The sequence below is a fragment of the Schistocerca nitens genome, chromosome 2 (genome assembly GCF_023898315.1).
Source record: "Schistocerca nitens isolate TAMUIC-IGC-003100 chromosome 2, iqSchNite1.1, whole genome shotgun sequence".
NCBI classification, from domain to species: Eukaryota; Metazoa; Arthropoda; class Insecta; order Orthoptera; family Acrididae; genus Schistocerca; species Schistocerca nitens.
The window spans coordinates 617,231,042-617,303,130 of record NC_064615.1 but is presented as its reverse complement, the minus strand read 5'-3'; positions in this window follow the sequence as shown (position 1 = coordinate 617,303,130).

Below are 72,089 nucleotides of genomic sequence, written 5' to 3'. Positions count from 1 at the left end.
AGATGTTAAGTCCCATAGTGCTCAGAGCCATTTGAAGCATTCAGTCAAATGACGCTAGTACGCCGCCCCCACGCACTGGGTGTATTCGCAATATCTCAATTATCACGTCGAAGAAATGGAGATACGTAATTAAGTATTTGTTATTTTGCAGGTGCATATCTACACTCCTGGTACACATTCAAATCCCTTCGTCATGGAACCGTATCAGGCGGCTAGAGGGAACAAATCAGAACTGTATAGCCAGTCTCCAGTTTAACTCTTCTGCAAACGGTCTACGGAATGGTGGCATGTGGATTTGAATTTGAACAGGACCGCAGATATGCACCTGCAAAGTAACAAAAATTTATTTATGTGCCTCGATTTCTTTTCGAGTTGATAATTAAAACATTATGACGTCCCACATTAAAATAATATTGGCTACTGTGTATGATGATCGAATGAATTACTTGGAGAAATCCTACGTTTAATGAATTACTTGGAGAAATCCTATGTTTCACCCCCATCTGCGGGCGTAAAATCTCGGTACCGTAGTGAGTTCTGACGCTGCAGCGCCACCTTCTCCCCTCGAAGAGCTCTTCCGAACGTGACGACGAAACGAATTTCTCCAAGACCGTGGCACAACAGCCCGGTATAATAAGTGTGACGTTGATACACTGGCTCTCTACTCGAAAAAGTCGAAGAATAAGATCATTTCGACCTTTCCGTGTGTAATTGTGCGTGCCGTGATATTTTTGTTGTATACATATGACGATTTTGTATTGACATCCGTAAAGTACTCACGTAAGCTAGCGGACTAATAGGATTGATGACATTCTTCGACTTTATTGAAGTCGTGCTGATCTCTCAGAAGAAAATGAAAAAAAAAAAAAACGATTGATACACTCTTAACATAATTTATTGTATCATCGGGTATTGTTCGACAAAGGATCGCTTGCCGAGTTGAAAATTGCACTTTCTCGTTTCAGTAGCACCCCATGATGAATATGGAGAAATTGTATGATGTTTACATAATTGTATCGATATCACTATAAAGCAATCACGAAAGAGTGCGTATGATGCATTTCTGACGATAAGTAGTTTTCTTATAGTGGACCCACAAATTATTCGAGTGCCATATAATTTTTGCAGTTTCTATCAGAAGCTGCGAAATGGCAGGCAGTGCTCGGACATTAGGATTATCGTCGTTTTTCCTGCGAGACTCAAGAGCGCCCCCCGTTGATTCTGCTTAACGCGCGGGCGTTATTTGCGCATGCCGCAGCGAGGAGAATAATGGTGCATGGCAGCGCAGCGCCCAAATTCCCGTCCTTAGCCTGATGGAGGCACGGCCGGGAGCGCGAGAGCCACTGAGCGCTGTCGTTAAGGAAAATCGCCTTAAGAGCCCACCGGCCGGGGAGCGGAGGAGCGGAGGCGCGGAGAAAGAAAAGGCGGACGGAACCTTCCCCGGCAAGAAAAACAAAAGAGCAATAATAGTTGGGCGCATCCGGCCTAATTCCCAGCGCCCTTAATGAAAATCAAATATTATTGCAGCACGCATAATGAAGCGACGCGCGTTTAGCTGGCGGGATAATCAGGCGCGACTTAATTAGCGCGTTTCCCTCGCAGAAGCAGTCGGTGACGTCACAAGTCGGAGGCACACCGCAGCCACGATGATGCATCGCCGTTTAGGCGGCTCCATCACCTGTGATGGTACAGAAAGTCGTCATGATAACCCATACTCCCTACTGGGGCATCTTTCGGTCTCCTTCCGGGTTTCATTTTGTCGGTCGTTATTTAACTGAATTATTCTTCACTTGTTTGTCTTCCTATTCTTCATACATAGGAAATTCAGTCAGGTATGACCGAGCGCGATGTGGTTACTTAGATTTTTCCTTTTTTTTGGGGGGGGGGGCGGGAGGGGGAGGTTGGTGTCCAGCCGTCGGATACTTTCAAGTGTTAGCAAGGACACTGCCCAGCACAGTTAAAGGATCACTTTTCGAAACGCCATAATTGTTTTCCATTACGAAAAAAAATGGTTCAAATGGATCTGAGCACTATGGGACTCAACTTCTGAGTTCATTAGTCCGCTGGAACTTAGAACTAGTTAAACCTAACTAACCTAAGGCCATCACACACATCCATGCCCTAGGCAGGATTCGAACCTGCGACCGTAGCGGTCCCGCGGTTCCAGACTGAAGCGCCTAGAACCGCTCGGCCACATCGGGCGGCTTTCCATTACGAAATATATGTTTTGCCCAAAGGTGCCTACAAACGTTGCCTACAAACCTCCTCTGTTACATGCAAAAGCGTGGCGCTCTGCGACGTCCCCCTCTGGCTCGACGAGGCTTCAGACTGCAAGGTGTCGACACACACGGGAGAAAAAAGGCCAGAGCTCAGAATTTCATGAAAGGCGTAAGGTCGGTTAGTTATGTCTCATTGGTACCAAATTTGATTAGAATTCTGCCCAACGTCATCTTGGACGTGTCAGACGATGTTCACGTTCTAATTGATAGTGTTGGTTCCTAATACTGACCAAATTTCGAAAAATCACTTCCTACACATCCGCAACAGATTAAGCACTCAGAATACACTGTACGTCGAATGTGCATGTTATCTTGTCTCGAGCGATGAAATATCCCTTTGGTCTTTCGTAGCCTCGGATATTCGATCGACTGATGGAGGGCGCAAATCGCTCTCGGCCGAGCTTCATCAACACGCGCACACGATTCGTCGCTGTAGCGATGTCGCCGATAATGCGTCCGCCCGGCATCGCGGAACCTGGCGGCGCAATCAGGTCAGCGAGGCCACGGCAAACGAATCGCAGGTGCAAACTGCGCCGCGCCGCTGCCGCCGCCGCCTGTTTGCCGCGGCTCGTCACTCCATCAGCAACTGCGCGTAATTCACCGGCGGGCACACACGCCCTAATGACGGCCCGCTGCACGTTTTTGTCCTGGCACCGCGGCCGCACTTAGCGACCGCCATCGGCACAAACGTTACACAGCGACGGGCCGCGTGGGCAAATAATTTAATTTGCGCGCCTGGCGAGTCGAGCTGAGCGGGCGGTCATTCTTCGGCGGGCTGGTCTGGGCTGCGCCCCTATGCACCTGCAGTCCCTCCGCCCCCTCCCCCGGCCGTGAATGCGTGGATTCCTCGCTTCGCGTTCCCCTCCCCTGGCGCCGCATTGTAATGATCCCGTACCCAGTCTGGCCCCCTGATGCTGTTGTGATAACCAGCCCTCCCCTTCCATCGTCCCAATTGTGCGGCACCGTGTAATAGTAGCTGATGCGTAGCAATCACGATAAAAAACGCCCCTCTCTCCTACTACGGATGGCGTGCCGTGTCTCACCAGCAACTAATCATTTAGCACATTCGAGTCACAGAGAAAAAAGAAAGTTAAATGCAGTCGTTGGCTCCTGAAAACCAAGGCTTGTTTGTGATCACTACAAAAGATCGGGTCTTGACAGGTATGTTCCATATTCTGTACGCTAATAGTGAACGGGGCGTCATAGTATTACGATAATGGTCTCGCATTCGGGAAAAGGGAGATTCTAACCACCGTCTGATCTTTCTTATATAGGTTTATAATAAAGCACTCCATGTTTAGGTCACGAGTGACGTACCGGGACCATCCGACTGCCGTGTCATCCTCAGAGGAGGATGCGGATAGGAGGGGCGTGGGGTCAGCACACCGCTCTCCCCGTTGTTACGATGGCATTCTTGACCGAAGACGCTACTATTTGGTCGAATAGCTCCTCAATTGGCATCACGAGGCTGAGTGCACCCCGAAAAATGGCAACAGCGCATGGCGACTGGATGGTCACCCATCCGGGTGCCGGCCACGCCCAACAGCGCTTAAGTTCGGTGACCTCACGGGAACCGGTGTACCCACTGCTGCAAGCCCGTTGCCATATAAGTTTATAATGACATTCGTATATTATTTGAAACGAATGCCGGTATCTTTCCCTAAAGTAAGAGTCGATTTCCTTCCCTACACTTGTCTAACGCAACCTTCTTTCTAAAAATATCGACATCGACAGGATGTTAAATACAGTTGTCTGCGTTTTATTCATTACGTACAAAATGGAGCCTCCTTCAATGCGCATCCGCAGAACGTTAAACATTTGAAATAATCCTACAACTATTGTTGTCTTCAGTCCGAAGATTGGTTTTCTGTTCTATCCTGTTCATCCCTCTTCATCTGTGAATAACTACTGCAACCTGCATCCATTTGAACTTCTTGACAATATTCATACCATGTCTCCGTCTACAATTTTTACTCCCCAAACTTACTTCCATTACCAAATTTACCATTCGTTGATACCTCAGGATTTATCTCATCAACCGATCCCTTCTTTTCAAATGGTTGAAATGGCTCTGAGCACTATGGGACTTAACATCTGAGGTCGCCAGTCCCCTAGAACTTACAAGGGAACCTCCCCATCGCATCCCCCTCAGATTTAGATATAAGTTGGCACACTGGATAGGCCTTGAAAAACTGAACACAGAACAATCGAGAAAACAGGAAGAAGTTGTGTGGAACTATGAAAAATAAGCAAAATATACAAACAGAGTAGTCCATGTTTTGTAACATAGGCAACATCAAGGCGTACGTTAGCTCCGCAGCGCAGTGGTCCCGTGGTTAGCGTGAGCAACTGCGGAAGGAGAGGCCCTTGGTTCAAATCTTCTCTTCATTCAAAATTTTAATTTCTTTATTTTCGCAAAGTTATGATCTGTCCGTTCGTTCATTAACGTCTCTATTCACTGTAATAAGTTTAGTGTCTGTGTTTTGCGACCGCAACGGTAAACCGTGCGATTAGTAAACGAAAGGACGTGGCTCTCCAATGGGAACCGAAAACATTTGATCGCAAGGTCATAGGTCAACCGATTCCTCCACAGGAAAACGTGTCTGATATATTCTATACGACACTGGTGACGGCATGTGCGTCACATGACAGGAATATGTTGTCGATCCACCTAACTTGTACACTTGGCGAATGGGTAAAAAAATTCTTCTACCTTACCCGATTTCTTGTGGATGTGATAATCACTCCCAAAAAAGTGATGAAAACATAAGAGTTTGTCACATGAACTGAAAAAAAATTAGACTTTTCACTAGAGGGAAGACTTGAACAAATGACCTATCGCTCCGCAGCAGCTCACGCTAACCACGGAACCACGGCGCTCCTAAGTTTGAATTAGCCTTGATGTTGCCTATCTTGCAAATTTTTTCGTAGTTCCACACAACTTCTTCTTGTTTTCTCGATTGATCTGTGTTCATTTTTTCAAGGCCTATCCACTGTGCCAACTTATAACTAAATCTGAGGGGGGTGTGATGGGGAGGTTCCCTTGTTAGAACTACTCAAACCTAACTAAGCTAAGGACATCACACACATCCATGCCCGAGGCAGGATTCGAACCTGCGACCGTAGCGGTCGCGCGGCTCCAGACTGAAGCGCCTAGAACCGCTCAGCCACACCGGCCGGCTTCCCTTCTTTTATTCAAATTGTGCCATAAATTTCTTTTCTCACCAAGCAGATTCAGTGCCTCCTCAATAGTTATTCGATCTCCCCACCTTGTCTTCAACATTCTACTGAAGTACCATATATACAAAGCTTCTATTGTCTTCTTGTCTGAACTTCCACCTATCTATTCTGTAGGATGGCCGGCCGGTGTGGCCGTGCGGTTCTAGGCGCTTCAGTCTGGAACCGCGTGACCGCTACGGTCGCAGGTTCGAATCCTACCTCGGGCATGGATGTGTGTGATGTCCTTAGGTTAGTTAGGTTTAAGTAGTTCTAAGTTCTAGGGGACTGATGACCACAGATGTTAAGTCCCATAGTGCTCAGAGCCATTTGAACCATTCTGTAGGATGCTGCATGCCAGTCAAATAACTTCAGAAAAAAAAATGCTCAACAAAATTACAGGATCGCATTTAGAAACTCTGCAACTTCTCCCATTGCCATGTATAGGCTTGAAATCTGATTCAAAGTACCTAGAGACTTCCTCTGCAATGGTTCATAAAGTGCAGCTCTGCGAAGTCACCCTCAGGGTCGACGTCGCTTCAAACAGCAAAACGTCGACACACGCGTAAACAAGGCCGCAGCTCACACCTTCATTAGAGGTGCAAGGTGGGCTAATGATGTCACATTGGCTCCAAATTTCACCACAATTCTGCCTAACTCCACCGTGGACGTGTCACACTGTGGGAAGACCGTCACACTTCTTGTTACCCACATTTCATCCTTTCTTTTGACGCCTTCCTGATGAAGGTCAGAACTGTGTCGCCCAGTGCTGAAACCACGCAGATTTTATGGGTTGCCGATGAAAACATTTCAGACACACTGCTATTCACAATCGACACGAAAAAGCCTTAGTGGCTCGCATAAAGGTCGTCCCCTTTCTTTAGGGCGTTTCGCTGTCGAAAACGACAGTTCGCGGCGATGAGCAATAGGACAATGTTCTTTACAACCTTCGACACCTTTGACAACCCTCAAGACGATTCAGCTCTACTCTAAGGACATCGTGGGCCAGGAAGGCCACTTAACGTGATCGCACCCCTTTAGAGTGCAGTGTGACTGCACGTTTTGCTGTGGTTTACTGGGTCGAATCACTGTGGTCCCTTCGAAACCATTCAATGAAACCTGAACACACTCCGAAGCAGCAAAGGATCCTAGTTGTTTTTCACTCTTCTTGTTTTGCCCCTCATGAGCATGAGCATGGACAAGTGTGACATTGAAATACGAGTGAATAAAAAGGCAGAGCGTCCCTCTAACACCCCACAGTTTGGTAATACCCTCACTGCCACCTGCTGGCTTTGTTGAGAACTTTAAAGATGTACTTTTACAAACTGTGACGGAGTCCTAGGTGCTTGCAGACAGCAACCCCTTGGCACGTCTCCATTTCTCCATGACTACTAGCAGGTGCAAGAGCAGCAGTGTAGCCTGTCTGCAGGTGCCTAGGACTCTCGTCGCAGTTTCTCTCCGCGCGGTACAGTTTTGAAATGCTCAACAAAGGTGGGTGGGTGGCACCAAGGTGTTGCCGAACAGGGGGTCGTAGAGGGGCCATTTGCTGTTTATACATGCATGTGCCAGAGCCGCACCCCTCCATTATCGCGCCACAGGAGGGCACAGAAAGGAGGTCTGAAAAAGTGTAAGCAACCTCTGGTATCATCGTCGAGTGATTTTGAACATTGCCAGCGGCTCCAGCCTGTACATAAGAGGAAAACTGTGGTCGCACTGCACAACAAGCAGTGCAATCATGTTCAATGGGGTTGCTGGTTCACAGTGTCCTCCGAGAAGCGTTGAACCATCTGGGAGAGTTTTCAAAACTGTTAAAGGTTTTCAAGAATGTCGTCTATTGCTCATCGACTGTGAACTGACATTTTCGCCAGCGAAATGTATGGGTATCAATGCCCCAAGGAGAGGGGTAGTTTCATTGACTCGCTTTATACTACCTGCGAAAGAATTTTTCGTGTCGATTCTGACAGGCGGCCTGTCTGAAATGTTTCCTTCGGACACCCATAAAAAAACCCGCGATTTGAAGCGTTAGCTTCGCGGTTATGGGCTCCATTGCAGACACGACGAAAGAAGAGGTGAAATGTGTGAGTACGTAATCTGTTGCGGATGTGTAGGAAGTGATTTTTCGAAATTCGGTCAGTATTAGGAACCAACACTATCAATTAGAACGTCAACATTCGTTTTCGTGTTGCAGGTATATCTAGAGTATTTCAAACTTCAGTCTGTAAAATATTCGCTCACATTAGACCCTCTAATCCGCACTAATTATTTCCGTTTAGGTTTGTTTCCATTAGGAACAGCGGGTCTCACGACCATACCGAAGAGATTCACGATAGGAGGAAGGTCAGCTCCGGTCGTAAATTTTAATCTGTTAATTGAAGATCAATTTCAGCTATCGTGTAGCTGTCTTTAGTGCATTATATCCAAGTCATGAAGACTCATCGTAAATATAATGGCACATGGTACCAGTTCTTAAAAAGTATTCTGTATTTTGAAGGTAGTACTATGCATCGAGAGTAAACCGAAGAAAGACGAAAATAATGAGGAGTAGTTGAAATAAGAACAGAGAGAAACTTAACATCAGAATTAAGAACAAGTAGTTAAGTAATTCTGTAAAATAACCTATGACAGAGCCGGCCGCCGTGGCTGAGCGGTTTTAGGCGCTTCAGTCCGGTCGCAGGTTCGAATCCTGCCTCGGGCATGGATGTGTGTGCTGTCCTTTGGTTAGTTAGGTTTAAGTAGTTCTAAGTTCTAGGGGACTGATGACCTCAGATGTTAAGTCCCATAGTGCTTAGAGCCATTAACCCATGACAGACGAATAAAAGAGAACATAAGAGACCAACTAGTACAGGTAAAGAGAGCGTTCTTGGCCAGAAGAAGTCTACTGGTATGAAACGTAGGCCTTAATTTGAGGAAGAAGCTTGTAAGAGAATGTACGTTTGTTTGGTACTGAACCGTGAACAGTGGCAAAACAGGAATAGGATGGAGTCGAAGCGTCTGAGGTGCAGTGATACAGAACAACGTTGAATATTGGGTGGACTGATAAGTCAAGGAATGAGGCGTTCTGCGCAGAAAAAAAAATGGTTCAAATGGCTCTGAGCACTATGGGACTCAACTGCTGTGGTCATCAGTCCCCTAGAACTTAGAACTACTTAAACCTAACTAACCTAAGGACATCACACACACCCATGCCCGAGGCAGGATTCGAACCTGCGACCGTAGCAGCAGCGCGGCTCCGGACTGGAGCGCCTAGAACCGCACGGCCACCGCGGCCAGCGTTCTGCGCAGAATCGGCTCAGAAAGAAATATGTGGACTACACTGACAAGAGTAAGGAACAGGATGATAGGACATGTGTTAAGACGTCAAGGAGCTCTAGAAGGTAGAGGATAGAAACTGTGAGAGAAGAAGATACTGATAAACATTCAGCAAATAACTGAGGATGTAGAATGCAAGTAAAAATATTTGTTAATTTGTGTTAAGATCTTATGGGAACAACTACTTGGGTCATCGGTCCCTAAGCTTACACACTACTTAATCTAAGTTAAAGTAACTTACTTTATGGACAACAGACACAACCATGCCCGAGGGAGGACTGGAACCTCCGACGGGTGAAACCGCGCGAACATTGACAAGACGCTAGACCTCGCGGCTACCCCGCGCGGCAAAGAATGTAAGTGCTACTGTGAAATGGAAGGTTGGCGCAGGAGTGAAGTTCGGAACTGTTAACATCAAGCCAGATACAAGACTGGTGACTTAAAAGTATGGGCTAAAACAAGAAAAACGTGACTCTGTAAACTTGAGCACTAAAATGACTATTTTAAGAGTTATGAGCAATTGTTTACCTTGGCTATTATCCTCTCAGAAAATAGAAGGCAAAGAACAAGCAGGAGAGCAAACATGTCACACAGTACCAAGCAGGAGAGCAATCATGTCACACAGTACCAAAAGAGATGAATAAGTGCTCATAGTGCTTAGCGTATCCATTTTAGAGCTCATGTTTACTAAACATTTTTTTCCTTGATTTAATCCAAACTACCACCCCTCAAAATATGGAATATATGCTTTTTAACACCCTGTATATTAAGTGGTACATGCTTACCTTCATTTTTTCTAGTCTTTTGCCAATGAGTTTATTTTCTCAATGGTCTCTATCCACAAGGCCCTCTGGGCTGCAGAATGCAATCCGTATTTCCCTTGTGACTTTTCAGCTTTGCCTTATAGGTCAGCGTAACTAAAACTCTTTCTAGCGGTCGTACCTCGTCTCCCCCAAACCTGTATCTTGTAGAATTTTTCAAATTTCTCCTTTCTTGCTTATTCCTTCTAATATTTCGCTTTTCATGTTATCTCTCCATTGAGTCTTTAACATCCTTTTGTAGCATCATAGGCTACAAGCATCCGTCTTTTTCCGCCCGACATTGAATTTTGTTCAGTTGTGTGCTGCGAAACAGTAAGTGTTAAAACTTCTTCGTCGCTTTCATATTTTTTCGGCATCATCTCTCTTGTTTTCCCAGTACTAGTTTCCTCTTTCATCATCCTTTCATCCCGTAACTTGTGTACGTTAACTATCTCTTAGTATTTTCCCTCATTCTCTTGTGCGTCACTCCTGTTTCAAGATTTCTGAAATCAAGCACCCTATTATAAGTCCCTCCATCACTTTTGTCCTTTTTCTTTTCAGCAAACTCTGTAGTGTTTGCTAAAAGCAGAGTTAAATGACGCATTGGTTCGGAAAATACTGATTTACGGCTTTAGCTGTTTCCTTAAATAACGTGAGGCGAACGCCTGGATGTGTCCACAGAACTGTCTATCACACCTCGTCCTCCACCTTTCATGACCCCGATTTTGACAAGCCGATAACACTATATTGTTATCTTGACCAGAATTTTTTTTATTTTATTTATTTTTTAATGTCCTTTTTGTGTATGGTGAGTGCTTGTACCGATATTCTATGGATAGCATCATATTTTTACTTCTATGCTGAGTTATCAGAATTACCTATCACAAAAAAACAATAAAATTGTAGTATCTTTCTTTCAATCACACAGCGAACTCATGCGTTTTTTGGAATGCCCACAACAGTTTTCGAGGTGAAGAATAACATCACTGATGTCTGATGAATCGGTATAGGAATCTGCAGTGCACCGTACTGCCGAAAACTAATTATTTGCACATTTTCGTCAGACGTAATTTTTATGTTTCTGCTTTTTCTTCAGTTGTAGGCTATTAAGCTGTTATTTTTAATTTCCAGATAATTTTATCATTTTCAGCAATGTAAAAACAGTTTTTTTTTTAAACCAACTTACTTGCTTTCGTGATTTCGAATTCTGCATCTACATTTCCTTCCACTCTCCTTTACTCATACCATTTAGACCCACTGTCACCGTTTTCTTCAAATGCTTCCGCTAATGGTCCTAGTGCCGTACTCCACCAGTAACGAAGCTATTAGAGAAACAAGGCGGTCCGAGGCTTTTGGAAAGAAATCAAACTGCAGCATGTTGATCCGGGCTAAATGAAGGAATTGAAGGCAAGGAAGGAGGATGTGAGAGAGGGGTGAGAACTGCTTTAAACTGTCCGGGGCTCTCGCTAATAGTGCGCCGCCGTGCCGACCGTGTTCTTCGCGTTACGACGGCTGTAGTGCGGCCACCGAATTAACTTATGAATAATTCATGTAATTCTTTCCGCGGAGCTGCCCCTTGCTGTTCTCAGACTTTAATGTTAAGAAATTTTGGCGAGGAGATTCATTGATACAGCGGTGGGAGCATTCTAAAATATTCGTCGTTACTGTGCGAGATGCAAATGCGGAAAGCTGAATACATTAACAGCTGAAGAGAAGCGATAATTGGATTCGGGCACGGTGCCTGGCCGGGGTTGGCCTCAGCGGCCGCCGGAACAAGTGGCCGCTCCCGCCCTGTCGGTCGTTAACCGGTAATCGCGCCCCGTTTATACCGCTGTCTGCTTAGCGACGTCTCCATTCGTACTGTCTCGCCTTCAGACCCGTTATCTCAGTGAGAGATAATAGCGGCTGTGGAAATATGCGGAGCGTGATGGTGCCGGCGGACTAGGGCGGATGGGGAACTCGGAAGCGACTGCGTCATGTTGTTACTGGTTGTGGGAACTTGCTGAGATTGCGCGCCGTGATGGTGTTTACAAGATGGACTGTAAACAAGAAGAGGACTTTTTTGCCCTGTTAGAGCTTTCATTATTTAAATTTTAATTTCAATTTTAGAAATAATCCTAGCGAATGGTTCGATATTCATATTTTCCGATCTTTTCATCTCTGTAGATTTTCACCCAATCATCCCCTATAATTTGTTATTGAATTCTTATTACTCTTTCCTGCCCACATTCATCGCTTCTACAGAAACTTCTAGCACCAGTTTAACTATTCCTTTGTATATTATGTTAATTGAAGGTGAAGAGGAGAGACAGGAAAGGGGAAGGAACTAATGATATCAGTTGCATCGGGACTTTACGCGGAATGAAATGCGACGAGTGAAAAATTTGTGCCGGACCGGGACTCGAACACGAGATTTCCTGCTTTCTAGGTAGCTGCGTTAATCGCTGCGCCACCCGGACACAGCTTCCTTCGCAAATTCTCTGAATATCTCGGAACGATTCCCGGGCCGGCCGGAGTGGCCGTGCGGTTCTAGGCGCTACAGTCTGGAGCCGAGCGACCGCTACGGTCGCAGGTTCGAATCCTGCCTCGGGCATGGACGTGTGTGATGTCCTTAGGTTAGTTAGGTTTAAGTAATTCTAAGTTCTAGGGGACTGATGACCTCAGAAGTTAAGTCGCATAGTGCTCAGAGCCATTTGAACCATTTGAACGATTCCCGGCCGACTCACATTCTCACCCAGCGCCACCTATTCGCAGCGCCGTCCATGCTCTATAATTTTAGGTTCCTGTCAGAGGTCGAACGTAAATGTGCATCTGCACTGAAGGTTGTAGATGTTTTGCTCGTTGAGGTTAATCAATTATATGGATGCGTGTTGTCTGTTCTCCCAGACATTTGCGACTAACACTGTGGCCGGGTGGCGCAGTGCTTAACGCAAGTGACTAGTGACCAGGAGAGCCCAGGTTCGAGTCCCAGTCCCGCACAGATTTTCACTCATCAACGCTGATTCCTCAGCTAATATCATTACTTCCTTCCTTTCTTCCCCTCCAATTTACGTACTGTGTATCACAACTGTGGATTCCGTGTGATGTCTGTTCTTTCGGACATATCCGAAAGAACGCAACCGCGCTTTCGTATAACGCAGGGCTTCCCAACCTTTTCAGCTGGCGGACCCCTTCTTCAGTCAAAAATCCATGGCGGACCCCTAGTCAGTCAAGAACACAGTAACTTTAAATTTCAGACCAGAACCCATAGGAACTGATAGTTTCTTAATGCAAGTGCCATGTTCCCAATGACCCCCCCCCCCCCCTCCCTCCGAAATATCAATAGTCTTTGGTTTAGAGATGAATGAAAACAACTTGAAATTAACGATTCAGTTTGAATTCCCACTGTATCCAGACACTTACTAGTGAATTTTCACCTTTTGTTCAACACACTATAGCCTGATTAAAATTACTTGGTGATTGACATTTCACACGTTGGAGCTGCCTTCCTCCAAGAGCAATCGACTTCACGTCCAAACTGTTCGCTGTTGACAAGCTGCCGCTTGTCGTCTGTTCACTTCCACTGTTTGGCTACTGTTGTGTAAGGAACATGCTTATTTCGTAATAGTCGTGTGTGTGTGTGGTTTTTCATGAAATCCGAAGAAAAATGTTCAAATGTATGTAAAGTTTATGGGACTTAACTGTTGAGGTCATCAGTCCCTATTCTTACACACTATTAACCTAAGTTTCGCTTCCGCTAAGGACAATACACACACACACACACACACACACACACACACACACACACACATGCCCGAGGGAGGACTCGAACCTCGGGCGGAAGCGGCCACGCAATCCACGACGACATGGCGCCTGAGACTGCGTGGCCATTCCGCGCGGCTGTGAAGAAAAGAGGCAGACCCATGAATCGGGATACAAACACATCGCGAAGAAAAGAGAGCAAGGAACTGCCTTTAAAGGACTATTGTGACACCACTTGTGCAATGTGTGGGTATACATTCACCCAGTTTACATGCGTTTTCAAAACCGGATTTCGTAAGCCGATGTCCCAGTTCCGCTTTTGGTTGGTCAGGTAAGCACTTCAAAATCGATTCTGGAAATCTGCTTTTATAAAGCCGTTTTCCAGTTCCACAATCGATTTTCGTGTCCATGTAAACAGCTCGGAAAGTCTAGTTATTTTTGCGTCTTTGCGTATCTACTGAACGGCAGCTGTCAGTCCATAGCCGGCAGCTAGCAGGCGGCTTTGCAACAGTGTTCTGTCAGTTGGTAGCTGGCAACTGGCAGGCGGCGTGGCAACAGTTTAGCCGCAGCTGACAACTACTACTTGGACACTATATCGTGGCAGTCAGCCTCGACTGTAAACAAATTAGGAAAACAAACCAACAGACTCACTTATATCTATATAAGAAGACAAAGCATTTCACAGAATGTAAGACTTTTTTTTTTCTCAAAGGAAACAATTCTGGCAGAGAAGGTTTACCTTTTACAATGTGGCACATGAAAAGTCCTCGTTTGTTTACGCTCGTAGCCAGTTGCCACAATATAGTGTCAGGAGTAATAGCAAGTAATTGTAATTGAAGTGTAGGCAGGCCATATTTTTAACTGAGAGGATGGAATATATTATATAGAAAAGAAATTAGCTTTAGAGATCATTTTAATTTTCGTAACAAAAATATCAATGCCAACAGAATTCAATTAATAATTATTTTGTAAATGATAGAAGACAGAAACAAAATTCCTACAGAGCTATAGTTCAGGTACGTTCACTGAGCATCTACGAAGAAAAATGCTTTCTTCGTTACTATAGATGAGTCTGTAGGAATAGCAATTGAATCCTAATGTGATGGTTGAGGGCGCTTCTGCAGACACAATTTTGAAAAGTTGGGTTCAGTTCTTGGCAACTGGAGACAGATGTCTGGTTCCGCATCTAGACAGTTTCGGTACTTAGTTTTGTGGGGAGCATACATCGAGAATCCAGATTCCCACATATATGTTGTAGCAAACGGAAGAAGTACACTTTTTACCTTTTCAACAAGGGTGTAGTATTTCTTGTTGTCCAAACAGATCCAAAAGAGTGAGTAACCGTCAATGTCGAAACTTGATTTCAAGGTAGGGCCTGTGGCAATTTCTATCAACTCATATTCATTTGATTATAGAATGTTCGGATTTTTGGATACAGTGAATGGGTTGACCACTCATTCGTATTTCTGCAGCTTCTCATCTTCAGCTGTTGGGAAATAATGCTCCAACAATGACATCAAGCTTCGGAGATGTTCCAGGATTTGATGAAACAAATTCTTCCCAAGCGCCAATGTTTTGTTTTTCAAAAACTCCTTGAGAAGAGGAAAACACTCGACCTCCCCCTCCTCGACACTCTCTGCCCAAAAATTGATTTTCCTCTTGAATGCTCGAACTTTTTCAATAGCAGTGACCTTTGTTTCACTTTGCCCTTGGAGTGAAATATTCATTTCGTCCATTTTGGAGAAAATATCTGACAAATAGGCAAGTATACACTGCCAATTTTCATCATTACTAAGGTCTGCTAATTTGGTGCTATGCTCCAAAAGGAAAGCTAAGACTTCCAATCTTAATTCGTACAACCGAGAGAGCGCATTCCCAGGGGAGAGCCACCTCGCTTCCGTGTGGAGGAGCAGGGAACGATGAAGGCTTCCCATATCTTCACACAGTATTGTGAAAAGTCTTGACTTCAATGGTCGTGATTTTGTGTAGTTAAAGATTTGAATGGATTCGTCTAAAACTTTCTTGAACGAAACAGGCATTTGTTTCGTAGCTAAAGCGTATCTGTGGATAGCACAATGACTACTACACAATTGTTAAGGCTTTCGTGGCCACTTGTTGACAAACTGCCTATTGGTTTCTGTCTCGGGTTCTTCGGCCGACGTTCATCTAATGATTTTTCTGACGTTTCGCCAGTACGAGTGGCTGGCATTGTCAAAGCTTCACCCTCCATTGCCGGCAATGGTGTGCACAATAAGAGGTCCTCCTCAAAACATCCAGAATATTCATAACGGACAAAAGCCAATAAAATTTCGTGGCCACTTGTTGACAAACTGCCTATTGGTTTCTGTCTCGGGTTCTTCGGCCGACGTTCATCTAATGATTTTTCTGACGTTTCGCCAGTACGAGTGGCTGGCATTGTCAAAGCTTCACCCTCCATTGCCGGCAATGGTCTGCACAATAAGAGGTCCTCCTCAAAACATCCAGAATATTCATAACGGACAAAAGCCAATAAAATCGCTAATCCTGCAACATCAGTAGATACATCTATCTGCAGAGAAAATGAATTGTGTTGGATGCGAGAAACAAGAGTGTCTTTCACATCATTTGACATGTCAACACTGCATCTCATGACAGTATTGTTTGATAATGGCACCAAAGATACAAGCTTTACTGCCTTTTCGTCTAGCATGCAAGAAACAATATCATTAACACAAGGCTTTATGAGATTTTCTGCAATGGTATGAGCTTTGCCTGTTTTTGCCACTCGATAATTAACCAAGAAAGAAGCTTTTAACGAATTTTCATTAATTGTTTTTACATGAGTTTTCATGCAATGCTGAGAAGCAGCTAGTTCAGCACTCTTCCTTTTGAAAAAAATCGATGTCTTTAGCCTGGAAATCCGGGTGAGTACCTTCAAAATTACAGCGCAATTTAACGGGAACCATTGAACTGTTCGGAAGGACTAAAATGGTTCAAATGGCTCTGAGCACTATGGGACTCAACTGCTGAGGTCATTAGTCCCCTAGAACTTAGAACTAGTTAAACCTAACTAACCTAAGGACATCACACACATCCATGCCCGAGGCAGGATTCGAACCTGCGACCGTAGCGGTCTCGCGGTTCCAGACTGCAGCGCCATAACCGCGCGGCCACTTCGGCCGGCTCGGAAGGACTCACGCACATATTACACACTGAGCTTTACCCTCCTTTGTCTCCATAAAGCCCATTTCTAAATAGCTTTCGTTGTACTTACGCTTCTTGGTTATTCCACTTCCAGAGGATATTGCAACCAATGGAGTACCTGCACCGCTTTCACATAATAAATCCGGCTGTGGAGCTTCTAGTGATTGTTCTTCCTTTGGTCGCCCTCCCTCCTCATTCATTTCAACTGGAAGCTTCCCTTGTTGTGAAGGCGATGGAGAAACTGCACTCTTCTTCAATGATCCTGACTTCAGCCACCGATCCATATTAGAAGTAATAAACTGGTCAAAAATCGACTTATGAAATAGGTAGTGCACTGACAAAGCAAGTTTAACATTTAATGATGCCTGGGGCTCATACATGCCAGCGAGCGCTGTGATTGGTCGACAAAACTCGCTCCGTGCATGCGTAAAAGGTTTCAGCGCATCTAGCGCCGTGAACCGGCGCACAAATGACCCCCGTATTGTTGCGAAACAGTCGATCAGAGAAGCCGCATTCTCCGGCACTAAACAGTGTATGCGTTCTCACTTAGGAACCGCAAAGGCTGCTTGGGAATACGACCTGAAGTAAAAGTACACATGTTTTTCACACGAAAAAAAAATAGTGATGAATTTGATTTTCACATTTTTATTCAATAATGTTACTCATTATTTTACACGATTTGGTCAAAGGTGGCTGCGGACCCCCTAGAAAGAGCCGGCGGACCCCTAAGGGGTCCGCGGACCACACGTTGGGAAGCCCTGGTATAACGTATTCCTTTATAAAGAACTACCCATTATTTCTGTTTATCCATTTACACTGGGAGTTACATTAACTTGCGGCAGTTGAACTGGCTGCGACCAACTGACCCCGAAGCTCTCCTCTAGGCCATAGAATGATTGTGCTTGATGTAAATCAACATATCACGACCTTTTTCGCCCTTCACCCAAGATGCACGTCGCGAGACCACAAAAAAATTGTCATCATCGGTTTATTTACACTGAGCATGGAGTTTCAGACTCATCATATAACCATTTTACACAATAATTTTTCGTTCCATTCAGTGCGAGGTTCCGCCTCATTTGATATACGTGATGGTTTTATTGTTATTATTATTATTATTATTATTATTATTATTATTATCCAGAATGAGATTTTCACTCTGCAGCGGAGTGTGCGCTGATATGAAACTTCCTGGCAGATTAAAACTGTGTGCCGGACTGAGACTCGAACTCGGTACCTTTGCCTTTCGCGGACAAGTGCTCTACCAACTGAGCTACCCAAGCACGATTCACTCCCCGTCCTCACAGCTTTACTTCTGCCAGTATCTCGTCTCCTACCTTCCAAACTTTACAGAAGCTCTCCTGCGAACCTTGGAGGACTAGCACTCCTGAAAGAAAGGATATTGCGGAGACATGGCTTAGCCACAGCCTAGGGGATGTTTCGAACCATGTCTCCGCAATATCCTTTCTTTCAGGAGTGCTAGTCCTCCAAGGTTCGCAGAAGATCTTCTGTAAAGTTTGGAAGGCAGGAGACGAGATACTGGCAGAAGTAAAGTTGTGAGGACGGGGCGTGAGTCGTGCTTGGGTAGCTGAGTTGGTAGAGCACTTGCCCGCGAAAGGCAAAGGTGCCGAGTTCGAGTCTCGGTCCGGCACACAGTTTCAATCTGCCAGGAAGTTTCATATTATTATTATTATTATTATTACTATTAGTGCAGTGTGAATAGAGCCGATATCGCTAAAAAAATTGCAATTTGTGGATTATGGCAACTAGGGGATCTCCAACTACCAGTACATCTAACCAGTATACCTGACCAGCGCGGGTGTTGACCGATTTAATGATAGTGTTCTACACAAAAAATTTGCAATGTATACTCGTGAACTGAAGACTGCGCCTTCTTCGGTCCCTATCATGTCCATAACATTGTGATGAGCTTTGACGTCAAAAATATGTTGACAAACGGACCTGTATATGGCGCCTCCGGTACAACCCGTGACATAAAGTGGAAAGATGTTTTACGAACAGATTTCATGACAGTGGGTAACCCGCTCTCGTCAGTAGCAGCTGACCCGTTCATAGAGGCAGTCCTAGAGATAGTTCTGACCGCTGCTCCATTGTGGTCAAAATGCTAGTTCCTTTCTGATTACGATACATCCGTGTTCTGTCATCATGCAGGACAATAACTTTGCAGCTTACAGCAATGAACCCAACACAACAGCATCACAACATAGCGTTAACGATGGAAAGAGAAAGGAACGTCGTGCAGGCTGTTCTCGACGTGGAAGTCTACAGGACACTAGGTTGTACTCTCATCCCTCGTCTATATCAGTTGAAAAAAATTTTCCGGACAAATGGATTCAGTGAGAATATCGTCACGCGACCCATCACAGCATGAGGTAAGACCGACAGAAAAAAGAGGGAATGAAAACATCAAATGGTTTGACACTGTAGGAAATATTCTATGCGAGGGGCTTTAACAGAGAGTACTACAGCGGTTACAAAATCAGAGATTTCCTACATTCCTTTGGAGAGTACTTTTTTTTCGAGGAAATAATTAACCACCCAAAATAATCAATTAAGGTGAATTAAGATTCACTTTCCGTTTCGGATTGCAATATTGGGAGTACTATTATTTTCTTGTGGACTACAGCGGCGCTGTAAGGGAACATCTGAATTTTGAAAGAAGAAATCAGTGTCTTTCATTGCGATTTATTTTCGCTCTTCTTCGACAATAATTCATTTTCTGCGTTAACATTGTGTCCCCTAGCGAGTCCTATAATCCCGCATCAGGCCTTCTCCGCTCCCTCGTGTTACAGCCGAAAGGGAAAGGTCAAATACATCAAGCCTTTTCTCCAACCGAAAATAGCGATACGACCGAGAAAACATGAACCCATTTCATATTTGTCGTCTTTGTTTCGTCTGGAAATATTCAGTCGCCGTTATCTGAATAACGAGTTCCAAAGGAACGCTACGCCAGGACAGAAATTTCTTAGCTGCAGGCAAATGACTGACTGACTCCAGGAAAGCAGCAAATAAGCGTCGTTCGAAAGGTGAATACACCAGAAAACACGGGGAGTAATTTTTGCATGGACTGATACATATGTTATTTTACGTAGATATTCAGGATAACTATACCTCCAGATGCGCGTCTGAGGTGTATTTTTCCCTTCTTTTCGACTTTACATTTGTGAGACAAAAGGCGAAAAGGGAAAACTGTCGATACTAATTCTAAAAAATGTTCGACATATCGCAGTTTCACAGTAGAGGTACAAAACTTATCAGGAAGCCTGCGACTGAATTTCAAATTAAAAGTTTTAATTAAAACCAGTTTACATTTTCTACATACCAGTGTCTTAGGGGAAGTTCTGGGTGCAAAGCTAGACTCAGTTGTCTCTGAGTTCGGAAAAGCGCCCTGTTGGACCAAATTTTCCTCATTCGTTGTTGCCTAACTACATTTTAACCCTTACATAGATGTAAAATGAATAAAGCCAAATACACATGCTCTTTAGTTCAAATGGCTCTGAGCACTATGGGACTTAACTTCTAAGGTCATCAGTCCCCTAGAACTTAGAACTACTTAAACCTAACTAACCTAAGGACATCACAAACATCCATGCCCGAGGCAAGATTCGAACCTGCGACCGTAGAGTTCTCGCGGTTCCAGACTGTAGCGCCTAGAACCGCTCAGTCACCCCGGCCGGCACATGCTCTTTAGTACAGCAGATATAATGTGGATCTGCGCTACACCATAGTAGAGGACTTAAATATCTGAAGATGACGTAATTGTGATGTAAGGGGCGATCAGGAAATTTCCGTGTGACGGCGCCGCTGCAGCGTTTATGCAACGTGGCACGACTCCTGTGCGGGTGTACAGGGTGTGCAGCTGCCCCTAACTGTTTTATGCAACCTGCAGTGCCTTCAAATACCAATCGCAAATTTTCACATTCCCTCGTCGCTATGCGAAAACTATTAGTCCTACAGAAATTATGAACAGGACCACTTTGTAGAGAATTTAATATACGAGGGTGAGTCAAATGAAAACCTTAAATTTGTAATAACAAATCGAAATTTCGCACCGTTATCCTATAAATTGGTAAACGTGCTACAAACAGCGTGCAGAATGGTCTGTAGGTGGCAGCATAGTGCAGATGCACACATACCGTCGCAGTATCAGTATAAAGGTTGCCGCCCCACTTGCGACTTGCACCAGGGACGAACAGCGTTCTGTCATTCGGTTTTTGCGTAGTGAAGGTGTGAAACCTATAGAAATTCATCGACGAATGAAGGTTCAGAAGGGTGATGCATGTTTGTCACAGCAGCAAGCCTACAAATAGAGTAGGGAGTTCGCAAATGGTATGACTTCAGTTGAAAATGCTCCTCGTCCAGGTCAGGCACAACGAGTTGTGACTCCACAGAACATTGCAGCAGTTGAAGCCATAGTGAAGGAAAACCGCCGAGTGACACTGAATGCCATTGCAGCATGTTTACAGATTAGTCATAGGTCAGCACATCACATTGTGCATGATGTGCTCCAGTTTCACAGTGTCTGCAAGATGAGTGCCACGCAGCTGACTCCTGAAATGAGAGAACGACGTGTTGATGCTTGTGAAGAACTTCTTCGGCGCTTTGAACGAGATGGAGATGGCTTCCTTGCAAGAAGCGTTACTGGGATCGAAACCTAGGTTCACATCCATTTTGAGGGTCTTCCTCATCCACCATACTCACCAGATCTTGCCCCAAGTGATTTCCATATGTTTGGACCACTCAAAGACACAATGGGAGGAAAGAAGTTCCGTTCTGATGAAGAGGTACGCCAGGCGGTGCGTGAGTGGTTGTGCGGACTAACAAAATAATTTTTTTCTCAAGGAATTCATGCATTTTGTAAGCACTGGAGGACTTGCATTGAGCGTGGGGGAGATTATGTTGAAAAGTGATAGAGCTTTGTACCACTTCTGCACAATGAATAATATTTAAAAAAATATTTAAGGTTTTCATTTGACTCACCCTCGCAGTTAAGATTTTGCACGGGGATACGTTTCCACTATGGGCCGTAGTTTTCGAATTATTCAAGAAAAACGTACAGAAGTGACCTTCACACGCTTGGCATCCAGCGGAAACGTATCCCAGTATAAAATGTAAGTATATTAAATTCCCTACAAAATGCTACTTTTCATTCTTCCTACGGGGGTAATAGTTGGTGCGTAGCGAGCGAGAGAATATGAAAATCTCGCGTGGTTTTTGAACACATTATGGGCTGCGTAAGACCTATAGTCTGGGGTAGTTGAACTACCCTGTACAACCACCAACATGAAGGCAAGCGATTAGTGTGACATCCGTGTCTTTCCAAAGTGCGTGCAGTAATATGGAAACGCGAAATACTGGCGGCATAATTGCCAAATCTGTCCAAACCGGACCAATGTGCTGTGATCCTTTTCTTAGCTGCTGAACAACAAGTACTGGTAGGCGTACATCGATGAATGAAGAACCGCTGTGGGGCAGCATGTCTGTTCAAAACCACTGTTGTGGAATGGTGCGGCAAGTTCAGTGCTGGTCGCGATTCAATACAAGACGCCGGTCGATCTGGGTTACGTCAATTCAAGTGGCATAAACTGGAGCACCCAGACAATAGTCCTGATCTCAAAATGGTTCAAATGGCTCCGAGCACTATGGGACATAACATCTGAGGTCATCAGTCCCCTAGACTTAGAACTACTTAAACCTAAGTAACCTAAGGACAGCACACACATCCATGCCCGAGGTAGGATTCGAACCTGCGACCGTAACAGCAGCGTGGTTCGCGACTGAAGCGCCTAGAACCGCTCGGCCACACGGGCCGGCGTAGACCTGATCCCTCCTGGTGCGATTATGACGCCTTCGGTCCCTTCAAAAAGGCCTTGAAGAGTCGACGATTCCTGTCTGACGAGGATGTGCGCCAGGCAGTTATGGACTTCTTCACACAGCAGGACACGGTATTTTACCAGACAGGTATCTTCAACCTGGTGTGCCAGTGGGATGATTACCTTAATGCTCACGGCGATTTTGCCTCACTGGCACACCGATCGTGGACCATACGGCCTTCAAACGGAAACTTTTTGATCATCCCTTACAACTGCTACCGAAAGCAGTAGTCATTGCCAACATAACAGTGCGAGTGTAGGCCAAAGTAAAAAACATTTTTTGGTGGTATGTATAAATTATGAGTGGCTGTATGGCCAAGAAACTAAAAGAAAGAAAAATGCTGTGTCAATTCTCTAAAGAAAAAAATTGCTATATAAAACTAGCCATCCCTTCCTTCCCTGTCATGGTGCTAACTGGCCAAAAGCTACGGTCAAATTGATAAGAGCAGCGCCTGCTCTTAGAGAGCGTGTTTATACGTGTCCAAACGTGCACAGAAGCAGATTGCAGCTTCTCCACCTGGGTCATCGTGTTGTGGAAATTACTCGCTCGCGCGGGCGCCCGTATAGGAAGGCAAACTGCGGCAGCGAAGCGTGATCAGAGGGCGGTGGCAGCGCGCCAGCAGCCGGCGCTGTGTTTATATTTACCCGGCGCGGCGTCTGCCCCACCCACGCGCCGCAGGCCCCCCCCCCACCCCCCACCCCCCGCGGACTCTGTGGGGCGACGAACTCTGCCCCCCCCCTCCCCCCATACCCTCGCACTCACTCCCACTTCCACTCCTTCTTCCCCTCTCCATCACGCTGCCCTCGCACTCACTTTGTTTACGGTACACCTTCTTCTGCCTCGCGCCGTTAGCCGCTGCGTATTACTTCGTCTGACGACTGCTGGGATTAAGTTCTCTGTGTTCAGTGGGCAGCAGGCTGTGACTGCAAGCAATAATAGTCAACAACCACAACTCAACCAGCACTACAGGTCCGGAGATGGCAAGGGCTGCATGACTTACGGTAAGGTCGTCGCTAGGGAAGCACTTCGATGTCCACAGCAGCCTTCACTGTGCGAGGTAGCGCAGTGGTAGCGACGGTGTGGCAGTCGCATTCGGGAAGACGGCGCTTCTCTGTCTGTACTGTCATTCACATTTACAGATTTACTTTTACCGTGATCTGTTTAAGTGTATTAAGAGAAATTCTGAAATGGCCCCTCTAAAATGCAACTGAAATGCAGTAGGAAGCTGGTGTTGAGTGGTAGGATACCGGGTCACGATTTTAATGACAAATTTAATGAAAAACAAACCATTTTGTTACCACATCAGAAATATCCAAAAACTATCAGCAACTACCACTATAATTTAATTTAATAGTGACTTTCGCCTTGGGGAGCGAGGCAACTGGTGGTAGAATTTAGAAAACCTCTAAAATAACTTTAAAAAAAAATAAGAAAAGAATTTTAAGAAAAATTTTCTGAAATCTTGGGATTAAATCCAAGCCTTAAAACCAACGTTTAATGGTTTAATAAGATGAATGACGTGGCGTTTAACAATACATTCCAAATTTAAGCTTTAGAAACCTACAGAAATGGTTGACAGGCAGTTAATGTCCAACATCCACAGACAAGTAAAACAGTAATTAAGAAAAACAAGCAAATCCAAACAAACATACTGATGAAAAGTTTATTTAAAATACAGCCTCGCGGGATTAGCCGAGCGGTCTTAGGCGCTACAGTCATGGACTGTGCGGCTGGTCCCGGCGGAGGTTCGAGTCCTCCCTCGGGCATGGGTGTGTGTGCTTGTCCTTAGGATAATTTAGGTTGTGAGTAAGCTTAGGGACTAATGACCTTAGCAGCTAAGTCCCATAACATTTCAATAAATAAATAAATAAATTTAAAATACAGTCAGTTGGTCGAGCAGTCCAGTTGCCCATATAGGGCCAAAACGAATACGACATATTTGGTCAGCTGAGATTTTAAGGCCTTCCTTTCAGTACGGTTAACAGAAAGAGCAAGCAGTTTAGAATCAGACATGTCTTCGACTCAAGACTCTTTTAGCGGAACTCACAATATAAACCGCATGTGTACTAAAGCTATCCTGTAACACAGAAATGACTAGTTAACGAGTTTAGAAAAAATTACAGCACCAAAAGACACTGGAGAAAATTTGGAAAAGTGATTCGTGCGCTGAAATCACCTTATGTACTGCTTAATTTATATAATACCAGTTAACGGGACCACACCCAGGCAAGAGGCTTCCACACTGCCAGTTTAATAGTTATAAATATACAATTTAACGGCTTGAATGATATAACTTAAAAAATTCACTAAAACTGCTTTACAGACGACGATGGATAACCAATATTTTAAGTAAGAGAATAGTCTCTGCACACATAAACTATAATGGTTGGGACTGTAACTGAATGCTCAGCTTAATATCAAGAAAGTAGTAATATAAGTCAGTAGCGGCCAGATTAATGACTGCAATCAATTGAGCATATCCACCAGTGGCCCTTATGTTCAATTCTTTGAAACTGGTGACACGAAACCAACGTGCCACCACAGAGGACACAGGCTTCTTCGCAATGATGCAAATCAAAATATAAGTAGGTGCCTAAGCAACGCACCGAAATAATTTGTACATCAGCAACCTCCACCATTCAGGCCGACACGCGACACATCATGTAAACCGTTCTGACTAAAATTTCGAATGCAGCAGCGAGCAAAGGATCTTATCAGCCGTGACGACACGGCACTTAAGAACTACCCGCCGTCGTCACAATACCACTAAACACCCGATTACTGAGAGAGAGAGAGAGAGAGATAGAGAGAGAGAGAGAGAGAGAGAGAGAGATACTATACCCTCAGTCGCGCTTAAACCGACCTAACCGTCACACGCTTCCTTCTGTCGTCGGAATATCGCTCTGACTACCTCCCCCCAGAGATGCTGACAACCAGAGGGATCTGTCGATATTGAACCGCGCCACGATGTACCCGCACGGTAAAGACACAACGATTTCATTCCCCGATTAAGGGTGGTGCAGAGTCTCTGAAAACATAGTAGTTGATGGGTCGTTAAAACCTCAATGAGTGAGCTATATTGCACGAATGTGAAACGAGATGTAGCATTCAGTGGTACACTTACATTATTTAATTATATGTTTGTTTGTATCGCGAAACCTGCATTATTTTCGTGACGTGTTTTGGCCTCTTATTATCTTCATAATAACATGAAATGGATTATTACAAATCGTCCCGTCAATTTTGCCGCTACAGATTATAAGTGAGGACCGTAAGATAGTTTGCAACAGGTTCTTGTACGGCAACGTTGCTGAGATACTTGATATGAATCTATTTCATTTCATTTTGAAGATGGTCAGTGGCCCAAGCTCGTCAGGAAAGTAATAAAATATTTGTGGTACAGACAGACATACAAGTAGATTGTATAACCGAGTGAGGCAGTGGCCCATTGCTAAGACATCGGACTCGTATTCCAAGATGATGGTGGTTTAGCTCTCCATTCGGCCATCGTGACTTAGGTTTCCTGTGAGTCCCTGAATTACATAAGACCGATGCTTTATGATCGTGCACAGCCAGTTTGCTTCCCCATACGTCGTCCAATACAGATTTGTCTTCATGCTCTGACATCGTTGTCGACGTTGCGGTACGCCATAATGTTCCTATTTTTCGTATTTTGGTTTCCTTTTCCCCATACATGTCTTTGAATTGGCGCCATGAGAGTGCTAGTTTTCGCGTCCGTCAAGTACTGATGGATGGTAAACTCTTCCTGTGTAAACATCCTAGGTACTTAAATTCTGGTTTTCAGAGTCGGTGGTAAGTATAGTTCAACTATTTGCTTCTATACAGTGCACAAGGCGAGCACCTATCCAACTTTGGGCAATAGTTGTGGTAACATATGCGTAATCGCTATGCAGCGGAAACAACAGCGCGATTTCATCCAACCCGCTTTCTGACATTTGGTAATGCGTTTTCAAGTCAAGTATATGTAATATTAACAGTAAGGAAGCATAATTCCGCAACAGCGTCGATATGACTGTCAAAAGTGTAAACTACTCATTTATCAATATTATGTACCAAACGTAAAACTGCGAGAGAAAAAATCAGGTAGCAACTGAGAACATTAGCCGGCCGGTATGGCCGAGCGGTTCTAGGCGCTTCAGTCTGGAACTGCGCGACCGCTACGGTCGCAGGTTCGAATTCTGCCTCTGGCATGAAGGTGTATGATGTCCTTAGGTTAGTTAGGTTTAAGTAGTTCCAAGTTCTAGGGGACTGATGACCTCAGAAGTTAAGTCCCGTAGTGCTCAGAGCCATTTGAACCAACTGAGAACACTACATGTTCATCCACCCAAACATCGCTTCAATTTTCAGTCCAGACAGCATGAAAGTTCTTACATCAGTTATTGAACTTACAACGAAATTCAATGCAACGTATTAACCTTTAAATTTTGAAACGTGTTACTTCAAAATTTGTCAATGTTTATCGTGTATTTCATCTTGGTTGGTGATAGAAGTTGGTTACATAGTTAACGTAAGAAATACTATGTAATTCTTTTGAAGTGTAAGATGGTATTATAATGCACTGCGTTAGTAATTTTCGAGAGGGTTCGCCAATCACATATATATACAAGATGATTCAAAAGTGTTACGGCGTATCGACAAGCGCCGGCACGAAGATGAAGAACACAAGAGCAGAGAAGGCTGTGAGACGATGTCAGCCAATAGACCGCTGACTAGGACCACACCACGACAGGAGCGACCTCTATCCGAAGAGAATGTAAGTGCCGCTCCTGCTAGCCTGTGCCGCACAGTACTCGACCCGTCCTAGCAGAGAGCTCTACGATAGCAGTTATTAGTGATCCATATCCATTGCTTCTATGTACATTGTCTACAGCGAAAGACATTGACTGTTTGCATGTCGCCCATCGCTTGCTACACCGTTGTAAATACAAAGTTAGGTATTGTCGATCTTCTTTAGTGTAATAAAAACTGTTAATGTGATTTGCCTCAATTGTTGTATCGTATCCAGAGAACGCAGCATCATTTAGGCACCCTGTACGAGACGAGTGGGCAGGACCCCACAAAAAGTTTGCTCATAGATTGAACGAGCTGACAGAGGAGTCGGACGACAGCTTTAGTATAGGAATATATGGTCTTGCAAGTAATTCTCAGCCAATGAAAATTTTGGAATGTCAGAAACAACACGGAAAATAAGGGCACACGCACCGTAACTTCAGGAAAGGTAATATACTGAAACTTCCTGGCAGATTAAAACTGTGTGCCAGACCGAGACTCGAAATCGGGACATTTGCCTTTCGCGGGCAAGTGCTCTACCAACTGAGCTACCCAAGCACGACTCACGCCCCGTCCTAACAGCTTTACTTCTCCCAGTATCTGGTCTCCTACCTTCAAAACGTATACTACGAGATACTGGGAGAAGTAAAGCTGTGAGGACGGGCCGTGGGTCGTTCTTGGGTAGCTCACTTGGTATAGCACTTGTCCGCGAAAGGCAAAGGTCCCTAGTTCGAGTCTCGGTCCGGCACACAGTTTTAATCTGCCAGGAAGTTTCATATCATCGCACACTCCGCTGCAGAGTGAAAATCTCATTGAGGTATATTGTTTTTGCTTGTCATTCGAGCGCATTCCGACTATTATCATGCCGTTATTGTCTAGTGTACCAGTTTCTGTGTGCATACATCTGCTTTTCATTCGTGCGCTTTGATGTCGGAGCGGGAGGTCCAATTGCATGGTCACCTAGCTCCCCTGATCTGACGGCTCTTGATATTTCGTTTTGTGGGCATGACACAGATTCCTGACGAAGAAACACTTCTCGACAGGTACTTAAAGAATATTATGAGCTTAATGCGATACCTGATACGTTTGGTAAAGTTCACCAGAATTTTCTTCAAAGATGTTGTGGCTCTACTGAATGTGATGGTCGCCTTTTTGAATACCTTCTTTGATGTACAACACGCCGAACTTAGGATGCGTGTGCAATGAAAGAATTGACCGGGTATAATGAAATTCCAAATGTACGTGGTTCTATACTAAGAGCTGTGATTACCACTGTCCACTTTCTCCGTATAGCGAATAGTGTTGGTGTTCGCTACATCCAAGAACATTCATGTCAGAGTACAAGTAGACAGCGCAAGGGAGCTCGGCGACGTTATAAGATCACTGATTACTCCAATACAAGTTAAGGAGATCTAGTCATGACGAAGCTAATGACTTAGTTGTTAAAAGAGAACTTTTTGGTTGGAAGGAAACCGTGCTGGTCGGTATCACTAGCATCACTTAAGTAGCCGTGACAGCAGATGGCCCCGTACTTTAATCTCTAACCCGCAAACTTTCAATATATCCTTATAACACGTAAACAAAACTCGTGACGGTGAAATAAGTAAGACTGTTGCGGTTAATAGCCGTCGCAGCACATAAAAGCTTTCCAGTGCAGCGATTTTATATTCCTGGGTACTAACCACTTAGAAAGTTGAGAGTAGCGGCTGTGAATAGCGCCTGTAGCAAGGAGTAGCGCCGCAGTGCACAGCGCATTCGAATGTTCGTTCTGCTCTTGAGTCTCGAAAATGGTTGTAGGGTTTACAAGTGCTGTAAAGCTGAATGGTGAAACGGACTGGATGGTAATCGTACTGCTCTGTGCAGCAGTATTGCTCGTTACAATCCGTTTTATACAGCCGACCGGCGACCATGTAGCTACATTTTGGGGAAAACTCGAGGAACATGTAGGAAGAACAACCTAGTCCACAGCTTAGTTCTGAGGCCACGGAAGACTGTTGCAATACGAGCGTAACTTGTTTCTTATTCTGTGCTGTTTTGGAGGGGGAAATGGATTCACTGAGACAGCCTCGATGTTATTCTTTCACTTAGCAGTAGAAAAGACTCTGTGTTTAATTAACAAGGACGAAGTTGTCATAATTTGTAGAAGATTTAGCCAATCAGTTGCTTCGCTTTTGGAGGAAGTCGTTTAGGGTAAAACGTGTCACACTGTTAAGCGAAGTGAAACAAGAAACAACGTTTTGAACGACCTACAATAGTGTACTGAGTTTCACAGGAAGAATCTTAAGGAATGTAACTTATCCACGACGGACGAGGACCGATTCTTGAGTAATGTTCATCACTATTGGCTCGTTATTATTAGCTTGAACTTATAGAAGAGAGAGAGACAGAGAGAGAGAGAGGAGAGAGAAGATCTAACGAAGATCGGCGCGTTTCGTCTCGGGCTCATTTAGCCAGCACGAGAGCGTTACCGTAATGCTCAACAAACTCCACTGGCAGACGTTACAAGGGAGGCATTGTGCATCCCGGTTTACTATTGAAATTTCCAGTGAGCAGTTTCCGGGAAGAGTCTGACGAAACATTACTTTCTCCAACATCCCACGTGAATTCCACGACGAGAAAATTCGAGAAATTAAAGGCAATACGGAGACTTACCGACAATCGTTCATTCCACGTGCTATTCGCGAGTTGGCGAGCATGGGGAATCAGTTAGTGTTACCAGAAGTACCCTCCGCCACACACCATTAGGTGGCTTACGGAAAAGGATGTAGCTGTTCCCTGCAGCGCGTCGTGCTCTGTGTGACTACTTTATAGATGACAGGAGCTGCAACTGGCTTCGTCCGTATGATTTCTTTGCTGTGATGTGTGGTATTAGTAATGGGTCACAAATGTGAATGATGAGTGGAGTCTTATCCGCATACCGCTAGATTTTGTGATACGCCGAAATCAGACGGATGAATATAATTTCGGTGTTTGCCAGACTTCCCATTAAATCGTTGTTACTTTTACTGACATACATACATTGTTCGGTTGCCTAGTTGTGGCCCAGTGTGAGGTGCACCAGCAATGGTAGGCAGTACTTCGTTTTGCAGCTCTTCGATGACCACAATTTTACTGTGGTGAATGGCTGAAATGTGTGTTCTAAATACGTAAGGTAAACATCTGTGAGTTCTTTATTTTAGTGATCAGTTTGGAATGTTCGTATCAAGCAACTTAATTGTTCTTTGGGATGGACCGTCCAGTTAACACATGGTGCAGGTCGGTTCAAACATAAACTATTAGTTCTGTTTATTTCTTTTTGTAGTATGATTGAACATTCTACCCAATATCGATTTATTTTAGTTTACAACAGCGAGGAAAATTACACCCATTTACTTCCAATCATTCCGAAATTGCCGGAGAGTGACCTTTTTGTATAGGAATCTACCATGGAAATGTACGTGAAATCTTAATAACTGTTGAGAATTTCACGTCTTTGAAACTTACACGGACATTACTTCTGAGCTCCTTGTTATTACTCTAGCGCTGTTTTTAGTGAGCGACGGTCTCCTGAAATAGGAACTTGAAGCATCTGTGGTTGACTGTGGTTCGTTTGACTTTGGAGTTTGCATCGAACTACTCCCGTTTTCTCTCGCCCAGCATAACGAGAAAAAACCTGAAACGTTAATGCAGCGACACATATTTCCGTAAGTTTGTTCAAAGTTGGCGTATCTCAGTTACGGGGAGTGCTTTCGGCTAATATCGTTATAGATCTAAGATGAAACTGTAGTCACAGAGTTTTAGCTTAGGCAAATAAAGTATGATGGCAGAGTACATTTTCATAGGAATTTGTCGGAGCCTTCCAGGTAGACACTTGTTATTACTGAACTGTTCTGCAGATATGCAGCATGACACACGCTTCTTCGTACTACTTAGTAGTTATAAAGCAGCTACCTCTCATTCATTAGTTCCTGAGAGTAAACTGATATTGCATATCGATATCTGGTGGCTCACTAAATAGTGAGCGCAAGCTATACACACTTCACCTTTTCAATCATTCTCTGTCAGATAAACTTGTCTGTACCGGGTACTACTTATAAGGCATGGACGAAAATATGTAAACACCACAAACAGAACACGTTAACATACCTAATATTGTGCAGAAAAAACTGTTGTTATTCAAAAGAGCTTCCACTCGTCTCGGGAAGCATAATTACAGGCCCTGTATGGTTTTCAAAGAAATCTCATACCATCCTTCCTGCAGAATCGTGACAAGTTCAGATAACAATGATGGAGGTGGATATCGATCACACGCCCTTCTCTCCAATGTAGACAAGAAAGGCTGAAGGCGATCTGGTGAGTGTGGTTGCTAGAGGCGGTGCGACTATTCGTCGTGCTCACAAAAGCTTTCCTTGGTCAAGGAGCTGTGTGAACAGGAGCTGCAGTCATGGACTGTGCGGCTGGTCCCGGCGGAGGTTCGAGTCCTCCCTCGGGCATAGGTGTGTGTGTTTGTCCTTAGGATAATTTAGGTTAAGTAGTGTGTAAGCTTAGGGACTGATGACCTTAGCAGTTAAGTCCCATAAGATTTCACATACATCTGAACATTTTCTTATGTGAACAGGAGTCCTGTCGTCTTGGGACACAGAGCCACGACTTGGGAGCCACATTGTACCGTGGGACGGACCGGATCAGCCGATATGTCCAGGTGAACCTTGGCAGTAATGGGATCTTGCGGAGTAACCATGAGTCCATGGAATACCGCGATATGGCTCCCAAATTAAAACCGATACCCAGCCATGTCTCACTCTTGGGACATATCAGTTGGGCCAGTAGTTGGAAACAGTGTGTAACGGGACTCACCCGACCGAATGACTTTCTTCCGTTGCTCCATATTGTAGGTGTTACGGCTTCGACACGGACACTTGCATCACTGATGTGTGGTTTTGGAGTTCCATTACGCCCTGCAGTTCCCAGTGTATGGAGAGCCTTTCGTACTGTTGTGGAGCTGACGGAGTTCGGGAGGGCGACATTCAGTTTTGCAGTGACTTCTGAAGCTGTCGCCCTTTTGCTTTTCGCCGCAATCCTTGTCAATGGCCATCTGTCACGGTCACGCACCACATGCTTGCGTCCACATTTGTGACTTGGCGGGTAATGTTCTTCCGCTTCCCCTGAATGTGGTGTAAATCTTCGATAAGGTACCTGTTTAAACATCTACAGCCTTGCAAAAGAGTTGAGTGGTCCTATTTTTATGTTAGTTATATCTTCTACAAGTTCGAATCTCTATCTTACCTCTACGGCTCCCTCTAGGACCATGAAATCTACCCGAAGCCATAACATCAACCTGGCCGTCCTTCAAGTTAGTGTCTTCCACATATTCCTTACCTTTCGGTGGAGTACCTCATTTCTTCTTTTGTCATTCCTCTTCATTTTCAGCATCTTTCTGTGACGTCACTTCACACGCACTTCGATTCCACCCCTTTCCGTTTTCCCTGCAATCGATGATTTACTTACATACTAGGAAGATCAGAGTTTGACTTCGTACCCTTACAAAGGAACCAGCCCAGCATTTGCCTAAAGCGATTTAGGGAAATAACCCAAAACGTAAATTTGAATGGGTGGATGGGGATTTGAGCCATCGTCCCCCGAATGGGAGTCCAGCCAATGAGCCCAATTTTGAGGACGATTTTCTAATTCGTAAGTACTTTCAGGTCTAAGTCCCTCTCAGATTGTTAATTAGTTACGTGTTACATAGATCATTTGAAGGATTCCTTTGTCGAAATCAGTCAGTTTACACGATATGCATAGTGCTACGTGATTAGTGGCTCAAATGGTTCAAATGGCTCTAAGCACTATGGGACTTAACATTTGAGGTCATCAGTTCCCTAGAATTAGAACTACTTAAACCTAACTAACCTAAGGATATCACACACATCCACGCCCGAGGCAGGATTCGAACCTACGACCGTAGCAGCAGCGCGGTTCCGGACTGAAGCTCCTAGAACCGCTCAGCCACAGCGGCCGGCACGTGATTAGTGTCAAAAATAATGAACACATTATGTTGTAGTCCTACTCATACCAGAACATTTAAAAACAATTTTTCCAAGGTTTTTAACCAGAATTTCGTCTATGAATACATATAATTTTCCAAGAGAAATGTATTTTTTTAAACTTAGATGTTAAACTTCCTTTGCTTCCTGTCAGACATTTTATGTTATTGAGAAAATGATCAAAAATTTCAGTTGCTCCATTATTCTGAGCCACTGACTGCTTTAATAGTGGGTGATAGTGATATTTTTTTCCTCTAGTGTTATAGGTATGGTCGTCAATGTTCTTCCTAAATCGTGTTGGATTATTTAAGACGGATTTCATTAGCGAATGTATGTATTGTGATGGTCTAGTTAAAATGCCAAATTCCTTGTAGAGGTACGTATATGACGATCGTCGGGTAACACATCTAATTCTTATTGCTCGCTTTTGTGCAGTCAGTACCGTAAGTAATGAGTTATCCTTGAAAATTATTCCGTAAGACATTACTGAATTTAAATATGCAAATTATGCCAGGAGGTTGATTTTTCTTTCAAAGATTAACAATTATACAAGGAGCTTCGTTGTTTGAGCAGCCCAGCAATATGCCTCTTCAAGTTCACATCAGTATGTACACCCAAAAATTTGGGGCATTCTACCTTATTTACTGATTTCTGTTCATGCGCTACGTCAGTTATTGCTATGACTATTCGTTGTACGGAATTGAATGTAGTCTGTTTCCTCACAATTTAGGGAGAGTCCATTTGTAGCAGATCACTTACTAATTCTGTGTAAAAAATCATACACAAGCTTTCCTGTTGCTTTCTGTTTAATGGGGTTTGTTGTAACACTAGCACCGACTGCAAAATATACCAATTCTGCTTGCTGGATCTTCAGTGGAAGGCCTTCACATATGTAAAGATAGAAGTGGATCCAAAATTGAACCACGTGGGACTACCTTTGTGATTTCTCCCCAGTCTCTTAAATGTGCTATCTTTACAACTTTGCTTGAATTATTCAGCACAACTTTTGCATTGCATTTGTTAAGTATGGTTCCAACCAGTTGTGTGTAAAGCTATCAACTCCATAAAACTTCTGTTTTTCTAAGAACAAAATTTGATCTATGCAACCAAACGCCGTGGAGAGACCACCAGAAGTAGTGCGTCGAGAACAGCAATCATTTTCTACAATAACAGAGACTAGGAAACACATTGTGTAGTACACCTCACTGACTCGTGAGATACCTGTAACATATTCTGCGTGTATGTTCGGACGGTACTTTCGCATTAATAAAGTCATGACGTATTCTTTAACTACACATTACAGACAAACGAGAGTCGGGGAGGCATTTGGCTCCCGGTGGCAAGAAGCGTTATTCAGCAGTTCAGAATTAGGGAGTCCAGTGGGAGAGAGGGTGGGCGCGCGAGCTCCCTCGGGCACTGTGCCGTCTCCCGCTAACCCCCCCCCCCCCCTTCATTCCCCTTTAGCCCCCACACCATCACCCCCACTCTCCTCCGCAAGGATCGCGCCACTGCGCTTAGAATTTAATGCTCTCCCGCTCCACAATGTTATTTCTGCTGCGAACATATCTTCCACACCATTACTCCGCCGTCTACCTTAATAATTCTCTCGGGTTCAATGTTTCGTTAAACGTCAAGTCGTATTTCGCGCCCCCTTACCGGACTAAGTGCACGAGCGCCGGAGTAATCCCGAAATCCCGTTTGATAAATCCCGTTAAGCTTCAGTTTGTACCAAATGCTGCTCCGTTTAGCGTCTGCCACTAAACGGCTAGGAACACTCGCTGCCTAGCATTCGGGCCGCCAACACTCTTGTGCCTGACATAAACTTTTTGTTACTTACCCTCGACGTAATTTCATCGTTGTCTGAGTAGCTATACGGACGCGATGACCCCTGCTGATGTCTCTGAACGCAGCTATGTGTTCCTCTACGAGGCATTGGCTTTATTAGTTTGATCGATCGTTGTCATCAGGCATTTTCGTGTGCTAGTCGGCAAATGCCGTTCAGAATCATCCACATATTACGGCCTTCAGCTTTACGCATCCAGTTACGTCATACCAGTCTACTCCGTCACCTACTACTCATTAGATAGCCAGGTCTCATCTTATCGGGAAGAACACAACAAAGATCTGCATTACTCCATCTTCTGTCAATTTCTTTGGTTGTACGTAGAGTTGCGTTCTGCCAAAGCGACGGCTCAGTAGTTCTGGTACACTACATAAATAACGTAGTAAATGGTAAGATCACCGGTGGTGTTATTAGAATTGGTCGGGAAATGAACATAAATGAATGTGTAAGAGAGTAAATAGGAGCTGAACTGTCTGTTTGTTTGGTTGTTCGTTTTGCACATAATTAGAATCGAACTTCATTCAGTGTTAGTCCATTGTGCATTTTGTATCGTTACAGAATATAAATGGTATTTTATAAACAATAAACATTCGATGATCACGTAACATCTGCGCTTTTATGTAATCACAGGAATTACTTTTGATGCGAGTATAGTTTACTTGGACAAAAATGAAAAATAGAGATGATTACTGTTTTTATTTGGTACTCAATCGAACGTTCTTCTTCGTGATCAAAGTCAAGAGTTACCTTTTATTATTGATAAATGCGAAAGTTGTTTACGAATAACAGAAACACGTTTTAGATAAATTTGACAAAGTATTGAAACGATGCTAGACATATTTTTGTTTTGTAATTTTTTTTTAATTTAATTTATTTACTTATTTATTTATTTTTTTTTGCCGTTTGATCGAGTAACTTGCGTTTTCTAGCACTCGATGAAAAACATATTTTTTTTCTTTACTCTTACTGCAACATCCTTCTGTTTAACGTTATGGATCAACAATTTTCAAATAAAACATGAATTAAAAATTGACAATATCAGTTTTGTTATAAATACTGTTTATTCTTACGTAAACGATAAGAGGATAACTATTTAGGACAAAAATATTCCACAGGTTGCCCGGCCCTTTGCACATGCTCACTCAATTTCTAGACGGTCACCCCTTCCGATTTTTAAGGGAATCAAGTAAGACACTGATCGCATGCGTAAAGAAAGGAATCGTTATGAGGTAGCGTCCGATAGTCTATGTGTGTGTGTGTGTGTGTGTGTGTGTGTGTGTGTGTGTGTCAAACGAATACGAGAACTGTTACTGAACTACTTCTTGGTGGCGGCTTCCACAGTATCATACCTACAGCTGTTGTCACGGATTTGAGCCTCGTCTCAGGCATTAGCGTAGGCATTAAATGTGCCTTTAATGTGACTGTCTTCACCAGCAGGTAAGCCTGTAAAAGAAATAGTGTACAGTGAACATGTATTTAAAAAGAATGCGTTGTTTGCTGGGTGGCAATGTATCTAAAGGACATTTGTCATGGGAAGAATGTTTGGTTACTTGATTAATTTTAATACAAATCCATGTTTTATCGTTCCAGTGTGACGCTATGGCTATCAGCTTTCAAGTTTTTTTCATTATTATTCCGGGAGAATTTTTTTACATTCTCGTAGTAGCTAAATTCCAGGTTTATTTGGCTACCCCCCACCCACCGTTGCTCTATCTGAATACTTCGTAATTCTGCTGCTACGGTCGCAGGTTCGAATCCTGCCTCGGGCATGGATGTGTGTGATGTCCTTAGGTTAGTTAGGTTTAAGTAGTTCTAAGTTCTAGGGGACTGATGACCTCACATGTTAAGTCCTATAGTGCTCAGAGCCATTTGAGCAATTTGAACGGAACAATATGTGCCATACATATCGACTTCTAAATGCGATAAAAAGTAAGAGTTGTGAGGCGAGGCTATGGTTATAACAATGTATTCCCCTTCTGGATGAATGAGGTTCAAACCTGTATCCGTTTATCTGGATTTAGATATTACATGCGTTTGCATGAATCATATAAAGAGTTTGTCGGAATAGATCTTTAAAAAGCACAGATTGTCGATTTTCCGACTAATCCTTGTCCACTCTTGAGAGTTTTACTTCGTGTCTTATGAACTCGTCCTCGACGAAAGCTAAACCCTAGTATTTCTCCGCTGTTTTTCAATATTGCTGATTGAACAGTAAGATTTTCCAAACAATTAGTCTGTCTACACTGTTGTTAATCTAACAGAAAACATTATTTTCAAACCTTTTAGCCGTTACCTCACAACAGCGATCCGATAACTTCACAACAGCGATCCGATAAAATTGCTATCCAGTTCCTAGCCATATTTCCGGCAGAGTATGAGAACGGATTTGGTAGGGGCTCTGTTTCCGCAGCTACAGAAACACGGTCTTTCACTACAAGACGTGGTTATATTCCCTGAGACTATTTAATTCCTGGGATTTGTGGCACTGACATCACACATCAACGAAGGATAACACCAAGCAGCCCTCGGTGTACACTTAAGACACTGGCGCTATATTTCGATTAACTCTCATGTTGAAAAGACTTATTGAAGGGAAGTATATTGATCTCCGACTTTTAGTTTGATTTCAAACCACACGAGCTTTTGATCGTTTTCAGGTAGAAGATTTCGTACCTACACATTCAGTGGTATTCATCTGCTTGAGCTGGTTGAAAGCGGCATTTAATATACGAGTACATTAGAAGATCCTTAAATATTTTTACATGTTCGTGAGCAGGAAGTACTTAGTCCAATGCGACCATATTGTCGCAATCGGAAGCGCAGTGATTTAAATTAAAGTGACAGTTATAGGCGAAACTGTTGTCCTTCAAAAAGCTATTCGTGCCTGTGAGCTCCAGTATAGAAAATAAAGTAGACTCAAATTAGTCAGTGACGTACGGAACCTGTGCCGGTCGGTGTGGCTGAGCGGTTCTAGGCGCTTCAGCCCGGAACTGCGCTGCTGCTACGGTCGCAGGTTCGAATCCTGCGTCGGGCATGGATGTGTGTGATGTCCTTAGGTTAGTTAGGTTTAAGTAGTTCTAAGTTCTAGGGGACTGATGACCTCACATGTTAAGTCCCATAGTGCTCAGAGCCATTTGAGCAATTTGAACGGAACCTGTCACGCCAAGAAGACCTCACAAGAGATACACATGCTGCTGCGAAGACAGTTGCCAAGTGCGTCCGTAGCGCTGAATAGACATATGAATATTGAGTTAGAAATTCAATGCATTAATAATAAACAAAAACGCCAGAAAGTGTCGTTAGACATTTTTTAATTCATGTGTAACATCAGAACAGTTGTTGAACTTACGTAAATGTAAAATTTTAAGCACTCGAGTTATCTCCACTCATTTCACCTTTAGTATTCTAGGACTCGCATTCGGGAGGACGACGGTTCAATATCGTGTCCGGCCACCCCGATTTAGGTTTTCCGTGATTTCCCTAGCTCACGTCAGGCAAAGGCCGGGATGGTTCCTTTGAAAGGGCACGGCCGATTTCCCTCCGCATCCGAGCTTCTGCTCCGTCTCTAATGACATCGTTGTCGACGGGACGTTAAACACTAAACTCCTCCTCATTTAGTATTCTCTGTTCCTGCTGAAGTGCTACACTTCGTGCGAATGAATCACCATAATTTCAAATTTTCGGCATTATGTATCTTCTTTCACAGTCAATATAATATGTTATATAAGTGAAGTGTTGCGAGAGAAGGTTTTCTGTTTTCTTCTTTTTTTTTTCTAGTTTATACGCTGCAAGACGCAACAAGAATTATAGATAATGATACTTCTTATGCGTGTGTATCGATTACACAAATCTACAAGGCAGCAAATGCATGCGAGGGTAATATTGAGTGACTGGAATGGAGTAACCACATCTGATTACTTATAATAAAAATTCGTGAATTAATAGTAGCGGATAGCTTGCAGTGTAAATGTAAAATTAAAACTGCTCGATTTTCATCATGTTAACGAAACATTTGTCACATGAATTAACAGTAACATATTTTAACTTGATTCCGGTTCGCGGAACGCTGCCAAATACGTGGCCACATGTTGCGTAGTGGCTATTACGATTTATGTCATCCCATCGTAAACGAGCCCTGTACGTCCACCAAATGCGCGGCTTCCAAAACCGCTGCCGCTGGCGAATTATTCGCACTGGCCCCATCGCACAGAATAAAAAGCTGCTCTGTTCTCATCAAATCTGATTACGCTTCATATTGCGCTCAGCCTGTCATGACCTCTAATCATCAAAATCATGTCTTCTACGGGATTCACAAGCGTTGCTGTTCGTCGTTAATAAATTGTTCCGATTTATGTCATGTTTCCAATATGTTATCATCACGTTCGGCAGATAGCGGCTCGGAAATTTCAGTGTGCGACGGCGAGTGCCGAAAAAAATGAAAAGAAAAGGTGGTAACTCACTTTTACCATTTCATTAGTCAACGTTCTATTATATAATATTGCCAATCAACGAACAAAGGTTGATTCTACTTCCTGAATGAACTGCAAAATTATACTGATGATAACGTCTTTGTAAACATCTCAGTATACGCGAATTTGTGTTAAAGTTAACGAAGTTGATTTTTTTTTTGTAAGCGTTTTGTCGTATTTATACTTTCTTATCAGAGTTTCGAGAACGGTTGGACATGTTGGCTGGTATGGAGTGTACTCTCGTTTTGTCGTAGATTCCAAACAGGTCAAACGCTGCCGACTTTTTGAACACTTAGTGTTCCTTGTTTATTTTGCATGCACTTTTCGACCTGCAGCAAAAATGTTCACTTTCCCTTGTCCAAAACTGTTTGTTCATGTCGCACGCTCCAGGTAACTACTGAATTTCTAGTTCTTATTTTTTAAGTACCACATCAGAACATTATTGTATCGTTTCAGTTGTCCTTGTTTTCGTTTGTGTTTGAGTTGGGAATACATTATTTGTTCAAATGGTTAAAATGGCTCTAAGCATTATGGGACTAAACATCTGAGGTCATCAGTCCCCTAGACCAAGAACTGCTTAAACCCAACTAACTTATAAGGACACCACACACATCCACGCCCGAGGCAGGATTTGAACCTGCGATTGTAGCAGGCGCACGGTTCTGGACTGAAGCGCCAAGAACCGCTCTTGTGTTGGCAGACCTCTGTCGAGTATGTATGTAATACCACCAGCCCATAGAAGTTGGTTTTTGAGTATGCTGGCCTCTATTCTGGCAGCGATTTGTGTGTGTGTGTGTGTGTGTGTGTGTGTGTGTGTGTGTGTGTGTCTCCAGGATACTGAAATATTACGCTCGGTCCCGCCGTCCCACTTCCAGGATTCTCCCGAGACAGCGCTGATGATATTTCGAAGAGCTACAGCTGTCTTCTACAGGTGATCCAGGCCTCACACACATAAATGGATATCATTATAACGATTATCTAGTAGACAAAGAGCTTAGTCTGAGTGCTGAGGTTGTCGTTGTCGAAGACGCTATCCCTAAAATGGCTGGATTTCGGCGTCAATATTTCCGTTAGTCGAGAGTAGACTGCCAAACTAAGTAAAGTGCTCAATATTCTGCAGAATTTCACCTTTGTGTATTACAGTTGGATACGTAAGTTGGTATTCCATGCAGGTTGATGCAGATTTAGAGTTTTTCTAATGTTAACATCAAGGCCGATCCTCATGTGTGCCTCATTGTACATATTCAAAACTGAGACATGTGCACCACTATTTCTGGTTTGCACTCGCAGATGCAGCGCTCTATAACTGTAACAGAAGTCCTTACATAGGGTAACGTTAATTTATCCATATAAATGGTGGCTGAAGTCCGTGAATGTATACTGAATAGTAACCAGCCGCTCTTTTGTATAACTTCGTTTCGTGCAAGGACGCGTTTCGGACAGAAGAAAGGTCTTCAAGTAGCGTAAACGTTTACATCGTCCATCAGTATTACTTCTTAATTGCATTTTGAGAAATTTAAGGATGCAGCACAACATTCACCATGTGGCTAACTAGTTAGTTATTCGGAATCCAAATTTACCTGTATTAAAACGATGAAATAAATGCAATATCCGACGCGTTGTGACCGGAGCAGCCACACCAGAAAGATAATACAGTATAGGTAGATGTACATCAGCCGACTGTGATCACTCAGGTGAGAATAAGGAGCGGTATCCTTACTCGCGATGTTACTCGTTGGTCTACGAGGTTGTGGTCAGTCGAGTGAGAGACCGTTGACTAAATCAGAGGTACGAGAGGCGTGTCGAATGACGAGCTAGTTTTAATACGAGAGCTCTTCGCGGTAAAATAGAGGCATTGATCATCCACAAACGTCAGGAATTCTTTTTCCCTCCAAAAATGTCTGTTATGACAGGATATAACAGTTTGCGGGTTATATGGCACAGCTCTCAACACTATACGGCTGAATCACCTAAAGCTTACACCGCATTGCGGAAACGTGAAGTGCTATTGATATGCGGTTTTCACAGAATGGATTGGTAGTCAGGGCTCGTATAGTTAGCCAATAAACAGGTTGTAATAATACTTAGAAAACATATTTTTGTGCAATCATGCGCTGTTTTAGGTGGTACAATGCGCATTTACATTAAAAAACTTAAAGTAGGATAAGCTGGAATGTCAGTGGTGTTTGCTGCAGGATTTTAGTGCGAGTCGTTTGAGAAATCAACAGTTTCAACACCGACATTTGTTTGTTCTGTTCAAACGGTGCAGCTACTAGGTACGCTGTTGTTATGTTTGGTTACAGTGCGATTGTGCGTTCCTTGACTGCTAGTCGGTGACTGTGTGACAGTCCAAGCAGTAGCTCTTGAGTGGACGATGGGATTTACCAATGTTCATGGTGTATGGAGAGTGTAGGAAGAATGCAGTTCCTTCTTTTACGGTATGTACGGCAAGATATCCCAGTAGATGTGAACCATCTCAGCAGTTATTTATCAACTTCTTCAACCGGTTACGTGAAAGTGGTAGTGTTACATCCAGACAACTCAACAGAATCATTTATTTAATCTTATGGCTAGGGTCCGCCGTCGGTCAGGCCCTTCGCCGGGTGCCGGTCTTCCAATTTGACGCCACTTCGGAGACCTGCAGTCGATGAGGATAATAGGATGATGATGATGACAGCACAACACCTAGTCCCTGGGCGGAGAAAATTCCCCGACCCAATCGGAAATCGAACCTAGGCCCAGAGGATTACAATCCGTCACGCTGACCATTCAGCTACCGGGGGCGGACGCTACAGAGTCATACAAGTGACGACACCAGAGCGGGAAATTAATTTCTTGTTGCTGTTGCAGCTGAACTGCGCGTTAGCTCCCGCGCAATTGCACGAGGAAGCGGCATGAGTGAGGCAAGTGCCCTAGGCTTTCTCCATCGATATAGGTTCCATCCCTATCATATTTCTCTCCATCAAGTGTTGCTTGGAAACGATTATGAGAATCGGTTACCGTCTGTACATGACCACCAAGTCAGGATACTCCAGTTGTATTGTGTGTCTTGTTTTGTGACGAAGCCGCATTTACCAATCATGGCCAGGTTCAAATGGTTCAAATGGCTCTGAGCACTATGGGACTTAACTTCTGAGGTCATCAGTCCCCAAGAACTTAGAACAACTTAAACCTAACTAACCTAGGACATCACACACATCCATGCCCGAGGCAAGATTCGAACCTGCGACCGTAGCGGTCGCGCGGTTCCAGACTGTAGCGCCTAGAACCGCTCAGCCACCACGGCCGGCTCATGGCCAGGTAATCTGCCGAAACATACCGTATTAGTCTGTTGACAATACCAGTTGGCTTCTTCAGGTGGAACGTTAGTGTCGATAGAGTGTAAACGTGTGGTGTGGGATAGTGAACCATCAGCTCATAGGCTCGATTTTCATAGATGGATCACTGAAGTCGCTCAACTATCGTAGCCTCCGAACAAATCATCTTCCACGGACGTTAGAAGACGTTCCTCTGCAGTCTAGGAGGAACCTGTGGTGTCAACATGATAACCATCTACCCCGTAGAGCACGAAATACTATAGCATGTCTTCACGAATTGTTTCCCGATCGTTGGATCCGACGCAGGGGACTTGTACTTTGACCGACCCGTTCCCCGGATTTGACCCCTGTAGATTTTTTCCCATGGGGAAAGCTGGAGGATGCTGTCTACAGAGACATGCCTACTACACCCAACGACGTAGTGCTGCAGCCTGCTCGGACATCTCCACTGAACTGCTACAACGTGTCCAGCACTCGTTCCGTACCAGACTGGAAGCTTGTATTGCCGCTTCCGGTGGTAATTTTGAACACAACCCGTGATGGTCAGTTGTCGCGTTTACTCGGCAGAAACGAGAAACTAACATATGCACTTGTGTTTTTCTTTGGTGTGTGCTACAACAGGTATCGTACAAGTGTCGCTGTGAGAACTTTTCAGAATGTGATACCTCGTAAATGACTCGTACTAGAATCCTGAACGAACACCACAAACATTCTACTTTACCTTACTTTTAGTTTTTTAATGTCAATAGGCATAGTTCCATTTAAAAGTGTAAGTTTGCACAAAAAATACACTTTCTAAGTAGTATTACAACCTGTTGATTGGCTAACAGTACGAGCCCCTGACTACCAATCCATTTTGTGAATACCGTGCATCAATAGCTATTTCTATTTCCGCCATATTTGCAGTGAAAGCTCTAGGCGATTCAGCCTGTATACGAGTATACACTCATTTCGTCTCGCTCTAGGAAAACGTACTGCAGTAAACTGGCAGTTATCGCCATTTCTGCAGTCCAACCCGAGCTACTTACGTAACCACTACAGGGTACTCGATTTCAGCCTGTCACTCGTAGCGAAAATTGCCTCCCAAAGGAGAGAGGCTGTAGAGCGCAACTCCAGACCAGTGTCACGACATGGAGGCTAGAGTATGAGTTGACTGAGACACGTTTTTACGACAATTTCTAAGTTATATAAAGTGGAAAAATTGGTATGGAACATAATCGAAGCGTCTGAGATGTGGCATGACGGAAGATCGTTGAATATTAAATGCACTGATAAAATTAGAAACGATTAATTTCTCTGCAGAATCGGCGAGGATACCAATATGTGGAGAACACGGACTGAAAGATGATAGGACACAGGTTAACACATCAGGGAATAACATTGACGATAGTAGAAGGAGCTGTAGAGTGCAAAACCTGTACAGTAAGGCAGAGGTTAGAATATATGCAACAAATAAAGAACATTGGCTATAAGTGATACTCTTAAATGAACAGCTTGCTACAGGAAATGATGTTGTGGCGGCTCGTATTAAACGACTCAGAAGACGAGGAAAAAAATTATACATTCAAAAAACCACAACTCTGACACTTGCTTTATTCTCTACTACTGTAAGGTGTCAGGCAAATCCAACACCTTCCATGAAAACCCTGACATGATAAGCAAATCCAGTTGTATGTCACATAGCTCAGAATAAATCGTGACATTAAATTAACTAAAGTAATACGAGTAACGAGTGAGCAAATGGAATACCACAGACTAACACAAGAATGCCTAAATACATGTCATACCTTGCCACCGTGAGACAGACGCAGTTCCGAGGGGATAAACGAGAATAGAAGCCGAGAGCAGAACCGTGTTAAGCGAGAAGGCCCTACGATAAGGGACGGACACCCACATGGCCAGCTAACCGCTAGGACCACCCCCCAGCCCATGTTAAAAGCTAGAGCCCTCCAGAAGAACAGTACAGATCTTACGATAACACTAAAAGGACCACACCAGCTGCAAGTTTTAGCGCGAGACTTTTTCGCGTCTCTGTTACGTTGCAAACTTTAAAAACATTGCCCCACCACGAAAAGTATAACGTTTCTCATTGGATAGACAGAATTTTTATAGGTGTAGCTTAAGGTTAACATTGAGACCCTGATCGGTCAGATGAAAACACAGCCAGATAGTTTTTTTTAAAACCAACTTCGGTAAATTGTAGTAAGGAGAAGTTAGGAGTGAGTTGCTTCCGAGACGGCGAGGTGAGCGGAGCTGTGCTGCCCGCTGCCCCCTGACGAACACCGACAAGGTAATGAACGCACGCGATGCCGCATAACAGCGCATAAAGCTTCACTCAGAACTGCAGAAGTCTCATCTCTTACACCCCCTTTTTGCGTAATACTAGTGTCGATCGTCAATTAAAGCTCATGGTATTCACATTTGCTACCTAAGTTAAAATCTGAAACGCGATGATTTTTCTATTGTATAATTATTGAGAAGCCACATCAGCCACTGTAATTTACGACAAGTTAGATAAGTAATTAAAGATAATTGAGGGTCACTGTAGACCATTTTGATAGTTTTCTCTTTTGTGAAACTTAATTTAAACCTAGATTGTAGATGTGATGGCATAGGTCATCCTTCGATCCATTGTAGAACTTGGAAATCCATTCAGGGAATATTCGTTCACATTTTTGTTGAACGCATTTGGTTTTTACCATCCTGTATTAAAACATTTTCTTTTATCAATAGTGCAATTTATAAACAATGTTTTGTGAGTAGAATAAAATTTCCAATGGTAAACTTAACTGCTTTTTCGACGTTATTTTACCAGCTAACTAAAAATAGGAAAGCCTTGAACCCCTTCCACTAAATTTAGTTGGTATTAAGATTCTTTTACAGGGAGTGCAGTGGAGCTGACGCTGAAATCATTAAGTATTTGGTTATATCATCGCTAGTGTCACTGAACTCTTCTGAACTCTACATGTCATGTGTGGTCTGGCGTCTCCTTACGAGCAACAGGTCCCAGGTTCAAACTAGTCAGTTCCTTAAAAACACGCACAGAGCGTCGTTGCGCGAAAGTGGTAGGAAGACACGATATAGAACAAACAGACACCACGCAGAATGTTAGGCTACTGAAGTTAAATTTCTCTATTTATATGCAACAATCTTTTTCACTGTATAAATGCTACATCACTGTTGACATCGCCATGGGAGTAAAAAATAAACATCATTCATATCTTCAATTGTAAATTCAATACCATAAGAAACATTTCTTGGACACTCTTATTGTAGCTATATATAAATTTTTCATGGTCAGCTTGAAACAGATATGAAATAATTTTTTAACCAGTTGATAAAATTAAAAATAATGGTGTCCACTTAAGCGAGAAAAAAATTTAAACAATGGACGAACTGACGATATCGATCCCTTCTCGGTGGCTGGGACGAATCGCAGGAAAGCGAAGCAGACGAAGAGGAACACAGAGAGGGTAAACAAGGTGCAGAAATTCCAGGGCTTAAGCTGGTGTTTTTGCGCGCATCAAAGCGGCTTCAGCGCGTTAACGGCGTGCTTGCGGAATGTTTGCAGCCCTGTGCGCAGGTAACTGTGCTCTGTGACCAATTACGGAGGCAGCAGGCGCGGTCTCATACTGCACATCAAAAATCGCCGTCCCTCCGATTTATTGCAGCGGATAATCCCGGACTTCCCCTACTGCACAGCGCTTCCCCGCTGTTTTTTGTACCGCACCACGGCTGCGAACAGCGGACGGTGTAGGAAAGGTGTGGGTTTCGCACGACCCGTGAAACTGCTGTTTTTAGTTATGTACGTATATTTTTACTCCAGGGATTTTCGGAAATCCCCGGAATATTAAATTATCATCAATTCTCTTTGAAGGCCACCGCGGCGTGTTTAAAGTAGGCCTGCAGATCTGTCTCAGTGCACGAAGTGGTAATTTCCCCCCCCCCCCCTTCTCGCCCTTCTATGTGAACAGTGCTTCGCCTGACATGAAGCGGAACCTTTTCAGGAGGTTACGAGCTAACATTTACTACAAATTATAGAAAAAAGAACATGAAAGTGCGAAGAGGCAAAAGGGAAGGGTGAGAACAAACAATAGACTGCAAATAAAATCCTATCATCGCTGCAGCTATACAGATAAAAGTATTTGCTATCGTCAAATATATAATCCGTAATTTTCTGTTGTGGCTACTGCTGGTTAAACTCTGTAAGTTGTAACACCTCCGTTTATTTATCCCGACCTGATCTGATCGAATAGCAGCCCAATAATTATTATTAATGTGACCGTGTACCTAATGCGGCTGGCAATCGGAATTGACTGCTACGGAAGTTGTTACTTTCCATTTCGTCCTTCTCAATACTGTAATAATGAAATGTCTGGTAACAAGAAAAACACCAACACAGTTTCACTAATTACGAATCTATATTCGTCTCAAAAACACAAAAAGGAGGAGACAGCCACTGCCTTCGTCATACATATCTAATTACGGCTAATCTCAGCACAGGCTTCTTCATTTTCCATTATCATCAGACGCTAATCCATCACTGCATCCAACACTGCAATCCAACACTGCAATCCAAGGTGATACCGGCGCGGTAGACGCGAAACCAAAATATCGGCACTAGAAATGTCACTGACCACTTCCGTAATGATACTTCTTCACTTTCCCGGTATTATTTCTAGTGTAAATGGGTCTAACCACGGCGATGGCGACTCCCTTCTCCGTTAAAGCCTTGCATTACAACAACTGGCCTCCACACACCTCTACCCGCAACATGGCACTCGCTCAACTCCACACTCACTCTCGCAACACGACACATTCGATTGTTCGCCCTATCGACCTGTGCCGAGTGCAAATTTATAGTAAGGGCCTACAGACCCCTTACAAAGTGAAAGCAAACAAAAATGTTATAAGGATAAAATTGTTTCTACCGAACACACTGGTGTACGGAATATGTTATATTGTCCAAACCTTCCGTGCTTTCAGGGAAAATGGCTTTGTTATTTGAAATAACTCGTGACGGCCGTTGGATGAGTGTTTTAGTACAAATACAATGTTCTGAGTTTTTACCTGTGTATATTTATGTATCGTCCGCTTGCGTTGCAGCAGTGGCATATTATACCCAACAGTAGTAATAATATTATTTGCAAGTGTTGTTTTACCTTCAAAGCCAGAGCAGAACAGAAAATATTCGAAGAACAGAAAAACGGGCGTTGTTTCGAATGAATATTAACTCTTCTGTGTCGTCGATGCCAACGTATGTAGTCGAAACGCACAGTATCCAAATAGCGACCGGTATCGGAAAATGTACTGGCGCAACTGATGTATTTGTGACAGTCGAATGCTGTTTTTAGAAAGAACAAAGATTGCCCTCACATGGGTCTCCTCCTAGTTCATTCAGTAAAGAAAGAAGAGAAAAATAAATGCCAGACTTTAGGCGTTGCTAGAGAGAAAACATAAACTGTAATATTTTCTGAACAAATATCGGTAAGCTTATTTCCGTGGAGATATGGCGCACGTGTCGGCTGCGAAAAAATTACCGTCGACAACTTGTTGGTCAAGTACAGTTTACAGGGTGCGTCTGATGCTCTCGAATTAAAAACAGACTCTCTCTCTCTCTCTCTCTCTCTCTCTCTCTCTCTCTCACACACACACACACTCACACACACACTCACACACAGACACACCCACACAAGGCAAACAAACAGACACACGCACAAATACACAAAAAAGAAACAATTCCTTGTGAAAGCAGCGCCAGCTATCAGTTTTATATGTGGAGCATCCGCTGCGATCAGGCGAAATAACGTCGAAACTGTGCACCTACCTCGAATACTTCGCTCTGTTCATTCTGTCCTTTTTTAATCAACCTCGTGCTCTCGTTATTCCATTCGAGGGAAAAAGTGATGGAGTAAAGAGACTCATAGCCCTGGGGACGGGGGTGTAAGTTCGTAGAGCGATCGGTTACCCCACACCCGAACCCCGGAGCGCATTCATCGCGCTAAGTGGATTCCGCCTGCCGTCCGAAATCCCCCCCCCCCCCTTCCATCACCACTGTACGCAGCACGCAGACAGGTGGCGATCCAGCGTAGCGGTCATCCCGCCAGCCACTTTTTCCGCAGAGCCTTGACTTTAGCACGTTATAACGGGAGAGTCTGTCGAGTATTCTTTGTTCGTTTATACTGACTCAGAGAAACAATCGTACACTACATATTGTTGAAGTCCTCCATCGGCATGTGCAAATATTTATGCCCGACTTCGTCGGGAACGAAATGAAGGCCGTCTTCGATTCGAAAATATGGCCTGCGTGAAACAAACCCATCTCCCTGAAAAACTTTCCTTTCCATAACTACCTTCGTCAGAATGTGTGAGATTACATCCTCACAAGCTTAATAATAAAGGTATATAAATTACCTCCATCGCCGCGAAAAAGGCGGACATGTTTTAAAGTTTATAGAAATTTAGTACTTTTTTCCACCTGAGCGCAGAAATGGCTATTGTCTGTAGGAAACTTGCAGCGCCAGAGGACCGTAGCAAAATACGGGAAGACTTGCAGAGTATCGATCATTGGTGCGGAGACCTGCAGTTGACCGAGGTCAGAAATAAGTGTTACGATTTACACATCAATAAAATGTAAAAGGAAACCGGTCCAGTCCTCTTACCAAGGAAGAATTCCTGACAGTAACGGGAATCGTATGGCGGGTGCTCCCGCAAGCAAGATAGCAGAAGTATTCAGTGTTTAGAGAGGCGCAATATCGAAGATACACAGGGTGTTACAAAAAGGTACGGCCAAACTTTCAGGAAACATTCCTCACACACAAATAAAGAAAAGATGTTACGTGGACATGTGTCCGGAAACGCTTAATTTCCATGTTAGAGCTCATTTTAGTTTCGTCAGTATGTATATACTTCCTCGATACACCGCCAGTTGGCCCGATTGAAGGAAGGTAATGTTGACTTCGGTGCTTGTGTTGACATGCGACTCATTGCTCTACAGTACTAGCATCAAGCACATCAGTACGTAGCATCAACAGGTTAGTGTTCATCACGAACGTGCAAATGTTCTCTTTACGGATGAGGCTTCATACCAACGTGATCACATTGTAAATTTTCACAATCAACATGTATGGGCTGACGAGAATCCGCACGCAATTGTGAAATCATGTCATCAACACAGATTTTCTCTGAACGTTTGGGCAGGCATTGTTGGTGATGTCTTGATTGGGCCCCATGATCTTCCACCTACGCTCAATGGAGCACGTTATCATGATTTCATACGGGATACTCTACCTGTGCTGTTAGAACATGTGCCTTTACAAGTACGACACAACATGAAGTTCATGCACGATGGAGATCCTGCACGTTTCAGTCGAAGTGTTCGTACGCTTCTCAAAAACAGATTCGGTGACCGATGGATTGGTAGAGGCGGACCAGTTCCATGGCCTCCACGCTCCTCTTGGCCTCTTGACTTTCATTTATGGGGGCATTTGAAAGCTCTTGTCTACGCAACCCCGGTTCCAAATGTAGAGACTCTTCGTGCTCGTATTGTGGACGGCTGTGATACAATACGCCATTCTCCAGGGCTGCATCAGCACATCAGGGATTCCATGCGACGGAGGGTGGATGCATGTATCCTCGCTAACGGAGGACATTTTGAACATTTCCTGTAACAAAGTGTTTGAAGTCACGCTGGTACGTTCTGTTGCTGTGTGTTTCCATTCCATGATTAATGTGATTTGAAGAGAAGTAAAAAAAAAATGAGCTCTAACTTGGAAAGTAAGCTTTTGCGGACACATGTCCACATAACATATTTTCTTTCTTTGTGTGTGAGGAATGCTTCCTGAAAGTTTGGCCGTACCTTTTTGTAACACCCTGTATACCGCATACGGAGGAAGCGGAAAAACGTCATCCGCTAAATCACAAGGCGGTCGAAAATCAGCATTGAATGTCGCACTGGCGAACCGTGTCAGCCCTAAACCAACACGAAAGGAGCTCCATAAGCTGTGAATGGCGGGACAAGCTGGAATTCAAAAACCAATCACCAGTGACACAAATGCCCGTGTCAGGGACAACGTGATACCGAACCGCAGAAGCTGGACTATGGAGCAACGGAAGAAAGCCATTTGGTTGGATGAATCTCGTTTCACACTTTTTCCAACTTCTGGCCGAGTTTACGTCCGAAGAGTGAGACACGGCAGGGGCTCGGCGATGATTTGGGCAGCCGTATAGTGATACTGCATGGGCCCCATGACTACTCTGCAAGGTCGCATTACTGCCAAGGATTACGTTACAATTGTGGGTCTTCTGGTGGGTCCCATGGAACAACATCTGTTCCCCCATTGGTGATCGGAGACTTATAAGGAACTTGTACCTGGGACAAAGCGTAAAGGTACGACTGAACTATGGAGAAACGAACAGTGTGGAAATAGGGAGTGAGACAAGGATGTTGTCTGCCGCCAAGTCTCTTCAACCTGTACGGAGAAATGCTGGCGAGAGAAGCGCTGAAAGGATGCGGAAACTTCAAAGTAGGAGGACGTCTCATCAACACCGAAGATAACTGTTGACAATCGGGAACTGGGAAAATGTGAATCAGTTCAAGTACCTGTGGTAAGTTTTATCATAAAGGATGCACCAACGAAATCCGAGCAAGAATCGCCATGGCCAAAGCTGCTTTCAACAAGAAGAGGACTCTACTGACCAGGAAGCTGAGTTAGACATTGAGGAAAAAACTGATAAAATGCTACATTTGGAGCATTGCACTGTATGGAGCAGAGACATGGGCCATGAGAAAGAAGGAGAAAAAATACTTAGAGAGCTTTGAAATATGGTGCTGGAGGACAGATCGCATAAAAATGTAGATGTACTGCGAAGAGTAGGAGAGAAGAGAAGTATTCTGCGTACAGTTTTTCAGAGAAAGGCCAACTGGACATGTACCTAGACACGAGGGACTCATACATGATGTCATCGAAGGGAAACTCAGAGGAAACGCATGAAGAGGAAGAAGAAGAATTCAGCATCTGGACGACATGAAAGATGGAAGGAGATACAACAGACTGAAGGAAGAGGGTGAAGACAGGGAACAGTGGAATCAGAAATTCTTCGCACGAAGACATGGACCTGCCACTAGGCAGAACACTACATATTAATAATAATGATGATTGGTGAAACTGGCGTCCAAGACAACAGGGCTCCCGTTCACACACCTCGCATCGTCCTGGACTGATTTTGTGAGCACAAGAATGAATTGTCGCAGCTGCTCTGGCCACCGCAGTCACCAGATCTCAATAATGTTCAGCATTTGTCGTCTACTATGCATTTAAGGGTACGTGATAACTGTCCACCTCCATCATTGTTACGTGAACTTACCACTATTTTTCAGGAAGAATGATATAAGATTCCGTTGAAAAACCATAAGGGAAGTGTAGAAGAAGACTGGAAGGTCCTTTGAATGCCAGTGGGTTTCCTGCAACGTATTAGGTATCTTTTGTATTGTGTTGTGTTTGTGGTGTTTCCATATTTTTACCCTACCGCTGTAGATCGGTCGTCAGTCTGGGACTCTCACCATGTAGGATTAATAGAGAAGTTCCAAGAAAGAGGGATGCCTTTTAGCGCGGGTTCCTTTACCAAACACGTGAAAATTGAGATGTTCACCAAGCCCCAGTGGCACCTGCTGCAAGAGAGATGTACATCTGGAAGGGCGTTACTGTAAAAATCTCGAGTGCGAAATGACGGAAATGTGGGATGCAAAAATTAAACAGGGAGACTGAGACTCAGCTGTCAGCCGGCCGAAGTGGCCGTGCGGTTAAAGGCGTTGCAGTCTGGAACCGCAAGACCGCTACGGTCGCAGGTTCGAATCCTGCCTCGGGCATGGATGTTTGTGATGTCCTTAGGTTAGTTAGGTTTAACTAGTTCTAAGTTCTAGGGGACTAATGACCTCAGCAGTTGAGTCCCATAGTGCTCAGAGCCATTTGAACCATTTGAACTCAGCTGTCGGAAATTCCAGTAGAGACATGTTGCTGTAGTGACGTGGATATGAAACCTCTCTAACAGGGTCGACTAGACGGTAGAACAGCATTAAACTAGACTCAGCACTGAACATCACTACAACAACAGAAACAACTACCAGAGAAGAGTAAGCCACCATATTGTTTCGTGACACATAAGTCTCACGAAACGATCATGACGAGAAAATCAGTGACATTAGAGCTCACATGGAAACTTAGTGAGTGTCGGTTTCACTTACACCGTTCCTGAATGGAACAGGACAGGGGGGGGGGGGGGGAGAATAATGAAGGAGAGAGGGGAATAATGAAGGAGAGATAAATCTGCGACAACTGAATGATTATTCCGATATTTTTATTGTAGTCAATTGTTGCAGTTGTTGATGGGCAATTCGTGTCTAGACGCCTTGGAGAATAACGGTGTGTATTTGTCCCCATGACGTACGAGCTGTCGGTCGCCTGTTCTGCAGGACTACTGTGTCTCCTTTGTGTTAGGCTCGGCGCACCACAGAGAGCCAGTGGGGCGAGGCGGCCCCCGCCATGTTTGGCGAGGGAGTTCGCCGCTCCTCCCAGACCTCGTCCATCCCCGACTAACCCCGCGTTGTTTCACAGAGGGGACAAGGGCCCGGCACGCCCCTGCGGAACGAGTGGGACGCGCCCCTGGGGCGGCTTTTTGATGGGGGATGAATATTTAAGGTGGCGTCGGGGCATTTTACGGAGACACAGCGGAAGGGCGCGGCCGGCCGACGGCTATTGTCTCGCCGGGGGCGGGTCGTGGCGTGGCGCTCCGCTGCGAGCTCTTTTTTTGACACTGCGGCAACCCCTGAGCAGGCCGTAGTCGGCCAGGGGCGGACGCAACCTCAGCCCAGCTCTGTTGCTGCAACCCGCCTTACTGTAGCGTGTACTCCGTGGAGCAAATATCATCTGCCTTGAAACGCCGAAAGCTCGTCCGCCAGCCTCTTTTCATATATTCCACTTTAATTATACTGAGGTGACAAAAGTCAAGGGACACCTCCTAGTATCCTGTCGGATCTCCTACGCAGCGTAGTACAGTGACTCGACGTGGGATTGACTCGACAAGTCCTTTGAAGTCCCCGCAGCAATACTGAGTAGTGTTGCCTTTATAGCCGTCAATATTTCCTCCAGTGTTGTCGGTGCAGAATTTTGTGCACGAACTGTCGATTATGGCCCATAAATGCTCGATGGGACTCATGTCGGACGATCTGGGCGGCCAAATCATTCGCTCGAAATGTCGACAATATTCCTGAAACTAATCGTGAAGAGTCGTGGTCGGGTGATACGGCACGTCGTTATTTGGAAACATGCACTCCATGAATGGCTGCAAATGTTCTCCAAGAAGTAGTAGAAAGATCAGTTCAGTTACATCAGAGGTCCAGTCTGTTACATGTAAACACAGCCCACACAATTATGAAGCCACCACCAGCTTACATACTGCCTTGTTGCCATCTTGGGTCATGGCTCCTTGTGGTCTGCGCCACACTCGAACCCTACCATCAGCTCTTACCTTCTGAAATCGATGCTCATCTGACTAGGCCACGGTTCTGCAGTAGTCTCGAATTCAACTGACATGGCCACGAGCCCAGGACAGGTTCTGCGGGCGATGTCGTGCTGTCACCAAAGTCACTCTAGTCGGTCTTCTTCTACCATAGCTCATTAACGCCAACTTTCGCCATACTGTCGTCGTACGTCCCACATTGATACCTGTGATTATTTTCACGCAGTGTTGTTTGTCTGTTAGGACTGACAATTCTACTCAAATCCCACTGCTCACGGTCGTTAAGTGGAGGCCATCGGCCACTGCGTTGTGCGTGGTGAGAGGTAATCCCTGAGATAGTACCTGTCTAGTACTGCATCCGGTGGCAGGTGCTGATGATACTGTACCGTAAGAGAACGCGGTATTTCCGTGTCCTTCACAGTGATCACTTAACAGTTCTGACTATTCACGCCACTTACAAACCCTGTCAGGCTTGATAACAGTACTGAACACTGAAACGCTGACTCACGCTGGTGGTGGTTATACCTGTCACAGAGAATTTCATCTGTAATCAGTTATATACCCGCCGATGGTGCGTATGTATACTGTTTCATATTGACATCCGACTACGTCACTTCTGATTAACTTCTTTTGTCAGGCATTGTTCATTATGTCTGACTGAGCACTGCCAAATACTCGGTCTAACGAGGATTCAGCAAGCCACCCCTTTCATAGTGAGCTACATTCCGTTACAAGTCGTCCAGTACAATCCAGTTGGGCATCTCCCTACACTACAGCTATATTTATGCGGCCATTGGACTGTAAATCGTGCTGTAGCTGCAGCATAATTTGAGACTGATTAAATACCCTGTTGTGTCAATCGATATAGGTTCTTTCCATCTACATACTCGCGTTATCAGACGCCTGCCAAAGTCGTCGATGCCACTCCGTACTGGGCTGGGCAAACTCAACGCACGACTACATCGACAACTCACTCTTTGCTTGGGCGAAAAGTGGAACGGTCTGGACGATATTTTTTCACACAATTTTCCAGCCTGTAAGCAGATATTCTCACCAATGTTCCCAGAATTATTTCGCTCAGCAATCTCACTACAAAAAAAAAAAAAAAAAAAAAAAATTAATTTAAAAAATATTACAAACTGCTAAACTGAGTCTGTAGTTTTAATGTAGTCCTGGGAACTATACTAGCGAAGTTTGACTCATGCAAACATAACTGTCATCCCAGATTTAATTTAATTCTAGTATCTCAGCTGTTGTGTCACTGTTAGTCCACACTGCCTCTTCATTTTATCTGTTAAACCAGCTCTGGCGTGTTTAACCATATTAATAAACTTATGTTCTCATTTATTTCTATCAATCTATATTATCTCATAATATGTCAAGCAATTTATAATACAATAACGAGGTAAGTAAACTGTGACTACGCTATCGTGTTATGTTACCCACATCATTTCCATCAATTCGTTTCTCTGTCTGCTAGGTAAATAAACAAATAAAAATAAAAAACGAACATTACACAACGTGGTTGCACAACTTTGCAGCATGAAATGCCTTGTGGTAAATAATACAAGTTACTAATTTGCAAGAAGTGGTTAAAACGTATGTCGCTGACAACGAAGGAAACACGAGTTATATGAATGTAAGGGAGGAAGTCTTTTCTGAAAGTATTTGTAGGGAGTGTACCCATGTAAGGAAGTGGAACATGGACGATAAATAGTTTAGCAGGAAAAGAACAGAAGCTTTCGAAGTGTGGTGGTACAGAAGAATGCTGAAGATTGGATGGGTAGATCATGTAACTAATGAGAATTGGGGAGAAGAGGAATTTGTTTGCACAACTTGACTAAAAGAAGGGATCGGTTGGTAGGACACGTTCTGAGGCATCAAGAGATCACCAATTTAGTATTGGAGGGAAGCGTGGAGGGTAAAATTCGTAGAGGGAGACCAAGGCATGAATACACTAAGCAGTTCCAGAAGGATGTAGGGTGCAACACTTACTAGATGATGAAGAAGCTTGCACAGGATAGAGTAGCATGGAGAACTGCATCAAAACAGTCTGTGGACTGAAGGTCACAACAACAACGAAGCACGTACCTTTGCCGCGGCCCACTCCGGCATCCGCTTTTCCCAAGTCTCTCTGTATCTATATTGATCTTCCTGCATCTTCTATGTCTCCTCGTCTTTTGGCCGTTGATTCTTGAATTTTCCTGCAATACAGAGTGTTTATCACGTGTTAGGCAGTGCAGTCTGCTGTTACTTCGTGTGATACCTTGTTTGGCTTGATTTTCTGTCCTTGCCGGTTTTGCTGTGACAGAATTATCACCGGCTATCTTTGCCCTAAGCTCCGGGCTTGCTGTGCGAGCATAGTCATCGTACTGCAAGCAAGAGAGACAGAATTAGTACCCAGTTAAGTGATACCTTCTTATTGTCCTTTTGCATATCGTGTTAACGAGGTTGTTTCGAGGGGTCGTTCCAGAAGGCACCATTCCACAATTCCAATTTCCCATTCTGTGTCCCTTTGTCTACAAATAATACGCTAGCAGCAATACCTGAATATTAAAAGAAGAGCCAGGGCCAGAAAAAAAGGGCCGGGCGAGTAAGAGAATGCGCATATTGGATTGCCAATAAATTCTGCAAATCGATAACTACCTTTTAATAAAAGGAACCATTCCGACGAACAAATGAGCAATAATTTATTACGCGCTGAAAACGGTAAACATGGCGTGCAAACGGCCAGTAGCGCTTCTAAGCACTTTCCCGGAAGGTAATAACCGTTTTCATTCGCTCAGAATAATAATTCATTATTATTCGGCAGGGATTTTCTGTGAATATTGAAAATCAGATTTGTGCCGTGTTGGCCAGTGTCACCTGCCGTGCAGCTGTACTGGTAGGTAAAAAAAGACGAAAAAAGCGGAGGAGGGGAAAAAAACATGTGCCACCCCGCCGGGTTGGAGCGTGGCGCGCACAGGCCATTGGCCACGGCGTCATTTGTACCGCAGCTGGCGGCGCGCGAAAAATTACCTGTCGCGACATTTGGCGCAGAAGTAATTGCTGACGCGACCGGCCGTGGCGTAATGTCACATTCCGGGCTCGTACGTCGTTACAGGGCACGATTGCAACACAAATACCAATTAGAAGCGTGCGTGTACCATCTTGTTTTTTTTTTTTATCATATATGATACTGATCGTCGCACTGTAAATAATTATGTTACTGTTACATTTAGGAGAACTGCCGTATTTGCTTGTTATGGGCTGTAGGCTGTCACGTTAGCAGAGCCGCAGGAGTTATACTAGATATGAAATTTTTGCGTAACGTATGTGCGATGAAGAACTGTGTCAATAGTGCAATGCATTCGCTACCTGAGTATGGCACTTCCAATTTTTTGGTAATTTATTACGTAGCATCATCATACTTGCTTCAGTAAGTGAGGTAATCGAACTGCGATACTGCTTCAGATACCATCCATCGGTTTCAATGCTGATAATGAAAAACACACACGCGCTTTTCGCATGTGTGCTGTGCAGATGTATAATTGCCCTGGCTGAAATTAAGTCCCGGATTAATCTGCGATTATTCATTCGTCTCTCCTTAGAGTACGCAAGTGACGTTGTAGTAAATGGGTATGTCGGTCAAACCATCAAAAAAATTTTACCGAACAAACCTGTTGATGATCAGCGTATGATACCAGACTAGCAGTTGACTCTAAATGAATGATACCTCTAGAGGTTAAAAGTAAAGCAGTCATCAACTCGAAGGTTGGTTTGGACACCACAGTGAGTTGCTAAGCATGGCCATGTTAGAGGTGGTGTTACGATTACCTTTCGGCCTGGGAACTGACTCATCTAGCCAATGTGCAACTCGACATGAGCATTGTTCACGTTAACAATCATTGACAGATGTGAAAGAAGTGACAAGTGACTGAAAAAAATCCTAGAACTAACCGGAGATCCAACACAGGACTCGCTAATTCGTAGTCCCAGCACTGAGCCGCATGTGCACCAAGAGACAAAAGACATAATCTGATACGCTCCTTGAATGACTGCTTTCTGGAAACCCTCACATCGTCATAGATCTGAGAGTTGCGAAACGGTGTAACTTAAGGCTAGGAAAACAACATAAATATGCTTGTCTAGAACATCCTTTATAGATGAACTTCAGTCAGCGCAGGAGCGTCTTAGATGCGATCAATAGCCTCTCGAGGATGGTGCTGCAGAAAGCACGTCGTGCATTACGCAACGATCACTTTTAAATGTCTAAAACGAAAGTAGAATCACAAAATTTTGGGTAAATAAGGAGACATATTTCCAGTTTTTAGGGCCGTGCACAATATGGAAATCTAGTGAGTTGTAAAAATGACACTGGCGTATTATATAGCCTCTGCACTGTGTTTTTTTTTCGACGAGGATAGTTGATAAGAACGGAAAAGTGGGGAGCGATGAGCAGAGAGGTGTTAATTTAGCCAGTAGTACGCTTTCCTGCAGTAGCATATACACTGCCTAACAAAACAAATGAAGCACCCGGAAGACGTGGTCGAATATCACATTTTCGACAGGTGTGTAGTTGCAATTGCCTGTGAAGGCTAGATCGCACACCAGAGTGCACTACTGTTGTTACCAGATCTGATAATGTGTGTAAGGGGAGTGAACAGCGCTAGATGTTGAGATGATCGCTGCGAAAGATCCGTAGACGTCGTGTAAGACAACAGTGTCAGCAGCACTTAACAGGATTTGATAGGGGCCTCATTGTTGGTGTCTGACTGACCGGCTGGTCGAATCGTGCAATCTTCAGATCTGTATGACATTCGGATGTTACAGTGGCCCAATATTGGACTTTGCGGGAACCTGAGGGGAAGCATAGTCGTCGTCAACAAGATTCTGATCGACCACGTCTGAGCACCACACGGCCGGAACGCCGTATGCACCAGGCTCTCTGTAAACCGCTCACACCTGAGCCTGCTAAACGAGAACAAATAAGGAAGTCCCACACCACTGGTCTGAGACTTACAGAATCCGGACTAGGGAATTTTCCGTGCCATGCGTAGGTTGTCGTTAACATTACAACACGAACGATTACTTTGCTGCTTGTAAACCTACCGGCTATAAGGTTGTGGCCTACGAAACTCTTGTGTTCCTAACGTTTCGTCCAGAACTGCGCTAGATATGTTCAGAGGCGTTGCTCCTGCGAAGAGTCTTCCCCACTGAACGGAGGAACAACGCCTCTGAAGATGTCCAGTGCAGTTCTGGACGGAACGTTAGGAACAGAAGAGTTTCGTGGACCAAGACCTTATACCCCGAAAGACTTACCAGCAGCAATGACATCTGGTCGTTAAAGCCTTCATTCTATCAACAAACGATTACTTTTGGAGTGATGCTGTGACCGTGAACTATTTGCTGATGAATGGCGTCGCGTTGCGTCCAGGGGGGAAAAGTGACTTTGCACTGTCCCAGATGACCATCGACGGTGAATAAGATTGTGAACTTCGGAGAGGTCCCATTCTTCCGACGCTTTGGAGATGTACGCCAGGCTTGGTGTGTGAGCCATCGGGTATAACTTCAGATCGCCGCTGGTAGTGAATGAGGGAAATCTGACGGAGCAACGGCACGTCACGGGCAAGCTTTGATATCAAATGTTACACCTAATGCCACAGTACTGTGGTGCCATTTTTCAACATGACACCGCTCGATCACACATGGTACGTGTCTCTCTGAACTGTCAACGAGATGAGGAACTCTCGTGGCTTGCAGTGTTCCCAGATCTGTTCCCGACAGAATGTGTATGGGATCGGCTAAGAGGTCAACTCTCCCCCAGGGTCAGTATTCCAGATATTAAAGACCATTTACAGCAGTTGTTAGCCATCTTGCCTCAGGAGAGGACACAACGATTTATGACACTGTGCCCAACATAATCAGTGGATGCTTCTAGGCCAGATAACGTGTAACGACATACTGATTAGTGGGCTCATTCTGCCAAATTCTTCATAGATTTGACTCAATTTTGTAATCACTGAATTAACTTCACATACTGCTTAACTCGTAAAGTTACATTTCGTTTCGTTCTTCCCTTCTGGGTTCTTCACTTTTTTGGTCAAGCAATGTAGGTGATGGTAGCAAGTCTCGCAGTAACACAAGCCAGCAATGCAGTCGGTATGTATTCGCCTTTAGATCCTCAATAATGTTCTGTTACGTCTAAAAAATGTTGCAGAGAATTTTTGAGAATGCGAGTTTCACATCGAGTCTTCCAACTTCCCAGGTCTCCATGTTCCCACCAGGAGATGGGGCCTTATTTTGATTCCATGCATTTACTTGCTGTCTCTAATCTCGAGAAATATTGAAAAAAAATTGTGTAATGTCGACATATCTGACGTAGAAGAGACAATAGGGCTAGCAATTTTGCCTTCTTTTAGAAGGATCCCCAAGTAAATAGACATTTAATATGTAGTTTTATAGTTGCAACAAAAAGTAGCAATTTCGCTGTAATATTTAAGGTCTACAGTATACAAATTTCAGATTTGCATCAGTAAAGCAGGAATGCTTGAGCGTTTCTATGGATAATGTACGATAGATATGATATCAATTTTTCTATATTTCCATATTTTTCCCAAGTATTAGAATACCTTTTCTTGTATTCAGCGAAAATGATATGCCTCTAGTTGCCTCTGGACGTTTACATGTGTATAGGACGATTTCTAAACTTAACTGATCATTATCAGTGCATTCAATGTCTTTTTACACGAAAGCGGATAGTTATATATCACATGTCTTAGTGTTTTGAAAGGCAGTCTTAAAGTGGGTTACAGCCCTCGTCGCTTGACCATTCCAATCTGCGTTGGTAGAAAGGCAGATTTGATGTTTATGGCCTAGTACCACATTGACGGCTGCACCGCAAAAACTGTACAATACAGGATTGGTGCGTGACGTATTTAGTGCAGCCATCCTAGTTTCATATAAAGGAAATTTCGAACTTCGTACGCACAAATTAAATTGATAACATGCAACCTGCATTAGATCACTTACGAAAACAAAAAAATACGTTGCTTCACACAGCAAACTGAGGAGCAGCCGTGAGTATGGAAGTACATCATATTATAATAAGGATAATACATAAGAAGAGCTTATATCTAAACACTTCGTTTTCTAAAAGTTCATTTAATATGTTCGTAAAGGACAGCTGTATCTGAGGTCTTTTACTATGGCGGCTGATAGGTTCACTTCACGTCGAAGTGTGGATGATTTATTAGCCATTGTGTGAATGTGTCAAATGAAGCCATCCTTTGTTACTCAAAATATAGCCCTTTAATTCTACCAGGACCCGATTCTTGGTTGTACCAGGATTCTTTCCGCAACTGAGTTCGTATCAAGCCAGTTAGTGTGGAGGAGATCAGTTGTTTGGTACTAGAAATACTCCATGGCGCGTTTTACTAGTCATACTTGTGTGCAGGAAATTCAACACTTTAAGTTAATAACACTGTTTCTTTCCCTTTACAGGTAAGCGTGGTGTTCTGGAAAAACAATTGCAGTCGGCAAGGCAGCAGTTACACACTGTCGTAAGTTCTTGACACTGTTATTGTATTTGCCTTAAATATACAAACTTTGTGATAGATAAAAAGTATGTGCCATCAAGTGAACACAGTTGTTAGAAATTCTTAGAGAATAGAATCAATTACGTAAGATCGTTGGCTTGATGGCTCAGTGGTACATGTTAGACTTTGGGTCCAAATGTCTGCAATTCAGTCCCCAGTTGGCCGTAGTAGTTCTGTGTGTCATTCCCTAAGACTTTTACTTGTCACATATCACTTATTTCACCTGTAATATTTGCTAACATGGGGTATACTGATTTGCGCTATTGTTCGGAATGAACAAACACTGTTACCTTGAAATCAAACTCCTGTAGGTGACAGCTTTACCCAGTATCCATATGTAAGGAGATTATCATTTTTAAGTCTACTTACACTTTAACAACACTGAAAAGAGTGTTGAACCTCATATACGGAATTTAGGAGGCTGTCAGGGATATATTCTTGAGTATTTTGGTTTTCATGGGTCCAGAGTCTCCAGGGTCCCGTTAAAGCGTAATTGCATTTAGTTTGATTTGTTGCTTCCATTTATCTTCGTATCTGCACTGCACTGAAAAAATCTGCAAAGATTGCATATGTCGACGGTATGCGCTATGTGTTTAGTGTGGACTCAAACATGTTCGATTCACTCACAGCACTTGCCGTTAACAACGGTGAGACCTCCTTTACTCTTCGCTCTCAAGCTCGCATTCATTACTGCTCCGTTCTGTCTCGGTCTCGGCTTGCTGTACAGCGCCAGATTTGCACCTGGTGGCCAAAATTAGAAGTAGTCCTCTCCAGCGAAAATCATTTCCACATTAATGCATTAGCATATCTACACAGTTTCACTGTCAAACGATAATTACAGCCCACACTGGAGCTTCATGAGTAGCTGCACTTCATTCATAACCACACGGCACATTAACTACGACTCGTAGAAGTCAGTTCAGGTTTATTAAGAAAGAATTGTCTGCAGCTCGTGGTCGTGTGGTAGCGTTCTCGCTTCCCGCGCCCGGGTTCCCGGGTTCGATTCCCGGCGAGGTCAGGGATTTTCTCTGCCTCGTGATGACTGGCTGTTGTGTGATGTCCTTAGGTTAGTTAGGTTTAAGTAGTTCTAAGTTCTAGGGGACTGATGACCATAGATGTGAAGTCCCATAGTGCTCAGAGCCATTTGAACCATTTTCAATAAAGAATTGACCGATATGTACCTCGTTTATGGCATCACTGAATAGGAAAGAAAAGCAACACGACGATATCATGTTTAGGTGTTCGTGCAGCGATGGCAACCACATCACAGTACTTTCCCATCTGGACATAAGGGCCCGAGAGAAACCGTAAGATATTGGCATATTATAGGTTTTTCATTTTTGTGAAGGTGTTTTCACAGAAACACAGGCAATGGTAGTAATAAGCCGAATAAACCACAATCATTGCATGAGTTTGGATTCATCGTGCAGATGGTGTGGAAACTTACTGATTTCATTTCAGTAAAGCTAGTAACGCACGCGTCACAAATGCTACCTGAATGGGAATAAAGTTCATGCCACACGTTTGTTTACATCCGATTCAGCGATACATACGAGGTAAGTGTTTCAACAGTATGAGTCGTACTTGGGTGAAAATCATATATCAGGCACATTTCGAGTCGGTGAACGTAGTCGTGAAGATCTCCTGCTAAGGAACTGCACTGTTCACGAGCAATAGGGCCACGCACATTGCAACCAAACGGCAGTGTTATCCTTTAACTACAGTTAACACCGTAATACACTGTACAGTATGTAACGGAAAAGACTGTTTAAACACTGACGGACACATTTGTTTTCATCGTTTAGCATGCATACACACATACATACATACATACATACATACGTATATACGTACGTACATAAATACATGTATAATTATACATACATAGCAGTCACTATCAGTACATGAGATAAAGTTCCTATAAAAGTGAAATCGTATTTTTCAGCTGTAAAATGGCGTTTCTGTACTGGCGTGTTTTGCTGCTTCATACGACAGTGTTCATATAAAATAAAAAGTTATTAGAAAATGTTCCCGGCAGAACGGTTGAGAACAGTGCTAACAGTAAATAACAGCAATGTCTTCATAATGTTTGATACCACAGTCGCTATTTCCTACTCTTAACATTAATTCTAGTACACTATTGAAATTCGTTACAGTTTCCTCTACCACACATCCACAGGACTGCCAGGCATAAATGGTCATGTCGCTGAAATCTGACGATGACATTTGGAGGTAACAACTGAATGAAGTTTCATTACTAATGTATTAAGAGTACGATCGCAAATAAATCGCTTCTACGCTTTAAGCATACTTGAATGTTTAACAGCATGAACCCAGAATGTTCGACGATATGTAAATACGCTCTATTGCACGACGTTTATGTCCATCTGCACGACAACAGCAGTACGAACCGACTGAATGAACGTACCATAAAGACTACATATGACAGTATCACACAGCACGCAATGGAGTGCGGTAGCGGTTGCACGCAACAATGACATGAGGGTCATAAATCTCATATATTTATTATTCGAAAACTAGTCACTTCCTCAACAAAGGACTACCACCATTGCAATCAGTGACACATACTACGTATGTTTCACCCGAATAAGACTCTCACAGTGGAAACACCCACATTGTCAGTACGATGCATGTGTGTGACGTTGGCTGAGACCAGCTGAATTTGAGGCATCTCAGAGCTGCAGCTCGCCTCTCCCTGCTACCTTCCCTCCGTCGCCTCCCTCGCCCGCCCGCGTCTTCCAAGGCGGCGGTGGACCACTTTACGCCCGCGGAGCCACGAAGGTAACTTTTAAAACGGGAGCTCAGTCCGCCCCTCGCCTGGGGTGTTATCTGAGTCACGTAGCAGGCGGGCAGACAGCTCCGGAATTCTCTCGTGGCGCGCAACTAGTACGCCTCCCTCTGCTCGTCTGCTCCGAATTACTTCTCTGCGTTCGGAGATATTTACATTAAACTTAAACCACTTCGAAATTTCCTTGGCGAAATTTGTTTAATGCGAGGGATCTATTAAGCAGAGCCTCCAGATTAACGACTTTACTGCAACTGAGGCAGTGTCATTTACTTTGTTTTTAAGCTCCGTACACGAAGCGCTTAAAAACAACATCTAAATATACTTTGCTCGTTAGACGGAAGCGTGGTGTGTTTAACGTCTAAGCTGATCCGTAATGGATATTACATGAAACTTTAGGACGATTGCTGCGTCTTTTTCTTTAACCGTTTACGGTGTCTGAATAAGTTTCCTTCGTTGTTGACAATACTTCCATCCTCTACGCTGAAGGAAAGTAATAGAGCAGTCCTAAATACGGTACCGTTGTTCCTTAACTGTCTGTGTAAGAAAAGAAACGCTCGTGATTTGTGATGGTCCAGTTGTCAGCACAGCAAAGGAAAAGTCGCGAATAGCTAAATGGGGGTGAGCAGTGTCATTCCAATGGTCCACATCACCTAACTTAATGTTCTGCGGTGCGGCGCCTGTGTCACTTCCCTGGTACCAACGCCATTTCCTCTCATTACTCCAGTCACAGTTTGAGCATCACACTTCGGAATGTTATCTTACAATTTCGCGGAAGTCGTGTGCAGCAGCGTTAGCGGTCCAATATTTTCTGATACATAGACTGATATTTCAGGGATGTTCCACCTCGACAGTGGGGTGATCAGACTACAGCGCGCATTTTACAAGTGTGATCTTCGGTACTGCCGAGGTCTGGGATGCGTGGGAGGAGTTCATTGAGCATCGTAAAGACAAATGGAGGATCTAACAGTCATGAGAGCTATCTGCTGACCTCGCTCCCCAGTACTGCAGCCATCCTCCGACGCTTTAGGCAAAGAATGAAGTATGAACATACAACAAGTTAGCTCGGATAACGGGTTACGTTGCTCTATAAAACTGAGAAGCTATTTCTCTTGAAGAAAATGTAGTGTTGAATTTGTAGCGCAAGAGCTCTCTTCAGTATATTACAGTCAACGAAGCTGGTGTGTGTTTTTTCAGAATCACTTGGACGTATCGTCGGCGTCTTAGCGAGTGATCAGGGCTGCGAAGGACCCGGGTTCGCCGGCCGAGGTGGCCGAGCGGTTTTAGGCGCTAGAGTCTGGTGACCGCTACAGTCGCAGGTTCGAATCCTGCTTCGGGCATGGATGTGTGTGATGTCCTTAGGTTAATTAGGTTTAAGTAGTTCTACGTTCTAGGGGACTGATGACCTCAGAAGTTAAGTCCCATAGCGCTCAGAGCCACTTGAATTTGACCCGGGTTCGATTCCCGGTACTGCCAGAGACTTCTGCTCGTGGGAGAACTGGAATGGACTGTACTCAGCCTCGAGATGCCAACTGAGGAGATACTTGACCGAGCAGTAGCGGCTTCAGGTCACTAAAACGGACAACGGCCGGGAGAGCTGTGTGCTGGACCACGCCCCTCCATACCACATCCAATGACGGCAGTTGCAGAGGGCCTGTGGACGGAGTTTACGTTTACGTACCTAGACGTATCTCCACTTTGCGGCGTTCTTTAAACAGCTGCTACGAGAAGCGCTAGTGGGTGCTAATGGCCTAGTTGTCAGCTCACAGCAAAGAAAGTGACTCTAAGTTTAGACGTATTCTCCACCAGCATGACTATTGCTTACAGTCTGCTGTGAGGAGAGTAATACTTATTTTAAGACATTTAGTTTCTGAAACTGTCGTAAGACAGAATTTTCTCAGGATTTCTTAAGGGCAAATGTTGGCTTCCGAAAACATAATTCCTTCCTAACAGAACCAGCAGTAAAAAGGTTTTTAGTATTCGCCAAATATGCATTAAGGCCAAAGTTTTTGTTATATACATATGAGACATTACGGTGACTAGAAACCATTTCATAGACGTATCTAACTGATTCTACACTAGTATTAATGCATTAACTTCAAGTTTTATTATCCACAGACTTTGTCAACCATTCTATGATTCAATATAATTTGTGATATTAGTGAATAAAATCCGTTCGCTGCCATTATTTTTTTTCGGTATACATGTTTCGAGCGTGTGTGTAAATACGTAATCCTCCGACCTTCCTGCCTTATCTGTGGATCAGCCCTAAACTGAAATCTGTGTCTATGTAACTCCAAATTCAAAGCTATTTACACTGAACGCCGAAAAAGTAGCGACTAGGAGCTACATAGTGCCGGCCTATGCAGTAATGAAGTTCATAGATTTCCGTAAGTAATGCTTCACTCGCTGACTTGTGTTAATACACAAGCACCAGTATCTATCTGGCCCGTCACTGACGTATTTAGGATTGCAGAATTGTTGACAAAGTCAACATAAACACCAGAAACGAACTGGCACCAACAGATAATTGGTTCAAATGGCTCTGAGCACTATGGGACTCAACTGCTGAGGTCATTAGTCCCCTAGAACTTAGAACTAGTTAAACCTAACTAACCTAAGGACATCACAAACATCCATGCCCGAGGCAGGATTCGAACCTGCGACCGTAGCGGTCTTGCGGTTCCAGACTGCAGCGCCTTTAACCGCACGGCCACTTCGGCCGTCCAACAGATAATTAATGACAGATTTACTACTGCCATCGGATCAGGATAAATGCAAGAACGCACTTTTTGTGTGTCTGTCACATACTATTCGTGAATATCTAGTGGGCTGTCGACTGCTTGATTAGGAGGAATGTACCTGGCGAACACAGAAAAACGACTTCTTCTTTACCTCTAGCACTAACTAGTTCGGCGCTATGCGAAGCACTTGAACACTAAATGTATGAAGCTACTAACTGCGTCTATGGGGAGATTGTAACAGTCAAAATATCGCAGTTTGCATTCTCTAACAGGCGTAGAAATCTGCTTGTCTCTGAGATAGTTCACACAAACGGTACGTTACATCACTCATAACCAAAAACTAAGTACGGCACATCCAGTGGCAGCTGCTCCACTCTCTGATTGAGACATCACTGGACGGCAGTGCGTGGAATCCGTCAGTCAGTAAAATTCCGTTTTAAGGCTGTTGCTCGATTTTGCTTTCACGTTCAGAGAAAGCCCAGAGTCAAAGTTCAGGAGATTGTTTACATATCACGAAGAACTTGTGTGATAAATTATCATACTATTGACAGATACGCAGCCACATTAATTGGTTTGCTTCTGGCTTTAACTTATTTGTCAGTATCAGACCGTTTGGATAATGGCAATTATTCGATGTCCTGTCGACAGTGCGTGTTCTTTATATTAAGATGAACCAAAATTCAAAAACTTGAAAGACAAAGTGCGATTACTGTGTACAAACAGTACGACAATGTCTCTTACAAAATTATGTCCCGTACGTATTATTGGTAGAAAATGGACGTCAAAAAGAGATAATTTGGGACTATTGTCGTCACACTGAACTTCGTTCAGTACTACTCGTATAGCTGTACTGCCCAGTTAGTGCACAGGGTAGAGTTTTGTATTAGAGTACTCCGAGTTCGATCTCGGGTCTCGGCGTTTTTAATTTTTTTGAATTTGGATATAACCAATAATACTATAAGATACACTGTTTGCTAAGCGATACGTATTCTGCAACAATGGTCCTTTAACATTCAACGTAACGGTTATTGGTCAGACATGACAAAAGTATTCGTGGAGAGTAGTAGTAAGTTTAAAAATAATTTCCTATTCATAGGATAGGCGTAATGCAAAACTTCTTAATATGGAAATGTTAAACATATGTACATCACACTCAGTAAGAAAAGCTAGCTGCAATGTTATAAATAGCCTACCAGTGACAGCACCTCATTCACAGACCATACGTAGTCTTCAGAGGAGATGCTCAAAAGGAAGTCCCTACAGCTTCAGACATTTAGTGAGTCGCAGTGTCGAACTTCTCTCAACCCTCCGTGGCATAACTGCAGCTACAGCATCACGAACAGCGTAGGAGCAGTCTGCTAGTCATACTATAATCATCGATGGACTAGTACTCCTTCAAGCATATTTCAGTATGCTTGAAGGAGGACTCCAAGAAGACATCCAGCTGATCTCGGTAAGGCGAATGCGGAGCCTCCCCGACGGATCTATTTCCCAGGTAAACCTTTGCTTAAACACCGTTGCACGCACCTACCACAGTGTTCAGGTGCACTATCAGTTAAAACGGCAACCTTCGCCGAATGTGAAGAAGGATATCATCCGGTGCTTTAGGTAAATTGTTTGTGATGATACCGTCCTCAATCAGCCAAGCTGGGAACATGTCGGGCCGCTAGTTACTGTCCCGCAACATTCTGTTCCGTACGTTGAAGCTCAAGAGGATCTGATATCCACGGTCGTGGGTGATGTCGGGTGAACTTCACACCAGTGGTGGGCGTTGTGCATATTGAAGATACTGTCGCTTGTTAACGTAGCTTCATCTTACATTTTTGAGAGAAGAATACCAGAAACAACTGCACTCTCATTTCTGTGATTGTATTAAACAATTTCACGTGTTTTGTATAAGGCCTGCTGTAATTTCTGTGTAATAAGTAAAAGGCCAGATACCATATCACGCAGTCAATATTAGAAAATTTTAAAAAATTTCACCGAGTCCTGTAATCGAATTCAGGTATTCGAGTATGTCAATGCAAAACTCTGTTCGCTGCACCAACTGAGCACCACAGTTGCAAGTTACTGAATTGAGGTACTTCTCATACTCCTACGCAAATGACTGCAGTGTTGACAAATTGCCTTTTTGTGATTGCATTTTCCACCCACCCGAAACGCACGAGGAGACCATATTTTGTCACAGACATTTTTGTACTGTTACTGTGCAAAGAATCGCGAAGTGGTGTCCGAACGCACCGATTTTGGTTTACCTCGTATTTTTGCAGCTTTGTTTTACATTTTTATCATGAAGGAAGAAAGCGTGTAGATTCACTCACAAGACTGTAACAATGTCACCCATTCGGGTAGTGTTTTATTAACAACATAATGTGCACCAAAAGAGACCAGTACATTAGAAAGGCCTTTTTCACATACTCAGAGTAGTACAAGGAATGAGAGTCTTATCAAGCTTAGAAATCCCGGAGGCTGAAGAGCAAACTTTGGGATTCGTTGAAAGATTCTCATACACAACCACCTGACAATTAGACAGCAAGGACATGTGGCAAAAATATTCACGAGGGGAAGCGAGCGATGTACTACGTATAAAACATATAAAAGATGCTTTAGGCGGTACAGTGATGCGTTGAACCTAAAAGTGTCAAAGATTACCTACATCGTCTTCATCAGGAGCAAATCTGAGTACAATCACTGCAGTTTGCTTGCAATCGCAGGAAAGCCGTCGTCATTCGTCAATGGCCTCAACAGTTCGTTACCGAGAGGGCAAGACTACCTTGCGTGAAAAGGAGAACCCCTGCGTGGAGCAGAAATGAAGGATGGCTCTGCTGTTATGGTGGCGAGAGAGCGAAAACCACCACCCGCTCCTACCTGTGACAAAACGTTGGCACCAGACAATTGTACCACGGCCAGTAGTTATCAGTGGATGCGTAGGCAACTGCAATCTAAATTATCTTCTGGTAAACCTTCCGGGATGTAAGGTCGTGGTCCATGAACCTCTTCAGCTCCTGACGTTTCGTTCAGAGCTGCGCTGGACATCTTCAGAGGGGTGTTTCTCCTCCGGTGAGTCTTGCCGACTGACGGGTCGGACGTCTGAGAGCGACTTACATATCGTAGAAAGTGGGCGTGACCAGAGTTACACGTGATATGCATAGATAATCTTTGTCAGAGATAAAACTTAACTATCGATCGTAATCTCGTCACGGATAAAACTGTCTAGCAATTCTGTAGTGCTACTGTCCAAATATCACTAAGTTTCATGGTCTCTTCTTTCCGATTAAAATTATCCCTATGTTTATATATTTCAATTGCTTCTCTACAAAGCCGTGGGTAATAGTTCGTCGTCGTAGATAACATTTTTGTTTCGGAAAACCTCACTTGATGATTTCCTGACTGAAAAGCGTGTTCTGCTACAGCCGATTTATCTGTTTTTCCTAATCGGCAAAGACTTTCGTGTTCTTTTAACCGTGTATTTACGCTTCTTTTTGTTGTTCCAATATAAACTTTACCAGATGCACACGGAATTTTATATACGCCACTGGCTGATAGAGGAGCGCGTTTATCTTTTACAGACCGGAGAACATGACAAATTTTCTTCGTTGGTCTAAAAACAGGTCTAATATCATGTTTACTTAAAATCTTTCCAATCTGATCCGTTACTTTCTTTATTAGTCTACGATGTATAAGTCGCTCTCAGACGTCCGACCCGTCAGCCGGCAAGACTCACCGGAGGAGAAACACCCCTCTGAAGATGTCCAGCGCAGCTCTGGACGAAACGTTAGGAGCTGAAGAGTTTCATGGGCCACGACCTTACATCCCGGAAGGTTTACCAGAAGATATGTCATCCGGTCGTGAAAGCCTTCATACTATAATCCAAATTATGTTTACTCCTGACGTAAATAGAGTGATGTAGGTAATCCTCATAACTTTTAAGTACAATTCATCATTATTAATGTTAGAATCCCGAAATATATACTATCAGGGTAGACTTCACAGAGATCTATATCTACATGGCTGCTCTACAATTTACTATTCACTGCCTGGCACCAGGTTCATTGAACCAGCATGAAACTACGCTCATGTTAAGGAAAAAACAGAACACTTTGAACAACTATAGATAGGATCTTCACATTCTCAGGACATGTACTTTGTAAACTAGTATTTTCTGCAGAAATGATTATCATTTCAGTCACCTCGGTTCAACATGTGTCCTGTTGCCTAGTAGGTACAGGGCACAGGGTCCGCCACGCGTGATGGCATAGATGTGTATAAGGCGCCAATGGCGTCCTGTGGTATAGCCATTCATGCTGCATTTACCTGGTTCCAAAGTTTATCTTTGGTGGTTAGCGTTGAGGCACAGCATGCACGTCCTATCTCTAGCAGTTCAAGGTGTTTTTTCGGAACATGACTGTATTTCTCAAACGTTCCGCTCTCGAACAGTGCATGAGGAAAACGAATGCTTTAATCTGTCCGTGAGAGTTCTGATTTTATTTACTTTGTTGCACTGATCATTTCTTCCCTTGTAGGTGCGTGCCAACAAAATATCTTCACATTCGGAAAAGTAATTTGGTGATTGAAATTT